General features: G+C 40.9%; 2 protein-coding genes across 2 annotated transcripts in view; one reads left to right on the forward strand and one right to left on the reverse strand.

Moving 5' to 3' along the window:
- Nucleotides 1-20,809: 20,809 nt before the first annotated feature.
- On the reverse strand, nt 20,810-50,155 carry LOC128686167 (myophilin). The gene is made up of 4 exons (XM_053772932.2): nt 49,510-50,155; nt 27,985-28,094; nt 24,824-25,031; nt 20,810-21,466 (listed from the first exon to the last, which is right to left on the reverse strand). The coding sequence occupies exons 1-4, from the start codon at nt 49,588-49,590 to the stop codon at nt 21,278-21,280; spliced, it is 588 nt and encodes a 195-aa protein (XP_053628907.1). The 5' UTR covers nt 49,591-50,155; the 3' UTR covers nt 20,810-21,277.
- Nucleotides 50,156-62,164: 12,009 nt separating this feature from the next.
- Nucleotides 62,165-72,089, forward strand: part of LOC128686166 (uncharacterized) — a 40,330-nt gene continuing 30,405 nt past the window's right edge. The window contains exons 1-4 of the mRNA XM_070083462.1: nt 62,165-62,231; nt 63,428-63,511; nt 67,464-67,614; nt 70,087-70,629. Coding sequence (XP_069939563.1) covers nt 62,226-62,231; nt 63,428-63,511; nt 67,464-67,614; nt 70,087-70,629 — 784 coding nt within the window. The 5' untranslated portion in view covers nt 62,165-62,225. The remainder of the gene's footprint in view (nt 62,232-63,427; nt 63,512-67,463; nt 67,615-70,086; nt 70,630-72,089) is intronic.

Here is a 72,089-nt window from a genome sequence, read left to right on the forward strand (position 1 = left end):
GACCCATTACGTACCTCTGTAATCTGTAAATACCTTTGTAGCTTGTCATGATTGTGACCAGACTTACCTGGAGTTCATTATCTTTGTAAATTGTGAGTTCATTACCTTTGTAAATTGTGAGTTCATTACCTTTGTAAATTGTGAGTTCATTGCCTCTGTGACTTGCTCAGCTATCAAAACTTTGGAGTCCAGTCCCTGGACCAATTATGTACCTCTGTAATCTCTTGACTACCGCCCACAGGATGGGTATGGGGTGCATAATAAACATATTAAACTAACTAACTACAAGCCACTGCCCAGCTGGTCAGGCTCTGACTTTAGGTGCCTGTCCAGCTTCTTGAAGACAACCAGGGATCTATTGGCAATCCCCCTTATGTATGTTGGGAGGCAGTTGAACAGTCTTGGGCCCCTGACACTTATTGTGTTGTCTCTTAGCATACTCGTGGGGAAATGTTGCATCTCCTACCGAGTCTTTTGCTTTCATAGGGAGCGACTTTTGTGTGCAGATCTGGGACTAGTCCTAGGATTTTTCTGCAAGTACAAATCAAGGGACTTCAACCATTCCTAGTAATTTGTGAAAGTTCTCTGTATATTCTCATGGTCTGCAATTTTGCCTACCTTGAAAGGGGTCATTAGTGTACAATATTCCAGCCTAGAGAGAACAAGTGATTTGAAGAGAATGATCATAGGCTTGTCATCTATAGTTTTGAAGGTTCTCATTGCCCATCCTATCATTTTTCTAGATGTAGTAGATACATGTTGTGATCTTTGAAAGTGAGATTCTCTGATATTACCACTCCCAGGTCCTTCACATTAGGTTTTTCACTCTATTGTGGTTGGAAATTGTTTTACACTCTGATACGTATAGCTTTTATTTCCTCGAGTTTTCCATGGCGAAATAATGAGTTTTCCATGGCGAAATAATTGAAATATCTAATGAACTTCATATTGTTTTCTGCTGCCCATCTAAGGATTACTGCCCGAAATGCCCTGGCATGACAGTGGCTTTCTTTGTACTTAGCAAATCAAAATTGTAATTACAGATTGTAACCTTTGCAAAGAAATAAAATCTTTATCTCTATCTCTTTATTTGGTTAATATCCACTTGGAGATTTGCAGTCTTCGATGGATGACACTGTCATGCAAATTTGGGTATCATCCGCAAAGGACACTGTGCTGTGGCTTACATCTCTATAATAATATAAATAATAATGATAATATCTTTATTTCTACAAGTACATGTACAAGGTATACAGGCCTAGCTGATATCGATGACATACTGCTATATAAATAGCCGTTTGTTATGCAGAGTATTTCGGGCAAATTAGGTCAGTTTTTTCCCAGGATGCGACCCACACCAGTCGACTAACACCCAGGTTCCTATTTTACTAATGGGGAACATACCCAACCGGTGTAAAGAAACACGCCCAATGTTTCTACCCTCGCCGGAAATCTAACCCGGACCCTCGCCGTGTAAAGCTAGAGCTTTAGCCACCAGGCCACGGTGAAGATGAGAAGGATGGGGGCAAGTACTGTACCTTGTGGAACAGAGCTTTTCACTGTAGCTGCGACTGACTGTACTCTATTTACTATTACTCGTTGTGTTCTATTTTACTCACGAAATCGTAATGACACGATTGCAAACAAACCATACCACGGGAGGGGTTAGAACCCGCGATCAGTCTCAAGGTTAGCACAGGCACCACTGTGACCACAAATGCAAGTTTTTACAGACGAATCTCCAGCTAGTGAGACCATGACGAACTCTAGCTCAAGTCCACTCAAAGCCATCAACGTGACTCTCTGATCGCGGGTTCTAACCCTGCCCGTGGTATGGTTTGTGTTCTGTTTGTTAGGAAGTTATAAATCCATCTATCAACTTTTCCTGTTATTTCTCTATCACGCATTTTGTGTGCTGTTATACCATGATCACATTTGTCGAAGGCTTTTGCAATGTATGTGTATACTACATTTGCATTTTGTTTCTAATCTGGGGTATCCAAGACCATGTCATAGTGATCCAGTAGTTGCGAGAGGCAGGAGCGACCTGCTGTAAACCCGTGCTGCCCTGGGTTGTGCAACTGATGTGGGTGGCGATCTTACTTTTTAGAACCCTTTCAAAGATTTTTTTATGATGTGAGACGATAGTGCTATTGGTCTGTTTCCAAGTTTGGATGATATTCAAGACAGCAATGCTTTAGTTGCTTGTAAAGAGAGACTATATAAAAAAATTATTCGCTAAATTTTTTGGGGTATAATTAAAATTTTGGGCCGGGAGCAAATGACTCCTTTTATTAAACTAGGGATAATGTGAGAACAGTCGAGAAACCGTTCTTCTAACTCTTATGTGTGAACTGTGACTAGTGATATACCTAGTGAAACACAAATATGTTAATGTGAAGTGGCTGTAGGAGGCTACACCTTCACTCCACCTCGCCTGTCTCCCCTCCTTCCTCGATTTGGAACTCAGTCATTCGCCTCTATTTACTTATGGTCTGGAGTTTACCTGGAGAGAGTTTCGGGGGTCAACGCCCCCGCGGCCCGGTCTGTGACCAGGCCTCCTGGTGGATCAGCCCCTGATCAACCAGGCTGTTGCTGCTGGCTGCACGCAAACCAACGTACGAGCCACAGCCCGGCTGATCAGGAACTGACTTTAGGTGCTTGTCCAGTGCCAGCTTGAAGACTGCCAGGGGTCTGTTGGTAATCCCCCTTATGTGTGCTGGAAGGCAGTTGAACAGTCTCGGGCCCCTGACACTTATTGTATGGTCTCTTAACGTGCTAGTGACACCCCTGCTTTTCATTGGGGGGGATGGTGCATCGTCTGCCAAGTCTTTTGCTTTCGTAGTGAGTGATTTTCGTGTGCAAGTTCGGTACTAGTCCCTCTAGGATTTTCCAGGTGTATATAATCATGTATCTCTCCCTCCTGCGTTCCAGGGAATACAGGTTTAGAAACCTCAAGCGCTCCCAGTAATTGAGGTGTTTTATCTCCGTTATGCGCGCCGTGAAAGTTTTCTGTACATTTTCTAGGTCGGCAATTTCACCTGCCTTGAAAGGTGCTGTTAGAGTGCAGCAATATTCCAGCCTAGATAGAACAAGTGACCTGAAGAGTGTCATCATGGGCTTGGCCTCCCTAGTTTTGAAGGTTCTCATTATCCATCCTGTCATTTTTCTAGCAGATGCGATTGATACAATGTTATGGTCCTTGAAGGTGAGATCCTCCGACATAATCACTCCCAGGTCTTTGACGTTGGTGTTTCGCTCTATTTTGTGGCCAGAATTTGTTTTGTACTCTGATGAAGATTTAATTTCCTCATGTTTACCATATCTGAGTAATTGAAATTTCTCATCGTTGAACTTCATATTGTTTTCCGCAGCCCACTGAAAGATTTGGTTGATGTCCGCCTGGAGCCTTGCAGTGTCTGCAATGGAAGACACTGTCATGCAGATTCGGGTGTCATCTGCAAAGGAAGACACGGTGCTGTGGCTGACATCCTTGTCTATGTCGGATATGAGGATGAGGAACAAGATGGGAGCTAGTACTGTGCCTTGTGGAACAGAGCTTTTCACCGTAGCTGCCTCGGACTTTACTCTGTTGACGACTACTCTCTGTGTTCTGTTAGTGAGGAAATTATAGATCCATCGACCGACTTTTCCTGTTATTCCTTTAGCACGCATTTTGTGCGCTATTATGCCATGGTCACACTTGTCGAAGGCTTTTGCAAAGTCTGTATATATTACATCTGCATTCTTTTTGTCTTCTAGTGCATTTAGGACCTTGTCGTAGTGATCCAATAGTTGAGACAGACAGGAGCGACCTGTTCTAAACCCATGTTGCCCTGGGTTGTGTAGTTAGTTAGTTTAATATGTTTATTATGCACCCCATACCCATCCTGTGGGCGGTAGTCAAAAGATTACAGAGGTACATAATTGGTCCAGGGACTGGACTCCAAAGTTTTGATAGCTGAGCAAGTTACAGAGGTAATGAACTCACAATTTACAAAGGTAATGAACTCACAATTTACAAAGGTAATGAACTCACAATTTACAAAGGTAATGAACTCCAGGTAAGTCTGGTCACAATCATGACAAGTTACAAAGGTATTTACAGATTACAGAGGTACGTAATGGGTCCAGGGACTGGGCCCCCAAAGTTTTGATAGCTGAAGTTTTGATAGCTGGGTTGTGTAACTGATGGGTTTCTAGGTGGGTGGTGATCTTGCTTCTTAGGACCCTTTCAAAGATTTTTATGATATGGGATGTTAGTGCTATTGGTCTGTAGTTCTTTGCTGCTGCTTTACTGCCCCCTTTGTGGAGTGGGGCTATGTCTGTTGTTTTTAGTAACTGAGGGACGACCCCTGTGTCCATGCTCCCTCTCCATAGGATGGAAAAGGCTCGTGATAGGGGCTTCTTGCAGTTCTTGATGAACACAGAGTTCCATGAGTCTGGCCCTGGGGCAGAGTGCATGGGCGGTTTTTGCCAGACCACATAATCGCTTGAGTGCCCGTGTCAGTCCTCAGTGCCACACTCCACTCATCTTACGAATATGTCTCCTGTGTGCCTACCTGCCTGCTACAAGCAAATATCCAAGTGGTTGACACGGGCTTAGCAAGCACATTCAAGCAAGCTTGAAAACAGCATTCCAAGCTAGCCAGGACAAGCTAAGGCAGCCTGCAGTTACAGCTCCTGACCCCCAGCATGTCTACGTATACGTTCTACAGTGCTGCTGGCATACCAGTGTTTCCTGTAGTGGCTTAGTTAAGAACAATTTAACGAGCATTGCAGTACTGACTTTTTAAGTGGGACATGCCAGAGGTTCACCTATAAACATAGTAAGTTTGTGCTAGAAGTGTTAAGTGCTGCAGATTTGTTGTAACTATTTGCACGAGTGGATTTCACTGACTTAGGACATTGTGCTACCATCAGTACCTACGTAGGCTTAAAATGAGTGAGGAATGTCTGGCCTGCTGGGTGACCTTGAAAATGGCACTATAAGACCCACATGCCACTTACACCCATACTGCATGTGTCTAGTGAGGTGAATGTCCCTTCCTCGACTTTCCTATTCACCGGTATCCCTTAACTCGTCGCCATTATCTACATATGGGATAAGGGCGAGTTTAGCTGATCCAGGCTAAAGAGCGCTCCAAGCCAGCCAGTGAAGGCCAAGTTACAGAATGCCTTTGTGAACGTTCTACAGTGTTCCGACCGTACCTTCGGTGTTGTGAGAACTAGTTCTTATGTAGTGAAAATTTGTCTGTCATTCCAAGACACGTGTGCTAGATGTGTTAAGTGCTGCGGGTTTGGAGTAATTAACAAGTAGTACAGTGTTGGTAACTCTCGAGACGACTGTGGGCCCAGTGAATGACCTTGAAAATCGCACTGCGACCCGCAGGCCACTACACCCACATTGCCTGTGTCTAGCGAAGTGAATATCCCTTCCTTGTCCCTTCTATTCACCGTTATCCTTTAGCCCATCGCCAGTGTGAAACTCCTGTCAGCTATGAGTATAGCTGATGGTGTTGACGTAGATGATGGTGAAGGCAGATTTGAAACATATTTTAGTAAACAGGCTCGGAAAAAAGAACGAGGCTTCCAGAGAAAGCTTGCTGAAAGCAATACAGTGGGCGCACACCCTCCCAAAGCTGTCAGGTTAGATTTCCCTAACAACACTGATCAAGAGACCAAGTTTAACTGGTTTTTCGAAGCTAGTGTAAACAATCATGAGAAAACGATCAAGTTTGTCCGCGATGAGGATAACTACGTCTTTGTGCCTAATGATTCAGCATTTATAGACAAACTTCTCACTTGCGAATATGCCAACATCAAACTCCGAGCTGCCCCACCAAGGGCACCTAAAGTGCTTATTGTCATCTACAACGTCAACAAGCACTTGAATCCTCAATATCTGGCGTCAGAGCAAGTTGCAAGCCCTCGTCGACTTTCCAACGGTCTGATATTAGCTGAGTGGACTGGCCGGGGGACTCTGCCACGCTATATTCACTCCCGCGCAGCCCTCAACAGACGCTATTACATTGCATTGTACAGACCTCCTCAACGTCGATGTTATAAGTGTCAACGCTGGGGCCACATTGCCAGTAAATGCCCATCTAAGTCACACTGGTGTGCAGTGTGTGCCAATGCTCATCCTTCTGAACGGTGTTATGATATGATCAAACAGCAACAGACTGTTGCTAAACAATGTATCAATTGTAAGACCTCAGGAGTCACAGCAGCTCTTGCTGACTGCAGTGTGAGGGCTGATCGCATCACAGCCAACCGCACTTCACCCTGTCCCCCTCATTATGACCCCCCAGGACTACCAGGTACCTCGGGTATGAATACTGGCTCATGCCTGCCCTCAGACAATGGGGTTGAGCACCTCACCTGGGGAGCACGTCAACAGACCTCCATCACGTCGGCTGTCAATACCAGCCTAGCTGAGTCAGCTGACAGTCAGCCAACGAGCTCAGCTGACCGGGACTTCACGTCTCCAGATGTTCCAAGTCTTGCTCCTGTGGTATACAATCTGATGTCGCGCATAAAAGTACTGGAAACACAACAATTTCTCCTGAAACAACAACTTGAACAACCCAAGGAAAGATGTGTAGAGTGTACCAATAACTCTCAGTAGTAGTAACCAGTTACCAGTAACCACTGTGCCAGTTGACTCACGACCAACCGTCTCTGCCTGAGTCACTGTCTGAACTCATATTGCGCTGACCTGGCAGTATTCAAAGACACCCTCACATATGGGTACTGTGGGCGGCCAGTCAGTCAGTTGTACGAGAGAGAGCAGAGAGACTAGGATACGGCTGTAAGGGCGCTACTCACCTTGTCTGTAATTATACGTACTACCAGCCTACGTGAGTATTTCTTTACCCAATCCATGTCGAACTCCCACATGATAAATGGTGGCAGCGGTGGGATTGAACTCTTGGATAGTCAAGGTCCATCTAGCTAACCTTCCCGTAGGTTGTTTGTTCTGGAATAAGGGTATCAGTGGAGCATGGTCTGTCAAGACATGAAGAGTACTGATAAATAATGTCTCGGAAGTGCTTTAAAGACCATACTATTGCTAAAGCTTCTTGCTCAGTTACTGTGTATGAGTTTGTGTGTGTGTGTGTGTGTGTGTGTTTATGTGTGTGTGTGTATGAATTTGTATGTGTGTGTGTGTGTGTGTGTGTGTGTGTGAGAGAGAGAGAGACTCAGCAATCAACATTTGCACCAATAACTCACTACAGTTGTGACCGGGTGTGGAAGTGTGAATTGCTCATTACTCTAAAATTTGTTCATGATTGCAGCCATGTATAAACGTAAGTAACCATTCTTACAGTATTCATTACCTTTGTAACTTGTGAGTTCATTACCTTTGTAACTTGTGAGTTCATTACCTTGTACCTAGTTCAGCCATCAAAACTTTGGAGCCCGGTCCCTGGACCCATTGTGTACCTCTGTAATCTGTAAATACCTTTGTAACTTGTAATGATTGTGACTAGACCTACCTGGAGTTCATTACCTTTGTAAATTGTGAGTTCATTACCTTTGTAAATTGTGAGTTCATTGCCTCTGTAGCTTGCTCAGCTATCAAAACTTTGAGGCCCAGTCCCTGGACCCATTATGTACCTCTGTAATCTTTTGACTACCGCCCACAGGATGGGTATGGGGTGCATAATAAACATATTAAACTAACTCAGTTACTGTATAATTACGTTCAGCCTTCGTAAGGACTCGGCTAGCAAATGCAACTGCGTTGTACTTGCCATCGGTCTTCTGAGCTAGTACGGCACCTATGCCAATTGAACTAGCATCAGTTGTCAGATAGAAGGGCTTAGAAAAATCTGGAAATTTCAAAATTGGAGCAGATGTTAGCTTTTCTTTTAGAGTTTGGAATGCTCTTTCTTGACGGAAGGTCCAAACAAAAGGAGCATCTTTCTTAAGCAACTCAGTTAGAGGAGCAGCTATGGAAGAAAAATTGGCAATGAAAGATCTATAAAAACCTGCTAAGCCCACAAAGGATCTTACGGCATCAGCAGTTTTGGGAGTTGGAAAATTTAGTACTGCAGTTACTTTACTTTGGTCAGTCGTAACCCCTCTAGGAGTGACTACGTGACCAAGAAACTTAATTTCTGATCTGAAAAATTGACATTTAGACAGTTTGATCTTTAAATTGGCTTCTTCAAGCTTACCAAGTACTACATCAAGTCTTTTCAAGTGTGTATCCACGTCTTTAGACATGACGATTACGTCATCTAAGTACACCATAAGTGCATTACCTATGAGACCTCTAAAGATATTAGTCATGAGCCGAGCTCTCAGTAGTAGTAACCAGTTACCAGTAACCACTGTGCCAGTTGACTCACGACCAACCGTCTCTGCCTGAGTCACTGTCTGAACTCATATTGCGCTGACCTGGCAGTATTCAAAGACACCCTCACATATGGGTACTGTGGGCGGCCAGTCAGTCAGTTGTACGAGAGAGAGCAGAGAGACTAGGATACGGCTGTAAGGGCGCTACTCACCTTGTCTGTAATTATACGTACTACCAGCCTACGTGAGTATTTCTTTACCTAATCCACGTGTCGAACTCCCACATGATATAACAAGATTGTCACAATTTGTGAAAGCAAGTGTAAGGTTGCTGAACAAGGTGGTGGTGGTGTTCTTAATTACAGTAATGACGAATATAATACTTGTGTTGATAACTATAGTGAGCATCACAATAAAGGCAATGGTGTCTATGATGTTAGTAATAGTGATGAGCGTAATATAAGTGGTGGTGAAGAGTGTGATGAGAGCGGTGGTGTCTATAATGTTAGTAATAGTGATGAGCCTTATATAAGTGGTGGTGCAGAGTGTGATGAGGTTAACCACATAGACATTAATGTTGAATACAATACTGTTGATAAATGTAATGAACACAATGTTGGTAGTGGCGTTGGTGATGACATGACAGCGTGTCATGTTAGTGGAGGAGGGAATGTGAGTGGTGGTGTCACCTATCATACATTCACACATGAACAGCGTCGTGCTCTGGGTATACGAAGACTCCCACGAGGCCTTACAACTGGAAGTGCACTTACAAAACTCATGGACAAGGGTAGCACTGTTGACATTGATAAGGTCTGCTATTTATATGAACAAATTTTTCATTATGCTGAGAAACTCGAGATGACCCCAGGACTACTATAATGGATCAAAACTCGTATAAACTTTCTATATTAAGCTGGAATATTGCATCACTTAGAAAAAGACTTCCTGACCTTCATCATAAAATAACCACCGAACCCATTGATGTTGTGTGTCTACAAGAGTGCAGAGTCCCTGAAAAATCCCAACCCCCTAAATTACCATCATTTGTTGCATATAACCTCAAATCTACTAACTCTTGTGTTCTATATATTAAAAAATAGCTTCCCCATCAACTTCTTGCACATAAGAAAACAGAGTGGCTACAATATCACGGTGTTAGGATTTATATAGGGAACTCTGCTCTCAACATATTTAACTTGTATGCTCCTGCTGATAAGTTTAATTACTTGGAGCTCCCAACTTGTGCTCATTCTGAGCCTACTCTTATTATTGGCGATTACAATGCAAGACAAAAGCATTGGAAACTCACAGTTTGGTAATCGTAATGGCAATCAACTGTTGTCACTCTTAAACAGTCATGTTAATATCCAAATTGTAGGTGACCTTGAACCCACACATATCTATGGAGGCGTCCTTGATCTGTGCCTGGGCTTCAACATTACTTCTGCCAGCTGTGAGTCTTCCATTGTAACAGATATAGCGTCTGATCATTTCCCTAGGCTAACCTCACTAGATATTGGTAATATTATCCTTCCTGGTGGGATATTCAAACGGAAACGTTTTAATGTTCCCACTGATCAGCATGATGACTTTGTTGCACATGTGACTGACTGGTATAATTCCTATGAGTGTTCCTCTGTAGAGACCTTTAACAATGACCTTGTGAGCAGTATTCAGAACTACTTAGAGCCGCCACTGCAACCTCTTGGTACTCTAAACCCAACAAACTTCCATAATGTTGTTAGGTAAGACACACATGCAACAGTTAGGTATCTTTATTATGAAACGTTTCTCTACTGTAAAAACTTCCTTAAATCTCCTGTTCAGCTCCTCACATACCTCCTGATCATTTCTTGTGAGTTCTCCACCTTCTGTCCTTAATCTGATCACCTGGTCTTTGACTGTTGTCTTCCTCCTGATGTGGCTATACAACAGTTTCGGGTCAGTCTTCATTCTCGATGCTATGTCATTTTCATACTGTCATTGGGCCTCCCTCCTTACCTGTGCGTACTCATTCCTGGCTCTGCGACTGATCTCCCTATTTTCGTGTGTTCTCTGCCTTCTGTACTTTTTCCATTCTCTATTGCATTTTGTTTTTGCCTCCTTACACCGTCGGGTAAACCAGGGGCTCGTTCTGGTCTTCCCGTTGTTACTGTTGCCCTTGGGAATAAACCTTTCCACTGCCTCCTTGCATTTTGTTGTTACATATTCCATCATTTCATTTACTGGCTTTCCTGCCAGTTCTCTGTCCCACTGGACCTCCCGCAGGAAGTTCTTCAACCCTATGTAGTCCCCTCTTATAGTCAGGCTTTTCCCATTCAACTCCTGTTATTCTCTCCACTTGCAGCTCTACTATGTATTCAAAGCACAGAACCACGTGGTCGCTAGCTCCTAGGGGACTCTCATACTTGATGTCCTCAATATCTGAGCTGCCCAGGGTGAACACAAGGTCCAATCTTGCTGGTTCATCCTTCCCTCTCACTCTGGTAGTGTCCTTAACATGTTGGTGCATGAGGTTTTCCAGCACCACGTCCAACATCCTGGCTCTCCATGTTTCGGGACCCCCATGTGGCTCCAGGTTTTCCCAGTCAATCTCCCTGTGGTTGAAAAACATCCCCCCCCAGGCGCTGTATAATCCTCCGGGTTTAGCGCTTCCCCCTTGATTATAATAATAATAATGTGGTTGAAATCCCCCATAACCAGCAACTTTGCTCTGCTGGAGTGAGCTCTTCTTGCCACCTCAGCAAGTGTGTCCACCATTGCTCTGTTGCTCTCTTCATATTCCTCTCTTGGCCTCCTGCAGTTCTGTGGTGGATTATACATCACTGCAATGACCACTTTGTGTTCCCCAGACTGAAGTGTACCTGCTATGTAGTCTCTTTCTTCCGTCTCATCTATTCCTTCCATTTTCTCGAATTTCCATCTGTTTTTTACGAGCAGAGCAACCCCACCTCCCCCCCTGCCCTTTCTATCTTTCCTCATGATCTGTGTGTGTGTGTGTGTGTGTGTGTGTGTGTGTGTGTGTGTGTGTGTGTGTGTGTGTGTGTGTGTGTGTGTGTGTGTGTGTGTGTGTGTGTGTGTTTGTGTGTGTGTGTGTGTGTGTGTGTGTGTGTGTGTGTGTGTGTGTGTGTGTGTGTGTGTGTGTACTCACCTATTTGTACTCACCTATTTGTGGTTGCAGGGGTCGAGTCCTAGCTCCTGGCCCCGCCTCTTCACCGGTTGCTACTAGACCCTCTCTCTCCCCGCTCCATGAGCTTTATCAAACCTCGTCTTAAAACTGTGTATGGTTCCTGCCTCCACTACGTCATTTTCTAGGCTATTCCACTGCCTTACAACTCTATGACTGAAGAAATACTTCCTACTATCTCTCTGACTCATTTGTGTCTTCAACTTCCAATTGTGGCCTCTTGTTTCTGTGTCCCCTCCCTGGAACATCCTGTCCTTGTCCACCTTGTCTATTCCACGCAGTATTTTATATGTCGTTATCATGTCTCCCCTGACCCTCCTGTCCTCCAGTGTCGTCAGGCCGATTTCCCTTAATCTTTCTTCATAGGACATTCCCCTTAGCTCTGGAACTAACCTTGTTGCAAACCTTTGTACTTTCTCTAGTTTCTTGACGTGCTTTATCAAGTGCGGGTTCCAAACAGGTGCTGCATACTCCAGTATGGGCCTGACATACACGGTGTACAGTGTCTTGAATGATTCCTTACTAAGGTGTCGGAATGCTGTTCTCAGGTTTGCCAGGCGCCCATATGCTGCAGCAGTTATCTGATTGATGTGTGCTTCCGGAGACATGCTCGGTGTTATACTCACCCCAAGATCTTTCTCCTTGAGTGAGGTTTGCAGTCTTTGGCCACCTAGCTTATACTCTGTCTGTGGTCTTCTGTGCCCTTCCCCTATCTTCATGACTTTGCATTTGGCAGGATTAAATTCGAGAAGCCATTTGCTGGACCAGGTGTCCAGTCTGTCCAGGTCTCTTTGAAGTCCTGCCTGGTCCTCATCAGATTTAATTCTCCTCATTAACTTCACATCATCTGCAAACAGGGACACTTCTGAGTCTAACCCTTCCGTCATGTCGTTCACATATACCAAAAATAGCACTGGTCCTAGGACCGACCCCTGTGGGACCCCGCTCGTCACAGGTGCCCACTGTGATACATCATTACGTACCATGACTCGTTGTTGCCTCCCTGTCAGGTATTCTCTGATCCATTGCAGTGCTCTTCCTGTTATATGCACCTGATGCTCTAGCTTCTGCACTAATCTCTTGTGAGGAACTGTGTCAAAGGCCTTCTTGCAGGGTTCTTGAATGGAGATATCGTAGGATAAGGTAGACACACTTGTAGGATGGTAGGTGTATTGTCAGACTGAGATGAGAGATGGAGCCACAGTTGCCTAGCCTGTTTACGCCTGGACGGTCTGCCGCTGAGTGAGGACGGGACAGAGGGATCACTGCCCATGTGTATCCCCATGACGTCACACAAAGCCAAAGGCCTACGAGGGATCTCGTGTCTAAAGCACAGGGATGATACTAATATGCTATGCTATAAAATACTGGGAATACAGGGATCAGCAACTATGCTGACAGCTCGGTCATGTTACGTATGTCGTCCCGACATACACTACTATACTATAGGCTGAAGAGGCAGGTGGATCTGGGCTGATTCTATACAATAACAAATTCATATATAACTTAGAACTAATGGATGGTATCATAATGGATATTACATAGTGGGTGTTAACGTAATGCATTACACACTATAAGAACAAATCATTATACAATATGGATGGAATTGATCGATCGATCTGTATTCATGCACTCTACGGATTCTGAGGAAGAATAAATATATACAAAGAAGTGTTTAACAGAAAGGCAGATTCGGTGCACTCAAATCTAGACTGTTAATTCTCAGAATACGGAGGGAACGTGAACACGAAAATTTCTGACAAACTGATCAGCTAATAATAAACACACAGTTGACAGTTTCATTCATCTCGGACATCTAATTATACAGACTATGTACATTTAAACCCAATTCTGCGAGGGTAAGGTTTACATATGCAGAATGGTTATCATCTCTGGGAGGATCGAATTCCTCTGCAATGGCTAACACATGCCTTGACTGAGAGAGATCTGAAGGAATATATACAAAAGATACTTGCGGGTTTCTCATTACTTGTCGGGTACGCAAGGAGTAACGACATTCAGGTTGAGTATCTGACTGAGTATCTGTGTGTGTGTGTGTGTGTGTGTGTGTGTGTGTGACTCAACAATCAATATTTGCACCAATAACTCACTCCAGTTGTGACCGGGTGTGGAAGTGTGAATTGCTCATTACTCTAAAATTTGTTCATGATTGTAGCCATGTATAAACGCAAGTAACCATTCTTACAGTATTCATTACCTTTGTAACTTGTGAGTTCATTACCTTGTACCTAGTTCAGCCATCAAAACTTTGGGGCCCAGTCCCTGGACCCATTGTGTACCTCTATAATCTGTTAATACCTTTGTAACTTGTCATGATTGTGACTAGACCTACCTGGAGTTCATTACCTTTGTAAATTGTGAGTTCATTACCTTTGTAAATTGTGAATTCATTACCTCTGTAACTTGCTCAGCCATCAAAACTTTGAGGCCCAGTCCCTGGACCCATTATGTACCTCTGTAATCTTTTGACTACCGCCCACAGGATGGGTATGGGGTGCATAATAAACATATTAAACTAACTAACTATAGATAACAAGATCACTGACATTATTGCTAGTCCTCAACGGTGACTAATAAACTGTTTTATACCAAACTTCAACTGGGCTTTTAGCCCAGTTGAAGTTTGTGGGGGATCTATGGTATTTACTTCTGCATTCTTCCCTAATCACAAATGGGTATCTCACAGAGGGGCGCCTAGCACCTCTGCTAGGCACATGTCCAATGCATAAACCACAGTAGTGACTAAAGCAGAGGTAGGATAACACACTATACAAACTGCAGCTACAGAGAAAGACAGACTCGTTTGTATTTAGCGCCTTTCTGTGACTATAATAAATGTTTTAGAAAGACACGTGAGCAGACACCAAGATAAGATGTGTTGTGTTTGCTCAGTGTCTCTAAACCAGTTTGTCGGTTTCAATTTCCAAGGTTTATACCAATAAAAATTTATGTTATAGAAGCCATCCGAATTTTAGGAAGCTGGGGGAGACCGTAAAAATCTGAGGCAATCAAAAGGGCAGCAATGGGTGTAGTATTTTCCAAAGTGATTCAGCACTTGCAAAATTGAAGGTAACACCAATGGGAAGTGCTAAACCCAATACACTGTTTTTATTCATGTGAAGGGATGCTGTGGTTTGACCACTGCATCTGTTTTTGAGGTAAAGGGACTGTTGATCCGAAGAATTGGATCTCCTCCCCTTCATCGGATCGAATCTGAATAACCCCCTCCCCAACCCTCCCTCTCCTTTTGGCCTCAATAGTGGAGATATTTTCCTTTTATGAAATTCAGCTCTGGACAGAAGGGAAAAGGAAACACTGTAAGTCCCATTCTAACTTAACCTCCATTGCTAATGCTGTCCTTCCACTGGATGCCTCTCAAGGGAGGTTCCCCCATGCCGGTGAAGGGGCTATTGATCCAAGGAACTGCGTTTGCCTTCCCGTTACTTGGATTGAACCTGATTGCCTCTCATTCTCCCGGATACTGCATGACCCCTACGGTTTAGCGCTCTCCATGAATGCAATATTAGAAACCCCCCACCGGATGGAAATTGGATAACCCCAGGAAGTGTGAAGATCTGTGATCGGCTTCAAACGTTGAGCTCAGCTGGTGTATCGTAAGAGGTAGTTTTGGATTGTCATTAGTAAGTTTATTTAGGTATCAGGTACACACAACTACAATTATCATACACAGTAACATACGTGCAAATTACCTTGGACAGCCCCAAAAGAGTCAGAGAAAGTGACTTATTTCCATTGAGGTCCTTATAACATTTTATTGCATGAGGGCTGTGTAAGTGGATTACCTCTCACTGAATCCAACCAATCAGAAGCCTTACCACCAGAAACATCTTCTAATTCGTCTACTATTATTATTATTACAATCAAGGGGGAAGCGCTAAACCCGGAGGATTATACAGCGCCTGGGGGGATGTGGAAGGCATTCAGGCTTAATTTGGGGAACTGGAGCACAGATCCAATTCCCTAAATCAAGAGCCCCTCACCAACATCAAGGAACCTTCCTTGAGGGGTAATTCGTCTACTGAAGTTGAAAACGAAGCAACACCACCTTCGTCTACTCCACCAGCGCCTTCTCTACTTAGCTCACGTCGATTACCTGGAACACCATGCTTTAAACACAAAGGACTCGAATTCTACACCACGAGGCTATACCCTGCAAGTATGACTCGTCTAGAACTCATCCAACATCTCCAAGACAACACTGTATCATACCAAAGCGAAGAAAGACCATTCCCTACCTACAACCAGATACTCCACCACCTCCAAACCAACGAATACTACTACAGCTCTCCCATAAGTGTGATACAACTCTCTCGAAAACAATATACCGCACTGATAAACGGTTTAAGACCATAACCAACGCTGCCTTCGCCATCCTCTCCTAGTGAGCCAAGCAATGACATCAGTCAAGCCTCTCTATCTACGTCTCCAGTACTTTTGTACCACATGTCCCCAAGTGGTTGGGCCACTTGCCTTGATTCCTCCTCTTCCCCTCCTCCCCATCCTTTTCCAGTTATTTCCATCCTTCCTTATCCTTCTTTCTTCCCATCTTACGACAGCTCTCGTCGTCCTCGATCCGATCCGATCCTTCGGGGATATCCATTCACAAAGGAGGGCCTTGATGCTAAGGAAGGGCTCTTCATCCAAACAACCGGAGCTATTCTTCCCTTCATAGAATCAAAACCTGATTGGCTCCCATTCCCTAGGATCTGTATAACCCATACGGGTTTAGCGCTTCATCTTCCCCATCCAACAGTTCGATGTATTCCAGTAACTGGTGTCACTAAGGTTGTACGTCGTGAATCGCCTGAAAATTTTCGTAGGATTGCTTATAAATGTATCTTAATAAAAAAAATGTGTTCTTTAAAGTATTTAGTAATTAAGCATTAATTATTTGTTTATTCATAAAACAACCTACCAGTGTCTTATAAAACTAGTTTTCATATTATTAAAAAATGAATCTTGTGTGATATATATATATATATATATATATATATATATATATATATATATATATATATATATATATATATATATATATATATATATATATATATATATATATATATATATATATATATATATATATATATATATATATATATATATATATATATATATATATATATATATGATAGAGTGGATAAGGGAGCAGAGGGGTATATGGGATTAAATTATGGGGGAATCTCAGGTTAATACAAAATGGGAATTGACACAGTTACTTTTTGCTGATGATACTGTGCTTATGGGAGATTCTAAAGAGAAATTGCAAAGGTTAGTGGATGAGTTTGGGAGTGTGTGTAAAGGTAGAAAGTTGAAAGTGAACATAGAAAAGAGTAAGGTGATGAGGGTATCAAATGATTTAGATAAAGAAAAATTGGATATCAAATTGGGGAGGAGGAGTATGGAAGAAGTGAATGTTTTCAGATACTTGGGAGTTAACGTGTCGGCGGATGGATTTATGAAGGATAAGGTTAATCATAGAACTGATGATGAAGGAGTTTAAAGAGTTTCGGGGGTCAACGGTGAGTCCTGGTGCGCGCCTGATGAGGTATATCAGTGGAGTCCAGCTTGAAAAGGGGTCTGTTGGTAATCGTGTATCTACACTTATTGTATGAGTGGTGCGTTGAGGTATATGTGGAGTCAAAAAATGTTATCTATGGAGGCAAAGAAGGGAATGTATGAAAGTATAGTAGTACCAACACTCTTATATGGGTGTGAAGCTTGGGTGGTAAATGCAGCAGCGAGGAGGCGGTTGGAGGCAGTGGAGATGTCCTGTCTAAGGGCAATGTGTGGTGTAAATATTATGCAGAAAATTCGGAGTGTGGAAATTTGGAGAAGGTGTGAAGTTAATAAAAGTATTAGTCAGAGGGCTGAAGAGGGGTTGTTGAGGTGGTTTGGTCATTTAGAGAGAATGGATCAAAGTAGAATGACATGGAGAGCATTTAAATCTGTAGGAGAAGGAAGGCGGGGTAGAGGTCGTCCTCGAAAAGGTTGGAAGGAAGGGGTGAGGGAGGTTTTGTGGGCGAGGGGCTTGGACCATGAGCGTGTTCGATAGGAGTGAATGGAGACGAATGGTATTTGGGACCTGACGATCTGTTGGAGTGTAAGCAGGGTAATATTTAGTGAAGGGATTCAGGGAAACCGGTTATTTTTATATAGCCGGACTTGAGTCCTGGAAATGGGAAGACAATGCCTGCACTTTAAAGGAGGGGTTTGGGATATTAGCAGTTTGGAGGGATGTGTTGTGTATCTTTATACGTATATGCTTCTAAACTCTTGTGTTCTGAGCACCTCTGCAAAAACAGTGATTATGTGTGAGTGAGGTGAAAGTGTTGAATGATGATGAAAGTGTTTTCTTTTTGGAGATTTTCTTTCTTTTTGGGTCACCCTGCCTCGGTGGGAGACGGCCGACTTGTTTTAAATATATATATATATATATATATATATATATATATATATATATATATATATATATATATATATATATATATATATATATATATATATATATATAATATATATATATATATATATATATATATATATATATATATATATATATATATATATATATATATATATATATATATATATATGTCGTGCCGAATAGGTAAAACTGGTGTAAAATTATTATTATAAGCCAAATCACTTGCAGGTTTACAGGATATCACCTGAATTATTACCTGCAAGTAATTTTGGTGAGGTAAGCGGGACTTAAGTCACAGTAGGTCACAGAACTGAGACTCCTTCGATTGCCTACTTCTACACATCTCTTTCACAAAAAGGTAGACGTAACATTAAATTAATAATTATAATATTAAAACCCGCTACTCTGGTACATTCTATTATTATTATAATCAAAAAGAAGCGCTAAGCCATTATTATTATTATAATCAAAAAGCTGGTCCATTCTAGACTGTATATTAAGCCTGCTTTTTAGATACACAAAAATATAACTATTAGTACAAAGAACTTTATATTACCACTCACCATTTAATTAATGTAATGGATGACACCACAACACCTGCCTATCTAGATCCTACACTGTCCAACTAGGTCTAAATACAATGATTGGTGTACTCCCATGTGAGGCGAGATGACACTGCATCATTCATTTTCCATTCTCACCACCCTATTATGGTGCTTTCGTAAATTTCCTGTCCTAATTTTCCAGCAGGGGACATTAACACGAATTCCTATTACGAACTGAGGCTGATACTCCCCATTAGGCTTCGGAAAACGCCGAATTCCTGGTGCAAATTTCCAACCAGTCCTTACACAATTAAATTCAATATGGCGTCTTCCCCCGGCGTTCCTCAGCAGCTTAATTACCTCCCACCTCACTCGAAATTTCTCGAAGGGTCAAAGCAAAATCATATTTTATTACACGATTATTATATTATTTATTTATATGTTCTACATTTAGGAAATTATGTAAAAAAAATTTCCACAATTGGTCAATTAGTAAGAACTCATTTAAAATTAAGTCGTCCTTTCTTAAATTTTCTCTTGTAAATTTAAAGATACATTTTTTTCATTGATGTTAGTGTAAAAATTAATAATTTTGTACCAAAAGAAAGAATATTAGAAAACTTACCTAACCTTATCATAACAAACGTAATTTAATTTAGCCTAATCCAACTATATATATTTTAGATAATTTTACAATAATTTAATAATAAACAAACACAATGAAATATTTTTTTTCGTTAGGTTCAGAATAATTTTTGCGAAATTACTGCATACACAAATTTTCGCTTGCCTTATTCGGCAAGAAGAGCGTTGATATTTAAGCCAAAATACAAGTTTTACCTATACGGCACGATATATATGTATATATATATATATATATATATATATATATATATATATATATATATATATATATATATACAAACTGTCAAAGCTTTCGTGACATATCAAAAACATTCTCTAGAAATAGGGAAACGGCTGACAAAGGCATTTCTGAATCAGCAAAGTTGCTTCATTAGTGCCGTGGTGAAAAAAAAATTATGCAGAAGATACGTGGTAGCATTTTGCCCGGATGGAGTTGTGGCACAGAATCAATTACGACTAGTGTGTATAATATATACTACAAGGCTTGAGTACAGAATATTGGGCTCGGATACGAGCATGAAAAGCTAAAGACAGCTCTATGCTATAAATGGGCGACGGATCTAATGGAGCTGTTAATTGTAAACCAGTGAACCTAGAGTTAACTAGTTAATGTGTAGGTTAAGTAAGAGGTCATTCAACAAGCTAGTATTGCCATTTAAAAGCAACAACAACCTGAGGAGTCAGCATAAGCTCTAAGTTTGTTATGTATTAACTACGAGTCGGACAAGAATTGGCTAACTACTGTAACTACGAGACAACTACTCACCCATCAGCTACCTGTAAATTAATTAACTGTTAACCGTGTTCGTCAACTTGCAATTATAAGTCAAACAATTACTAGTCAAACTAACTAAATATCAATTAAGATTCATCCAACTAACAACTACCCAACTAACTTTCAACAAAGTAAAGAACACGAGAAGTTTTAGAACGTTATATACACTGCCGAGTATAAACACTACTGCTTCCTCATCTTCATTTCCAAATCACTTCAAGAGAATACCTTGGATCAAACCTTTTAAACTCCCATTCCTCAGGTGTCGTATGGCCCTATGAATTTAGCGTTTTTCCTCTGATAATAATAATCAGTTCCAATTATCATAGTAAGAACACCGTTTAATTTCAGCTCCGAGGCTGTTTACAGTATCCTCGATACATATTTATTGTACTTCTGCCGTAATGACTACACAAAACATAGGATGCCATACATATATTGTGCTAGCTTACAAATCCTAATCATCACTAGAGTAATGGGTCTCTCTCTCTCTCTTTCTCTGCCACGACGTGTAAGAAAAACTGACTAATATAAATGCTGAAGGTGCTTATTGTATTTACTCACTTCCTGTTCGCCTCCTGTCTTCACTCTTGTATACTCCAGGTATACAGGAGTCAAGTTAACTTTTCTTGATATTTCGGAAAGTCATTCGCGTAAAATATCGAGTTTTCTTGTTATTATAGTCTGGTATCACAGTATGATCCAATGTCAGCATGCAATGATGAATCTAGAACATTAGAATATAGAAAAATAGTAGCAAGCTTACTAACCCATAATTGACAAGTCCTACTCACACTTATGTATTTGTGTAAACTATTTTGAAAGTTACCCAAGGTACTTACTTCAATTTCTGCTTTGAATATTCTACGCATCCATAACTCTGATTTAAAAAAAATGAAGAGTACTTCTCTCTCCTGCTTCCCACTTTTTGCTGCCTCCCTTCATTCTTTTTTTTTATATGTTTACCTACCATGCTTGTGTTTATCAATTCCTTGCCAAACACATCTCTCTCTTCCTGTACGTTTCCCTACGTTCATCCCATCATGACACTTGCAAAGTCAGTGTCATCATGCACTTCTTTGAAAGGTCCAACGTGACATATAAAATAGGCAGCTTCAGCCTCGACAAACCGGTGTGCACAACATACAGGAAATTGTCTTAGAGTAAGAAACATGGAAGAGCCTACTCGCCGAAACCAAGAATACTGTAGTTTAATATTCGCTTAGAAAAATTTATCCAAAATGGGAATTGGCCCTGCATAAACCTGAGGCTTCCTATTTCCTCTGCATCCTGTCTCTAGGAATATACCTCTTCCCTTTCTACTTTATCTTTCCTTCATTTCTTCCTCACTGGTAGAGAGAATGCTTGATTGCTTTCTTCTCCTCCTTACGCTTCTCTGCCGTGAGTTGCGCCATGACCTCCTTGGTGTCCCTGTGACCTGGGATGTCCACCTTCTTCTTGGGTTGCTCCTTCATAAAGCTAGGTTCGTCCCCTAACCTGGGGCAGTCGGGGCCCATGTTAGGATCCTCGGCTACCTGCGGGACAATCTTATTGTTAATTTATATACACTACTACTAAATAATAATAATAACGATAACGACAATGATGATGATGATGATAATAATAATAATAATAATACACATCCTATCCTCAGAATTTTCCTACTCTTATGTAAATAACTATAGCTCAATATCTAATCGGCCATTGTTATATAAAATATTCGAAAAAGTAATTCATAAGTGAGGATACTCTTTCATAGTGTCCTAGTTTGGTTTCAGGCCAAGAAGAAGTACAAATGTTGCAATTATAAAAATACTGGACTTACTTTATGCACCTCTTGAAAACAATGAATATCCAATGGGCCTCTTCACAGACCTTAGGAAAGCACTTGATACAGAAGACCACAATATCCTGCATCCTGCATCATAACACCAATATGTCTCCATCAAGGGCATAACCTCATCAACTCGACCAATCAACATAGGGGTGCCTCAGAGAAGTATTCTTGGCCCTCTGCTTTTCTTCACATTCATCAATGACCTTCCCAGTGTACCTCATGCACTTAAACCTGTTCTGTTCGTAGAAGCCATAGCTTTTGTCATTTCCCATTTAAATATGAATTTCTCAATAATGCGGTTAATGAGGAGCTCATAAAGACATCTACTTGGATGACTACCAATAAACTCACTCTTAATATTAACAAGACCTACATAATGTCTGGGAACACAGCTGCAAATGTCCAATTAAACATAATGATTAACAGTTCTCACACTGTAAGACAAAACAAGGGAAAATTCATAGGTTTATAAATTGACAGCAATTTAAAATTCAACACTAACATCCAATACTTAATAAAGGTCAGTAGGCATTCTCTCTGAGATGCGCTACTATGTATCTACTTTCTGATCTATCATTATCTCATCTATGGTATTTGTGCCTGGGATCTTCTATAGCATATTACCTAACGCCAATAATAACTCATCAAAAAGAGGCTTACGAACGATCAACCAATCTAGTGCTAGATAACACATGTTCCCACTCTTTAAAAGTTTAAACTTATTCAATATACATAATGTTCACTCATACTACTATAAATACTCTACATATATACTATAAATACATATACTACTATAAATACTACCACCTCGACAACCCCTCTTCAGCCCTCCGGATAATAGTTTGAGTAACCACATACTTCCTTCTAATCTCCAAACTACGAATTCTATGCATAATAATCACATCACACATTGGCCTCAGACACGACATCTCCACTGCCTCCAACATCCTCTTCGCGACAACATTCACCACCCATGTTGCCACACCCATATAAGAACATTGGTACCACTACACTCTCATACATTCCTTTTTTTTGCTCTTATGGATAACGTTCTTTGTCTCCACAGATGCCTCAGTGCACCAATTCCCTTTGCCCCCTCGTCATTTCTATGGTTCACCTCATCTTTCATAGACCCATCCGCCGACAAATACATTCCCAAATATCTGAACACATTCACTTCCTCCATACTCCCTCTTTCCAATCTTCCATTACTTAAATACTGTATTACTCTCATCACCTTGCTTTTTCCTATATTCACTTTTAATTTCCTTGTCTTACATATCCCTCTAAATTCGTCCACCAACCTTTGCAACTTCAGAATCTCCCAAAAGCACCGTGTCACCAGCACAAAGCAATTGTGGCAACTCCCACTCAATACTCGACTCAACCTGTGTAAGAACTCTGTGCTCATTAAAATCCTTAAACTCTGGAACTCTGTCTGAAGATTCCAAAGGTTCCCTCTTTCCCAGCAGCTTCAAAGCTACTGTTAAAAAGCACCTCTATACTTCTATGTGATCTATACTAGGAGAAACAAATCCTAAAATCTGCTGTTTTCATTTGATTCTATCCTTGATATTCTTGTTTCAACTTCCATATACTGTTAGACAGGCATATACTATCTCGTTATATTTTGTGTTATAATTTAAGTAACTAGTGACACGCTTCGCTACACTAGACAATCATATTTTCTTACTGTTTTTTTTTATGAATTAACCAGTAGCTTGTATCTATTTTAAGTTCTTACTAATACTGTATATTAGACCCTTAGATAAAAATGAAACTGAGTAAATTTTAAGTAGAGAGCAGTCTAAATTTTGCCCGAGATGCTATACATTCTATGGCCTTTTACATTACTGTGCATCTTCTGCAGGAATAAAATATAAGTTAATATTTGCATTTGTATTTGACCAGCATTTGTAATAGCCACTACAAATGTTATAACAAATTGTTTAATTAGCATAAAATACCCACAAAATGTTTTGCAAAAAAAAAAAAAAAATCCAGTAGTAGTTATAAGTTAATTTTAAGGGTGGCCAATATGTTCTGCATAACCAGGAACTTTCTGCAAAGTATATCAATAATGTTGACCATCCCTGAATCAATCGTAAATTGTACCTTGTAGAAATAAGGCTTACCAGTTATCATTATTTATCATTTATCAGTGAGACCATCCCATCCGTTCCCCGCCCCAACAGAGATCTATTCGGCCCCAACAACCTTTTCCCATTCAACCCATTCCCATCCAGTTTAGGAAAAATCCTGTTTATTCTCACAGAAACTCCTCACTCCCCCCCCCCCATCCTCTCCAGTCTCCCGTCCCCCACCACCCCCAACACCCAGTCCTTTTCCCACAACCTTCCCTATTCCGTCCCCCATCTTCATCCCAGCAACCTTTATCATGCTATTCCTTTCCAACATCCCCACTCTTTACATGTAAGTTCCTCTGTCTTCTAATAACATGTTCATTTTTCCACTATAATCTACCTTGTCCATAATTACTTTGTCTGTTTAGTAAGGTGAAGTCTAGAATCTTACCTTAATTCATGGTATAACTTAACAAATCAAAGGGTATATTAATACCCTTAATTAAGATACCCTTGTGTTGCAACACAATTGTCCTCAAAGATTTGTTAAGTTATACCATGAATTAAGGAAAGATACCAGACTTCACCTTACGAATCAGAGTAAATGCGATAGTAATTATGGACAAGGTAGATTATAGTGGAAAATGAGCGTATTATTGGAAGACAGGGGAAGTTATGTGCCCCTTAACGCGGGAGGTGCCTTGATGCTTGTGATCCAAGGATTCGGAGCTACTCTTCCCTTTACCGTATCAAATCCTATCGTCTTCAGTTCTCCAGGTCAGGTACAAATAACCTTTGCAGTTTCCGCGTCGTTCCCCATGAACATAATAATCATCCAACATTCCCAAAATCTTCCCTACCCGAACAGCCTTCCCCTCGCCCAACTCATTCGCTTCCCCTTATCCCCACACCCTTTCTTTTCCCTGGCCCTATCCCTCCCAACCTCCCATCCACCCTCCCTGCCCACTCACCAACTTGGCCAAGGCGTAGATGCACCTAGTGACCCTGGGAATGTGTCTGAGGTGCAGCAAATCCTCTACGTGGAAGAGTTTGGCCTTAGGTACGCCATACGTCTCTGCCTGCTCCAGGAAGTTGCGTATGTTGATCTGCTTGCTACGCGCGCCCTCCCACGTGATGCTGTCTTCGGGGATACAACCAGGCTTGATGCGGTTCATTAACCTGCTCGGGAAGGGGATATTATTTTTATTTTCTGTTTGTGGGAAGAGTAAGGGTGTATTTGTGGGTGGAGTTATGCGTGCTTGTGTTTGTTCACGTGTTTTTGTTCATGAGTTTTGTATGCGCATGTGTGCCTGTGTGTGGGTACCTACTCACCTAGTTCTACACACATTGTTGTAGCTGCAGAGACCTCGCCTCTTAGCTCGTCACGACTTTAGCTCTTCACAACCGGATTCACTAATTTCTAGTGCCGTGGGTCCTGTCATACCTACTCTTCCAGCTCTGTATGAAATCTACCTCTAGCGACTTCCATTGCAAGACATTCCACTTTGGATACTCTCTCTGAGGCTATAGAAATATTTATTGATGCCTCTGTTGGTTAATTGTGGTTTTAACCTCCATTTATATCATCTTATCCTATAGTCCCGCCTTTCAAACAACCTGTATCTGTCAGCTTTAAGTTCCTAGGTATCTTGTATGATGTAATCATGTCTCCCCTTCTCCTCCTATCCTATGACATCCTTTTGTCCTGTCTTAATAGGTCGCTCACTTTTGACTGTACTTGTGTGTGTGTGTGTGCACTCACCTAATTGTGGTTGCAGGGGTCGATACTCAGCTCCTGGCCCCGTTGTGTGTGTGTGTGTGTGTGTGTGTTTATAAAGGCAGCTTCCAGCTAATGTCCTGATATATTTAATTCTCTCAAATGTCCCTTTGGCTGAAGTGACCTTTTAGTTTTCCGTCTGTATTTCCTCCCAGTTCAAACATTGGGTCCCTGTCTGTGTTTACAGTTATCTCTCAGTATCTGTTATTTACCTGGAGTTTACCTGGAGAGAGTTCCGGGGGTCAACGCCCCCGCGGCCCGGTCCGTGACCAGGCCTCCTATGGTGTAATCAACTCCCTGGTTCAATGAACAACTACATAAATCAATGAACATGAGCCTATAAACAACGTGAATTTTTGAACACGATGGGTTTGTAAACAGCTCCGTGGGTCTGCACACTTGTATACCTGGAGAGGGTTTCGGGAGTCAACGCCCCTCTGGCCCGGTCTGTGACCAGGCCTCATGGTGGATCAGGGCCTGATCAACCAGGCTGTTACTGCTGGTCGCATTCAACCCGACGTTCGAACCACAGCCCGGCTGGTCAGGTACTGACTTTAAGTGCCTGTTTAGCGCCTGCTTGAAGACAGCCAGGGGTCTATTGGTAAACCCCCTTATGTATGCTGGGAGGCAGTTGAACAGTATCGGGCCCCTGACACTTATTGCCTTCGTCTCTTATCGTGCAAGTGACACCCCTGCTTTTCAATGGGGGATGTTGCATCGTCTGCCAAGTCTTTTTCGTGTGCAAGTTTCGTACTAATCCCTCTAGGATTTTCTAAGCGTATATAATCGTGTATCTCTCCCGCCTGCGTTCTAGGGAATACAAGTTGAGAAACTTCAAGCGTTCCAATAATTGAGGTGTTTTATCTCCGTTATGCGCGCCGTGAAGGTTCTCTGCACATTTTCTAGGTCAGCAATTTCACCTGCCTTGAAAGGTGCTGTTAGTGTGCAGCAATATTCCAGCCTAGATAGAACAAGCGACCTGAAGAGTGTCATCATGAGCTTGGCCTCCCTAGTTTTGAAGGTTCTCATTATCCATCCTGTCATTTTTCTAGCAGATGCGATTGATACAATGTTATGGTCCTTGAAGGTGAGATCCTCCGACATGATCACTCCCAGGTCTTTTACATTAGTTTTTCGTTCTATTGTGTAGATGGAATTTGTTTTATACTCTGATATAGTTTTAATTTCCTTACGTTTTCCACATGTACTTGTTCGTACATATGCCTACTTATGCCTTTTTTTATTAATAGTTTTGTATATATACTTGTATGAAACTTTCGCTTGTACATGTAAGTGAGTTGTAAAGACATGTTTTCTGGGAGTACCTTCAAAAGCCTCCTCTCATACAAGAAGACTTTATCTGGGTTATTAACCCGGAGAATTAGTAAGCCAGGATAACCTAAGAAAGCCAGTCAGGGTGACATATTTCCATTATTCTTCTTTTTCTGACTCACAATAGTCCGCTAGGAGCTAGGATTTGACCCCTGCAACCTCAACTAGGTGAGAACATGGGGTACCTACTTACTGCTAGGTAAACAGGAAAGTGCAAGGAAACATGCCCAACGTCACAGCTCTTCAAGGTTTGGTTGTGAGATGGTGTTACCAGGGAGCCATCAGCAGCCTCCATCTGACGTCTCGTAGTAACCATAAACCTGATGTCACTTACAGTTTATTTTTATTTGCGATAACATTACATAAATTTATCTGACCCGGAACTTGCGCGCGACCAAGAGTTAAAAGCGAAATATAACCGAAAATAAAAATGTGGAACAAACTTGGTAACACAAGGAGAAACCGAGCCAAGATATCCACACCCACAAATATTTACTCACAATACTGCTACGAGCATACTACCCGCAGGGTCTCAGCAATGTTCACCAGCTGTGCACCCTTGTAAATTACACTGCATTGTTCATGGATAATAAGTAAGAATTCTTATCAAGGGCTGAATCTGACACTGAATTTTGACAGACTGATAGATGTTTGTTTTTTTCATTGACAATGATATAAAATATTTTACTTATTTTTTTTATTAAACCTAACTTAAAAACCTAACCTAACTTAAACAAGTGTATTTGTTTAGGTAAATTATGCCAGTACAGCATAAGTCAGTTTAAATTGATTTAATACTGCTTCAAATCAATATATATATATATATATATATAAATATATATATATATATATATATATATATATATATATATATATATATATATATATATATATATATATATATATATATATATATATATATATATATATATATATATATATATATATATATATATATGTATATATATATATATATATATATATATATATATATATATATATATATAAAGTTTGTTAACTTACTTGCAGAGGATACAACCGTCTTTAAGGAAGAACTCGAAGTCTACCCTGGCAGCCTCATCTATCATGTTGTAGATCCAGATGAGAATGTCGTTTTCTTTGATGGTGTCGCGCTGGTACAAAAATAGAAGTCAGTTTTTATTTGGGTTTCGAAAATAGGCATAATTTTTTTTTCTACAATAGTTTGGCGGTACACAGGTGTTTTGGGCACGCACGCACGCACGCACGCACGCACGAATGCACACGCAAACACACACACACACACACACACACACACACACACACACACACACACACACACACACACACACACACACACACACACACACACACACACACACACACACACACACACACACACACACACACACACACACACACACACAGGAGAATAAGGAGAACAGTCGTAGAGCCAGAAATGAATATGCACAGATAAGAAGGGAGGCCCAAAGACAATATGAAAATGACATAGCAGCGAAAGCCAAATCTGACCCGAAACTGTTGTACAGCCACATCAGGAGGAAAACAACAGTCAAGGACCAGGTAATCAGGCTAAGGAAGGAAGGAGGAGAGACAACAGGAAATGACCGGGAAGTATGTGAAGAACTCAACAAGAGATTCAAAGAAGTGTTCACAGAGGAGACAGAAGGGACTCCAGAAAGACGGAGAGGTGGGGCACACCACCAAGTGCTGGACACAGTGCACACAACCGAGGAAGAAGTGAAGAGGCTTCTGAGTGAGCTAGATACCTCAAAGGCAATGGGGCCAGATAACATCTCCCCATGGGTATTGAGAGAGGGAGCAGAGGCGCTATGTGTACCCCTAACAACAATATTCAATACATCTATCGAAACAGGGAGATTGCCTGAGGCATGGAAGACAGCAAATGTAGTCCCAATCTTTAAAAAAGGAAACAGACATGAAGCATTAAACTACAGACCAGTGTCACTGACATGTATAGTATGCAAAATCATGGAGAAGATTATCAGGAGAAGAGTGGTGGAACACCTAGAAAGGAATGATCTCATCAACAGCAGCCAGCATGGTTTCAGGGACGGGAAATCCTGTGTCACAAACCTACTGGAGTTCTATGACATGGTGACAGCAGTAAGACAAGAGAGAGAGGGGTGGGTGGATTGCATTTTCTTGGACTGCAAGAAGGCGTTTGACACAGTTCCACACAAGAGATTGGTGCAAAAACTGGAGGACCAAGCAGGGATAACAGGGAAGGCACTACAATGGATCAGGGAATACTTGTCAGGAAGACAGCAGCGAGTCATGGTACGTGGCGAGGTGTCAGAGTGGGCACCTGTGACCAGCGGGGTCCCGCAGGGGTCAGTCCTAGGACCAGTGCTGTTTCTGGTATTTGTGAACGACATGACGGAAGGAATAGACTCTGAGGTGTCCCTGTTTGCAGATGACGTGAAGTTGATGAGAAGAATACACTCGATCGAAGACCAGGCAGAACTACAAAGGGATCTGGACAGGCTGCAGAACTGGTCCAGCAATTGGCTCCTGGAGTTCAATCCCACCAAGTGCAAAGTCATGAAGATTGGGGAAGGGCAAAGAAGGCCGCAGACGGAGTACAGTCTAGGGGGTCAGAGACTACAAACCTCACTCAAGGAAAAAGATCTTGGGGTGAGTATAACACCAGGCACATCTCCTGAAGCGCACATCAACCAAATAACTGCTGCAGCATATGGGCGCCTAGCAAACCTCAGAACAGCATTCCGACATCTTAATAAGGAATCGTTCAGGACCCTGTACACCGTATACGTTAGGCCCATATTGGAGTATGCGGCACCAGTTTGGAACCCACACCTAGCCAAGCACGTAAAGAAACTAGAGAAAGTGCAAAGGTTTGCAACAAGACTAGTCCCAGAGCTAAGAGGTATGTCCTACGAGGAGAGGTTAAGGGAAATCAACCTGACGACACTGGAGGACAGGAGAGATAGGGGGGACATGATAACGACATACAAAATACTGAGAGGAATTGACAAGGTGGACAAAAACAGGATGTTCCAGAGATTGGACACAGTAACAAGGGGACACAGTTGGAAGCTAAAGACACAGATGAATCACAGGGATGTTAGGAAGTATTTCTTCAGCCACAGAGTAGTCAGTAAGTGGAATAGTTTGGGAAGCGATGTAGTGGAGGCAGGATCCATACATAGCTTTAAGCAGAGGTACGATAAAGCTCACGGCTCAGGGAGAGTGACCTAGTAGCGATCAGTGAAGAGGCGGGGCCAGGAGCTCGGACTCGACCCCCGCAACCTCAACTAGGTGAGTACAACTAGGTGAGTACACAGAGGCGTCAAACACGTCAAGAAATTAGAAAAAGTGCAAAGGTTTGCAACAAGGTTAGTTCCAGAGCTAAGGGTAATGTCCTATGAAGAAAGGTTAAGGGAAATCGGTCTGACGACACTGGAGGACAGGAGGGTCAGGGGAGACATGATAACGACGTATAAAATACTGCGTGGAATAGACATTGTGGACAGTGACAGGATGTTCCAGAGATGGGACACAGAAACAAGGGGTCACAATTGGAAGCTGAAGACTCAGATGAGTCAAAGGGATGTTAGGAAGTATTTCTTCAGTCATAGAGTAGTTAGGAAGTGGAATAGTCTGGCAAGCGATGTAGTGGAGGCAGGAACTATACATAGTTTTAAGACGAGGTATGATAAAGCCATGGAGCAGGGAGAGGGAGGACCTAGCAGCGGTCAGTGAAGAGGCGGGGCCAGGAGCTGAGTCTCGACCCCTGCAACCACAATTAGGTGAGCACAGTACATAATATAAAATTTAATTTAGTAGAAGCAATGACATCATTATGATATTTCCATTGGGGCTGCTAAAATATTTTTTTTTATCGATCTAGGAGAGGCGTCTTATTACTGGTGAAGTGCTTTTGATCCGAGGAATCTGAATTACACTCCTCTTTCTTGGGTAAAACGTTACCTCCAGACTGTGTGCTTCACCATGTATATATTATTAATAATATTTTTTGTTTACATTTCAAGCGCTATGATGGTCATGTGGTTTAAAGTATAAGTTAAATTTACATTGTAAATATGAACATTCTTGCTCACCGTGACTGTTGTCGCGCACATTACTACACAACAACATGTTAAAAGTAGTATAACGGTATTGTTCAGCTACTGTGATGTATGTGACAGTAGTACAACGGTATTGTTCAGCTACTGTGAAGTATATGACAGTAGTACAACGGTATTGTTCAGCTACTGTGATGTATATCACAGTAGTACAACAGTATTGTTCAGCTACTGTGATGTATGTGACAGTAGTACAACAGTATTGTTCAGCTACTGTGATGTATGTGACAGTAGTACAACGGTATTGTTCAGCTACTGTGATGTATGTGACAGTAGTACAACGGTATTGTTCAGCTACTGTGATGTATGTGACAGTAGTACAACGGTATTGTTCAGCTACTGTGATGTATATCACAGTAGTACAACAGTATTGTTCAGCTACTGTGATGTATATCACAGTAGTACAACAGTATTGTTCAGCTACTGTGATGTATATCACAGTAGTACAACAGTATTGTTCAGCTACTGTGATGTATGTGACAGTAGTACAACAGTATTGTTCAGCTACTGTGATGTATGTGACAGTAGTACAACGGTATTGTTCAGCTACTGTGATGTATATCACAGTAGTACAACAGTATTGTTCAGCTACTGTGATGTATATCACAGTAGTACAACAGTATTGTTCAGCTACTGTGATGTATATCACAGTAGTACAACAGTATTGTTCAGCTACTGTGATGTATATCACAGTAGTACAACAGTATTGTTCAGCTACTGTGATGTATGTGACAGTAGTACAACAGTATTGTTCAGCTACTGTGATGTATGTGACAGTAGTACAACGGTATTGTTCAGCTACTGTGATGTATATCACAGTAGTACAACAGTATTGTTCAGCTACTGTGATGTATATCACAGTAGTACAACGGTATTGTTCAGCTACTGTGATGTATATCACAGTAGTACAACAGTATTGTTCAGCTACTGTGATGTATATCACAGTAGTACAACAGTATTGTTCAGCTACTGTGATGTATGTGACAGTAGTACAACAGTATTGTTCAGCTACTGTGATGTATGTGACAGTAGTACAACGGTATTGTTCAGCTACTGTGATGTATGTGACAGTAGTACAACAGTATTGTTCAGCTACTGTGATGTATATCACAGTAGTACAACAGTATTGTTCAGCTACTGTGATGTATGTGACAGTAGTACAACAGTATTGTTCAGCTACTGTGATGTATATCACAGTAGTACAACAGTATTGTTCAGCTACTGTGATGTATGTGACAGTAGTACAACGGTATTGTTCTGCTACTGTGAAGTATATGACAGTAGTACAACAGTATTGTTCAGCTACTGTGATGTATATCACAGTAGTACAACGGTATTGTTCAGCTACTGTGATGTATATCACAGTAGTACAACGGTATTGTTCAGCTACTGTGATGTATATGACAGTAGTACAACGGTATTGTTCAGCTACTGTGATGTATATCACAGTAGTACAACGGTATTGTTCAGCTACTGTGATGTATATGACAGTAGTACAACGGTATTGTTCAGCTACTGTGATGTATATCACAGTAGTACAACAGTATTGTTCAGCTACTGTGATGTATATCACAGTAGTACAACAGTATTGTTCAGCTACTGTGATGTATATCACAGTAGTACAACAGTATTGTTCAGCTACTGTGATGTATGCGACAGTTTGAAAAATAATGGATACATCTATTACGAAGGATATTTTTCAGTCATATAATATACCATCACATAACACTCCGTCCCATTACCTTCGTAATTTGTTCAGCTATCAAAACTTTGGAGTCCAGTCCCTGGACCCATTATGTACCTCTGTAATGTTGATCATACCTGATCATGTGTGTCCAGAGGCAGGTAGAGGAAGGCCTGAGGTTCACCACAGGCTTATAAGAACTAAGACTTTTAACTTGACAGGAGAGAATAACCAGGGAAGATATGACCAAAACGTACAAGATACCAAGAGGACTCATTGTGACAGACAGACATACAAAGGGGTGGAAATGGAACAAGGAGGAAGAGATAGAAGTTAATACGCAGATGCGTTACAAGGTTGTCGAACTAGTTCTTCAGTCTGAGAGTAGTTACAAAGTGGATGAGTGAGAGGCTAGGTTAGGTAAGATTCGTCAGGAGACAGGTCAGTTATTTCCTGACGCGGGTCTTAGTCATATGACCTGCCATTGCAGCTTTTGGTCATCTAACAGAGGCCTTCAGCTGGCTTACCAGCGCACCCCTTTAAAAAATTAATATTAGGATGAATGAGAGGTAGAGGCAGACTTTATATACACTCACAAGAACAGAAGTGATAGGGCCGAAGAGGCTAGGAAATAGTGAACAGCAGGATGTACTTGAGAGACAGGGCTAGGAGAGAAGACTCTAGCCTCGTATGAATGAAATTTAACAAGTCATCTATTTCCTGTTATTTATAGTTTCAAACACGCTCCATACCACACTACAAGTTCTGATGTATGACTTTACCAACATTTTATGACATTAAGCATGATTAGCTGAATAAAGTTCCATCACTATATAAATGACTGTCCAGGAATACCAGCAACAACATCAAATGCACATGAGGTAGCAAGGGTAAACTAAAGAACATCTTAACTTGATATTTTGGAAGGAGGTAGGGAGGGGATGGGGCGTGTTCCTGGTCCTGGGTTGAGTGTGCATCCTGTGTAGCTTGTGTGCACCCTGTGTAGTTTGTGTGCACCCTGTGTAGCTTGTGTGCACCCTGTGTAGTTTGTGTGCACCCTGTGTAGTTTGTGTGCACCCTGTGTAGTTTGTGTGCACCCTGTGTAGTTTGTGTGCACCCTGTGTAGTTTGTGTGCACCCTTTGTAGCTTGTGTGCACCCTGTGTAGTGAGTGTGCCCCCTGTGTAGCCTGTGTGCACCCTGTGTGGTGAGCGTGCACCCTATGTACCCTGTATAGTGAGTGTGCACCCTGTGTAATGAGTGTGCACCCTCTGCTTATAGGATTAGCAGGCGGAATCAATTAAAATTAATTAATAGTGGAGGTGTGGTGGTGGTGGTGGTGGCCAATGTCAACACTGGCGTTCTTATAAGCAACTGCATTATACTCTCTTCATTTGATTAATTTTAATGCGCATACTGTTCTGAGATCACTGGGGACATTGTGAATAAAGGAGTAACGATTACAAATTTGTAGTTCACACACACACACACACACACACACACACACACACACACACACACACACACACACACACACACACACACACACACACGCAGTGAAGAGGCGGGGCCAGGCGCTATAAATCGACCCCTACAGCAACAATTAGGTGAGCATACACACACACACACACACACACACACACACACACACACACACACACACACACACACACAGGAGAGATAGGGGGGACATGATAACGACATACAAAATACTGAGAGGAATTGACAAGGTGGACAAAGACAGGATGTTCCAGAGATTGGACACAGTAACAAGGGGACACAGTTGGAAGCTGAAGACACAGATGAATCACAGGGATGTTAGGAAGTATTTCTTCAGCCACAGAGTAGTCAGTAAGTGGAATAGTTTGGGAAGCGATGTAGTGGAGGCAGGATCCATACATAGCTTTAAGCAGAGGTATGATAAAGCTCACGGCTCAGGGAGTGACCTAGTAGCGATCAGTGAAGAGGCGGGGCCAGGAGCTCGGACTCGACCCCCGCAACCTCAACTAGGTGAGTACAACTAGGTGAGTACACACACTCGACCCCTGCAACCACAAATAGGTGAGTACACACATATACAAGCACGCATATACAACAGGCCTAGTGTCTAATCGACATGTGCCTAGGACAAAATGGTAACACACACACACACACACACACACACACACACACACACACACACACACACACACTGCGGGGCCAGGAGCTAGGACTCGACCCCTGCAACCACAAATAGGTGAGTACAGGCTGAGATTAGATTAGATTACATTTTGTCACCGAAGTGGCTAATTTATTGTGCGCCCCATATCCATCCTGTGGACGGTAGCGCAAGAGCATATGGATACACAAGAGGCCTAGGAACTAGGCCCCAAAGAGTTAACAGGAATGCATACGGATTTATATCTACATATCTATAGTTCAGTTATCTGTTACAAGCAAATTTAGGAAAGTTGCTTAGTACATCTGGTATCTTATTTTCATTAATAAGATATCTTGACATGTCACATAGGTTATTATGCTGTCTGTCTCTGTATTCCTCAATGAGTGGACAATTAAGCATATAGTGTTCAAGAGAGTGACCATATGCCTGATCACATAATTTACATTTAGTGTGATCATCATCTGTGTGTCTCCCAAACCTGGCCACTATACAACATCAGTCAGTACTTGTAACCAAGCCTAAGCCTGGCCACTACAACATCAGTCAGTACTTGTAACCAAGCCTAAGCCTGGCCACTACAACATCAGTCAGTACTTGTAACCAAGCCTAAGCCTGGCCACTACAACATCAGTCAGTACTTGTAACCAAGCCTAAGCCTGGCCACTACAACATCAGTCAGTACTTGTAACCAAGCCTAAGCCTGGCCACTACAACATCAGTCAGTACTTGTAACCAAGCCTAAGCCTGGCCACTACAACATCAGTCAGTACTTGTAACCAAGCCTAAGCCTGGCCACTACAACATCAGTCAGTACTTGTAACCAAGCCTAAGCCTGGCCACTACAACATCAGTCAGTACTTGTAACCAAGCCTAAGCCTGGCCACTACAACATCAGTCAGTACTTGTAACCAAGCCTAAGCCTGGCCACTACAACATCAGTCAGTACTTGTAACCAAGCCTAAGCCTGGCCACTACAACATCAGTCAGTACTTGTAACCAAGCCTAAGTCTGGCCATTACAACAAATTTCTGTAAACTCAGCATTGTAATCCTTATAGAGAATAAACTTTGAATTTGAATTGAATTGAATCAGTCAGTCTATTCACATTGCAAGTTGCTCCATAAACATACTTATCTACGTTCATGTTATCATAGTGGGTTATAGATCTACTCAGGCTTCTAACTGCATTCCTATAACAATCATTTTCATTATTTACTTCTCTCCTAATATTGTTCCTAATGCTAGACACAGATATACCAAAGTTATATTCTACATTCTCCTTCTGGGTACTCTTCTTGGCTAACATATCAACTTTATCATGAAGGAGTAATCCAATGTATGATGGGATCCATAGCAATTGTACAATAATTCCTTTGTCCCTGATTTTTGAGTATCTATACCTGGCTTCTCCAATGAGCATGTTGTTGGAGTTATTATGAGTCAAGAGCCTTCAATGATGACATAGAATCAGTAATGATGATAGAGTCAAGCTCAGTGTCATAGGTTAGCTTTATCGCCATTAGGATTGCAAACAATTCAGTTTGCAGTGTAGACGCCCAGTTGTTAATTAATTCTTATGCCTAGTTCAACAAGTTTATTATGGTTCTTAACTAGGGAGGTGGTAACAAGAGCAGATGCAGCCCTGCCAGAAGACTCCTGTTTAGATCCATCAGTGTATATAACTTGTGATAACTTATTACTACCAGCTAGGTGAGAAATTTCTTCTCGAACAGTTGCTTTAACAAGTGATTTAAGGAAGGGATTACTAGCAATGAGCTTCTTGGGAGGGACTTGCAGGGATGTGATATTAAATGAACACATCCTCCATGGAGGGGTGAAATGCTCTTGTTATCTACAGTGATATAGTTCATGCAGGTTATAAAACTTAATGCAATTGCACGTTTTCACAGTCCATTTAGATCTGTGTGTATTTACCTCTAGACACCTGGTAAGATTCATTGTGACAGTCTAGTTACAGAGGCTGAGAGCTCTTAGAGATGTGGCAGGTTTTCATCCCAGGTATGGAGCTAATGTTAAAATTGTGAAAATTATGTTTGCTTACTTTAAATCACTGGTTGATTATGCCGCGCACCTAAAAATTGCAGAACGAAGCAGTGAGAGTCATCCTTGGATGCTATCGTACTGCCAAAAACTAAACAAGTGGAAAGAACTTTATATTCCAAGCATCAGAGATCGTGTCACTGATTGAAATGTGTTCAGTGATATCAATATGCTCAAGCAAATCTATCCAAACCCTTTTTTTTTACACAAATCAATTTTACAGACAAAGAGTTGTTATCCTACCTCAGCTCATTACAAAACCCAGCCCTTATGTATCATACTACCACCCGTCAGGATATGACCCACAAGAATCGACCAACACCCAGGTACCTACTTACTACTAAGTGAACAGGAGCAGCAGCAGATGTAAGGAAACATGCTTAACATTTCCACTAATGCCGGGGATCAAACCACGGACACTCAGTGTGTGAGCTGAGTGTACTGCCAATCAAGCCACAACTTAAACGATTCTCTATCATCTATAAATGCTCTTCAGTTCCACGAGTGTCAGTTGTGGCATGCCTGTGTCAGCAGCCAAACACAAGTATGGTAGGACTGTAGATAGTAGAATCACAGTATATCTGTGGATTCCATCTCACATTGGTCTTCAGATGCGTGATAGAAGTGATGAATTGACAAAGGCACACTATATGCCTTCATGAAGGGAACAAATTACAATCTTGGGTTGTCAGCTGGTAGTTTGAGAGCATTAATTAATACGAAAAGAACTCCAAATAAACCTCACTGACGTGAGACACTAATCAGTCCATCTATCATCATTCTATTAAGCAGGAGCTACATATATATCTATGGTGCATCCAACAAAATAAGCAGATTTTTGGATATCGCTACCACCCGGCTCTGGCTGGGCTACATGTATCTCTGGGAGGTTACATAACCAGCTGATGAACTGTTGCCATACCCACCGTCATTATGTGCTGGAATGCGATAAAATTAACGAATCCTTAGACAACTCCCTCATAAATGCTCAAGAAATATCATTATATTTTATCCACAGATATTACCAACCATTCCGGAAAAATATCCTGACTTTGCCTATTCAGTCATGCCTTGCTAAAATATAACTTAATAATTCAAAACCACTTATAAGCTACACTAATATTTTTGTGACTTAATTTAGTTCATTATCACTGTAACTTGTTTAGTTATCAAAACTTTGGGGTCCAGCCCCTAGACTCATTATGCGCCTCTGTAATGCGAGTATTTTGTCTACCGCTACACGATAGGTATGAGTGCAGACTCAAGATATTAAACTAAGAATTAACTATGTGACCATTACGACAAGGAACCACTAGCAAAAAATTATATGGAAAACCTTTCGGTATACGAACCACCCTTATTTATAGAACGGCCCCTCGTTAGACATAAATACATCTCGTTAGATGTAATACCTTTCGTTAGATGCAATACCCTTCGTTAGATGTAATATCCCTCGTTAGATGTAATACCTCTTATTAGATGTAATACCTCTCGTTAGATGTAATACCCCCTCGTTATATGTAATATCCCTCGTTAGATGTAATACCCCTCGTTAGACGTAATACACCTCGTTAGACGTAATACACCTTGTTAGAGGTAATACCCCACTCACACGAACTACACCATGTTACGCAAGTTTCCTCCCCTCGAAGCTACGAGGCTCTGTAATACTATCTTTGAAGTTAGTGGGCAAGGACATGCAAGTGTAGCTGGCGCGACCCTCCTACAACCACTGCATTTTTGTCAAGATTAGCTGGCACTGTTAACCTGTTTTGGCTCAATCTGTTGTTGTATGTGTTAACACTTGTTCTTGTGCACCGAACCTGTTTCTGTGTGACTTGATTTGCTAGTGTCACCGAACCTGCTTCCACGTGAATGAACCCGTTCCTGTGCAGCCGAACCTGCTTTTGTGTGTTTCAACCTGTTCCGCTATGACTGAACCTGCTCGTGTGTTTATCAGAACCTGTTTCTATGCGTGCGTCAGAACCTCTTCCTGACAGATGGTTAGAACCCTGAATAATCGAGATTTGTCGTGCTTGTTTCTGTGTGCAAGCACTGACTTACGGATATTTATGTATGTGTGTATTACGATTCAGTACCATGTATGACTAGAGTACAAAAATACCAGTGAAAGTTTTAGTTTTTTAGTAGTGAAATGCATTAGCGCTTTCGGGCGTTTATTCACGTTTCTGGATTAACTAGATGGTATACACACCTCCCGGTTTAACGATTCTCATGTAGTCGATAGGTTTTAAACCTATTGAAGAAACCAACGATTTCAAATGTACTATGTAATTTCTCCAAAAAATTGATTGTGCAAACTAAGTTCCTCAGAGAAAAGTTTATAAACTACTTTCCTCTGGAGACAGGTGTGTAAACCACGTTCCTCTGAGAACGATAAAGAATCAAGGCTTAATTCAAGGAACTAAAAGGTTAGCTCCAATTCCTTAGATAACTACCCCTTCACCAGCATCAGGAAGCCTACCTTTTTATTTATTTATTTATTTATTTACACTGTATAGCCCTTGTGGCTTAGCGCTTCTTTTTGATTATAATAATATTTATTTACAATTTGAGCATACATACAGAGGTACAAAAAAATACAGATAAGAGCAGCATGCCAAAGCCACTTATACTATGCATAGCATTACGGGCTGGCTTAAAATTAACTAAGCAATGATGAAATCAGTGATAATACATTATTGTAAACAGATAACTATAAAGCACAAATGAGTATTACAAAGACAGGTCATATGGTTGCATGCATTGTTGTACATTCAGTCGTATGGAGTATTCTGTTAGGTAGTGTATGTTCTGGCCATACATTCTTACAATTAATTTGCTTATTTATTGAGGTCAGCCTCATGCAAAGTTGTTGGAGGGAGAATATACCAACCATTTTTTTACACAGGGTTTGACAAGGTTAGGTTAAGGATCCCTAGCGTTATTGACAAGCTATTTACAGGTAAAGGATTCCTAACTTTATTGACAAGCTAAGAGTTGTTACCTACATCAGCTCATTTAAAAACATTTTTATTGTTATGAAACATACAACTAGGGAACAGGATGAAGTTGGAGCCATCTGTGGGCCAGCATTTTCATCTGATCAACTGACTTTATCTCACTGACATCATAATGCTGTATGAATGTGTTCCAGACTAGAGTCATCCTGGGAATAAATGATCTCAGATGAAGTGATGTTCTGGAGAAGGGTACAGCCAGAGTGAAGTTGCTGCTTTCTGCCCGTCTTGTGGTATAGAAACTTGCTTCACGCTGTCCTCGAAACACATTAGACTACACACTGCACAGTTATGGATGTACAAGTGACATATGATGATGAATTTTTGTAGGATATCCCTACAGATTTTCAACAGGAGTGAGGCAAGGTTATTAAGCCCTGGAGGGTTATTAACCCAGTATAATCCAACAAAGCCAAGTAGTATGGCTTATTTTCATTGGGATCCTCCACCAGGACATGACCCACAAAATCTGACTAACTCCTAGATACCTATTTACTCTTGGGTGAACGTCAGTCACAGATATAAGATGTTCCCGAATACGTCTCGACCATCCAGAGAATCGAACCCGCTGATCCTTTCGGTTGAGAATGTACAACACAAGAGCTGAGAGAACGGGTGGAGGCGGGGCAGCAAATGGTGTGACCTTCTTAAGACGATGCAGGTTTGTGTGTTGGTATTCTCAAGTTTGGCTAGGCGTCCCTCACGTCCCATGGGTCGCCCGGTGCACCACCCCGATCCCGTCTCCTGCTTAAAAACACCTGAAATTGCACGGAGGTAACATATATTAACGTAATCTCTGTATTCGACTGAAGAAGCCTGCTGAGAAGGCGAAACGTTTCGACAATAACGAAGCTCAGCCGTTGCACATGTCTTACTATCTTTTCGGTATTATGTATATTTAATATAATACGAACAAGATTCAGTATTAGATTAACTTTTAGAATTTATTATAAATTAGTTAATAGCGAATTACTTAAACAGGAGAAACTGGAATAAACAAGAAAAATTAACCAAGTTAATACAAATAGCAAAAAAAATTTTGTGTATTATAAACACTTGTATAAATAAAACTTAATTATACCCGCGATAAATTTTTAAAAATTATAGCAATTAACAGTGAGGCTGTGAGGTCAGCAGATTGGTCAGGTAACGAAAATATCGACAAATTTGCCAGGAGGTGAGCTGCAGTAGGCTCTTAATTTGTACGTGAATAATGATGGAGTAACAAATAATGATGGAGTAACAAATAATGATGGAGTAACAAATAATGATGGAGTAACAAATAACATTTTAGAAATAATAACAAATACAGTCACTGCGTGTATGTGTGGTGTTATGTTACGAGTCTGACGCTGTAGTGGAGGAAGTTAGTTAGGTGTCCATGGAGGGGCACCCTGTAGTGGTTGTTAGGTGTCAGTGATGAGGCACCCTATAGTGGTTGTTAGGTGTCAGTGATGAGGCACCCTGTAGTGGTTGTTAGGTGTCAGTGATGAGGCACCCTATAGTGGTTGTTAGGTGTCAGTGATGAGGCACCCTATAGTGGTTGTTAGGTGTCAGTGATGAGGCACCCTATAGTGGTTGTTAGGTGTCAGTGATGAGGCACCCTATAGTGGTTGTTAGGTGTCAGTGATGAGGCACCCTATAGTGGTTGTTAGGTGTCAGTGATGAGGCACCCTTTAGTGGTTGTTAGGTGTCAGTGATGAGGCACCCTTTAGTGGTTGTTAGGTGTCAGTGATGAGGCACCCTATAGTGGTTGTTAGGTGTCAGTGATGAGGCACCCTATAGTGGTTGTTAGGTGTCAGTGATGAGGCACCCTATACTGGTTGTTAGGTGTCAGTGATGAGGCACCCTATACTGGTTGTTAGGTATCCATGAAAGGGCACCCTATGGTGGTTATGTATCGGTGAAGGGGCACCTTATAGTGGTTGTTAGGTATCTATGAAGGGGCACATTATAGTGGTTGTTAGGTATCCATGAGGGGGCACCTTATAAGGTTTTTTCCTTCAAAGTTACCGTTTATAATTATATAGCGCCTCATTCGTAAGGCTTCAATTTTTTTCAGAGCTAATCTATTACAACCAGGGAAAGAGTTTATGAAAGTGTTGCTATGTACAGGCGCCCTCTGGTCATATAACTTGAGAAGGCTTCTTCTGGTCTGTCTGAAATTTCCAACACTGGTGTATCCAACTTAAAAGAAGGTTGGGATTATTATTGTAGGTACCAATTTAATTTCTAAAATGGAGTATTAATTTTCCCGTGAAACATCTTACCTTTCCTTCCTTTCAGCGGCTTCAATCGTTAATAGCTCATGTATTGTATGATATGCCTGATATTGTATAAGTTTAGACCGTACATGCAAAATCGGTCGGCTTTAAACTTTTAGTGCTGAATCACAGATTTTATTTAAGCTGTTCTATCCCTTGGCGAAATGGAACGACCAATTTTATCTTCTCGTTTTTCCAAGTATAAACTGTAGTGGTTGGTATTAAAGTCCGTAGTGCTGGTACGTAGTGCCGGTCTTCGCCATAGGCAGTTTTTTTTTTTTGTGTGTGTGTGTGTAAGGGCATTGCCACCTAAAGAGTTAAATCTGTCGTGTTTATATCTAAGAGGCGCTGCTTCCTGGGGAGAGGGAGTCCCTGCAGCTGGTGGTTTAGGGGGAGAGGGAGACCCTACAGCTGGTGGTTTAGGGGGAGAGGTAGACCCTACAGCTGGTGGTTGAGGGGGAGGGAGGAGGGTGCTCAACAGCTGCCTCCCAACACCAGCTTTACAGCTGGTGTTGGGAGGCAAGGAATAGATGAAATGATAACGAGGTATGGAGAGAGAAAGAAGTAGAAGGTAAAATTGAGGAAGAATAAATGTGTGCAAGGAAAGTATGGAAAAATGTAGGTAGACAGGGATTTGAATATAGTATAAGATAATTGAGAGAGAGAGAGAACCTATGATCTTAGATTCATGAGTGTTCTTACTACGGAAAGGACCTGGGTTAAATTCCGGGCCGGACGAATAAATTCGAAGCTTCCTATCACCTGCTGTCCCTGTTCACCTAACAGTCATTAGATACCTAGGAGATAGCCGGCTGCTGTGGGTCGCATCCTGTGAGGACCTAAGGACCTCAACGGCAATAAGCCACACTTGCCTTAATGGGTTACTAACCCACCAGGGTTAATAATCAGGATACAGTTTTCGTCATCATATGCTGCCTCCCCTCAGCACCTCCACCAACATGAACGTCGCCATTAACCTTGCCAGGTGTAACATGTTTCCTGCAATAATATGTACACTGAATCTCTTAATGTATATACAAAGTTTATTCTCTATAAGGATTACAATGCTGAGTTTACAGAAATTTGGTTAGTGTTTGGTTTACATGTAGTAAAATTATGATTACAGAGTGTACCACTAGAACGCTTAGCATGGCTAGGCATTTCGGGCAGACTTAGTTTTATTCTTAATTGTAAAATATTACAAATTATGAGGTAAGTTGGTATTATGGCTAAGTGACTAAATACTAGTTTGTGAGTTTAGCAATGTGAATGCTTTTGTTTTGGCACAGTATATAGTTTCAGTATTGGAGTATCACAGGATTCATTATTTTAAGACTGAGATTAATATTTCTGTTTCTGTTTATGGTCAAATGAGTGAGCGAGTGTAAGTGTGAACCACCAGGTGGTATTCGTGTAGTTAGTTGACGGGGTGTATCAGGGAGATAAGATGTTTTCTAATGGTAGTTTTGAAGGTGATGAAGGTGTCTGCAGTTCTAGAGTTCTCAGGTAGGGTATTCCAGATTTTAGGGCCTTTGACATACATTGAATTTTTGTAAAGGTTTAGTCGGACACGGGGAATGTCGTAGAGATGTTTGTTTCTGGTGTTATGCCTGTGGGTTCTGTCACAACTATCAAGAAAGCGTTTTAGGTCAAGGTTGATATTAGAGTTTAAGGCCCTGTAGATATAGATTGCACAGTAGTAAGTGTGGATGTACTGAACTGGGAGTAAGTTTAGATCTTTGAAGAGTGGGGGGGTGTGCTGCCAGGGATGGGATTTAGTGATTATTCTTACTGCAGCTTTTTGTTGGGTTATTATTGGCTTTAGGTGTGTTGCTGCAGTTGATCCCCAAGCACAAATAGTGTAGGTGAGGTATGGATAAATAAGTGAGTGGTATAGTGTGAGAAGGGCATTTTGCGGCACATAGTATCGTATCTTGGAGAGGATCCCAACCGTTTTGGATACTTTTTTGGCTATATGCTGGATATGGGTGCTGAAATTCAGGTTGTTGTCATGCTGTCATGCAATGACAGCTGACTTTGAGCCTTTTTAGGAGGATTACAATATTCCTGACTGAGGTAAACAAAGTATATGCATCCCTAATTGAACCTCGTATTGTCGATAGGCTTTGAACCTCATTAACCAACGTTACTAATGCTGTCTGCTTGACACCAGCGTGAAATACGCAGCGTTGACTCACGTCATTCCAACTTTATATTTAAGACATAGTGCTCTTTAAATAAGGATGCCAAGTTAAACTGGAATAGAGAATGTAAACACATGAGCTCCTTTGTTGACATGGGCTCATAAACTTTTTTTTCTGCCGACGCTAGAGGGGGCGATTTTCATATATTCTCGGAAGACGTTGCTCAACAGCCTGAATGGTCAACATAACATCACACACACACATACACACACACACTAATACCTCAAAGGCAATGGGACCGGACAACATCTCCCCGTGGGTCCTTAGAGAGGGAGCGGATATGCTGTGTGTGCCACTAACCACAATCTTCAACACATCCCTTGAAACTGGGCAACTACCTGAGGTATGGAAGACGGCAAATGTAGTTCCCATTTTTAAAAAAAAGGAGACAGCAAAGAGGCACTAAACTATAAGCCAGTGTCACTGACGTGTATAGTATGCAAAGTCATGGAGAAGATTATCAGGAGGAGAGTGGTGGAGCACCTGGAATGGAACAAGAGTATAAATGCCAACCAGCACAGATTTATGGAAGGCAAATCCTGTGTCACAAACCTTCTGGAGTTTTATGATAAAGTAACAGAAGTAAGACACGAGAGAGAGGGGTGGGTTGATTGCATCTTCTTGGACTGCAAGGCCTTTGACACAGTTCCTCACAAGAGATTAGTGCAGAAGCTAATGGATCAGGCGCGTATAACAGGAAGGGCACTGCAATGGATTAGAGAATACCTGAAAGGGAGGCAACAACGAGTCATGGTACGTGATGAGGTATCACAGTGAGCACCTGTGACGAGCGGGGTCCCACAGGGGTCGGTCCTAAGACCAGTACTATTTTGGGTATATGTGAATGATATGATGGAAGGGTTAGACTCAGAAGTGTCCCTGTTCGCAGATGATGTGAAGTTAATAAGGAGAATTAAATCAGATGAGGATCAGGCAGGACTTCAAAGAGACCGGACAGACTGGACACCTGGTCCAGCAACTGGCTTCTCGAATTTAACCCCGCCAAATGCAAAGTCATGAAGATCGGGGAAGGGCAAAGAAGACCGCAGACGGAGTATAGGCTAGGTGGCCAAAGACAGCAAACCTCGCTCAAGGAGAAAGATCTTGGGGTGAGTATAACACCGAGCACGTCTCCGGAAGCCCACATCAACCAGATAACTGCTGCAGTATGTGGGTGCCTGGTAAACCTGAGAACAGCGTTCCGATACGTTAGTAAGGAATCGTTCAAGACGCTGTACACCGTGTACGTCAGACCCACACTGGAGTATGTAGCACCTGTTTGGAACCCACACTTGATCAAGCACGTCAAGAAATTAGATAAAGTGTAAAGGTTTGCGACAAGGTTAGTTCCAGAGCTAAGGGAAATGTCCTATGAAGAAAGGTTAAGGGAAATTGGCCTGATGACACTGGAGGACAGGAGGGTTAGGGGAGACATGATAACGACATACAAAATACTGCGTGGAATAGACAAGGTGGACAGAGACAGGATGTTCCAGAGAGGGGACACAGAAACAAGGGGTCACAATTGGAAGTTGAAGACCCAGATGAGTCAAAGGGATGTTAGGAAGTATTTCTTCGGTCATAGAGTCGTCAGGAAGTGGAATAGCCTAGAAAGTGAGGCAGTGGAGGCAGGAACCATACACAGCTGTAAGGTGAGGTATGATAAAGCTCATGGAGCAGGGAGAGAGAGGACCTAGTAGCACTCGGTGAAGAGGCGGGGCCAGGAGCTGAGTCTCAACCCCTGCAACCACAATTAGGTGAGTACAATCAGGTGAGTACACACACACACACACACACACACACAGAAAGGCTAAGGGAAATCGGTCTGACGACACTGCAGGACAGGAGGAGTCAGGGGAGACATGATATCGACATACAAAATACTGCGTGGAATGGACAAGGTGGACAGAGACAGGATGTTCCAGAGATGGGACACAGAAACAAGGGGTCACAATTGGAAGCTAAAGACTTAGATGAGTCAAAGGGATGTTAGGAAGTATTTATTCAGTCACAGAGTTGTTTGGAAGTGGAATAGTCTGGCAAGCGATGTAGTGGAGACAGGAACCATACATAGTTTTAAGACGAGGTATGATAAAGCTCATGGAGCAGGGAGAGGACGCAGTAGCGGTCAGTGAAGAGGCGGGGCCAGGAGCTGTGTCCCACAATTATGTGAGTACAATTAGGTGAGTACACACACACACGATATAGTGGAGGCAGGATCCATTCATAGCTTTAAGCAGAGGTATGATAAAGCTCATGGTGCAGGGGTGCAGGGAGAGTGACCCTGCATCAGCCAGTGAAGAGGCGGGACCAGGAGCTATGAATCGACCCCTACAACCACAACTAGGTGAGTATACACACACACACACACACACACACACACACACACACACACACGCGCGCGCGCGCGCGCGCGCGCCTTCATAACGTGACGTACACACTGTCACAACATAATACAATACAACACGGCACACACCATGACATCTTTATAATATAGTACAGGTTAGGTTAGGTAAGGTTCGTCAGGAAACAGGACAAGTGTTTCCTGACACGGGTCTTGGTCAGATGATGACCCGCCTTTGGAGCTTTTGGTCATCTGACCGAGGTCTTCCGCTGGCTTACCGGTCCACCCCTTTAAAAATTATGGTTATTTATAACCATTGTTATATTTCAATATAGTACACACCAGTATAACATTAAAGGAAACACTACTGAGAGAGATATCTCGAAGGCAATGGGACCACACAATATCTCTCAGTGGGTTCTGAAAGAGGGAGAAGTACTGTATGCACCGCTAACAGAAGCCTACAAATCACTTTGATACAGGACAGCTGCCAGAGGTGAGGAAGACAACAAATATAGCCCCCAGTATTTAAGAAAGGGGACAGACAGGTAGCATTAAAATGCAGATTAGTGTCATTGACATGCATACTGCTTAAGTTAATAAAGATAATCAGAAAAGGGAAGAGTAATGAAGCACCTGGAAAGAGATGTTTCATAAACAACAACGAACAAAGTTTTAGAGGGTAAATCCTATCTTACAAACCTGCTTTAATTTTGTTATAATGATAAGGAAATGAGAAAGGAGAGAGAGAGACAGGGATGGAGTGAATATTCTTTGGCCGAAAGAAAATGTTTGACAGTCTCGCACAAGAGACGGACAAAAACTGCAGTAACAGGAGGGAATAACATGGAACACTATAATGAATGAACAAGAAGACAGCCAAGAATGATTGGGCAAGTATGACAAGTTGGGTTCGGTGTTGTACACAGTACATTAAGGAATACAAACCCAATTTTCTGAGATTGTATTGCATTCTGTACTATGTACAACTTCACGAAGTAACTGTAAATTACGAAATGACTAATATTCCTTTCTAGTGATGTAACAGTGCTCAGCGGGGTTTGAGAGAGACCCATTGTGACCTCTAATCCTGATTTTTTTTTTTTGCCTTACCGCTCATAGGATGAGCATTGGGGTGCACAATAAACTAGCCGCTCAGGCGGCATAACTAACTGAATTTTAAGAAGAGGTATAACAGAGAGAGAGTGAACCCAGTAGCGGCCAGTTTAAGAAGTGTGGTTAGGAGCTGTAGCTTGATCTCTGAAGTTACAAGTATGAGAGTACCAGTAGGTGAGAGCACCTGCATAACATGACACATCTGCATAACATGACACACCTGCATAACATGACACACCTGCATAACATGACACACCTGCATAACATGACACACCTGCATAACATGACACACCTGCATAACATGACACACCTGCATAACATGACACACCTGCATAACATGACACCTGCATAACATGACACACCTGCATAACATGACACACCTGCATAACATGACACACCTGCATAACATGACACACCTGCATAACATGACACACCTGCATAACATGACACACCTGCATAACATGACACACCTGCATAACATGACACATCTGCATAACATGACACACCTGCATAACATGACACACCTGCATAACATGACACACCTGCATAACATGACACACCTGCATAATCTAACACACCTGCACAACCCGTGCAACAACACGTGTGTCCAACTTTCAACCTTAGCAACCAACTAAAAGCAAAAAACAAAACTGAATGCCACACTAACTCAAAGTTAAAACCTATTAAACATAATGACTGTTAGAGTAACTCAGTTATAACCCAATAAACATAATAACTGCTACAATAACTGCTACCCAGTAATAACCTGTTAAACAGAAAACTGCTACAATAAGTCAGTTATAGCCTACTAAACATAACTGCTACAATAAACCTTAGTTATTACCTACTAAACATAAAAACTGCTACGACAACCCTCAGTTATAACCTACTAAGCAAAATAACTGCTGTAATAACTCACAGTTATAGCCTACTAATAGTGACAATAATCACACTAAACACGCTGGTATACAAAAAAAATGAAAACAATGGATAAAATTTTAATGTTTTGAAGTTAATGGTCTACGAGGTCACTTTCTGATTTTATTATATAATTGTCGCAGTGATCCATGCGGGTTTAGGGCTTTCTGGTGAATATAATAATGAAAATAATGTATGTATGTATGTATATATTGCCAGAGGATGAGGAAAGCGGCCCCAATTCACTGGATCAAGTAGCCTTTATCAGCATCAAGGCAAAAGGGCTATTATTTTTTATAATATTTCCAGATAAGCCTTTTTTAAATTAGTAATGACTGTTATAAAGCCTAATGGAGTGGTGAAGGTACATGCAGGAGCTCAGGGAGGAGGTGGGTAAGGTTTGTCAGGAAACAGGATGTTTCCTGACGCGGGTCTTAGTATGATGATGACCTGCCTTTGGAGCTTTTGGTTATCTGACCGAGGCCTTTCCCTGGCTTACCGGTCCACCCCCCTTCAAAAATTATGGTTATAGTTGTATCTTCAGGAAGTAATTTGTTTGCCGGGTCACCTCATAGACAAGACCCGGGCCGGAACTATGCCGGAGTATTAAGCAAGAAATATTGTGTTGATAGTCACTGGAACACTCACCATGTGAGGCTCCAGTGTGTCTGGCTCCCCGGCACAGTTGAGGTTAAAATTGTCTTGAGCGATGAATCTCGAGTCAGGCATTTTGAAGGAGGTATGGCGGGCAGGGAGGAGACCGACGTCCGCGAAGGAAATTGGTGTCAATGGTGCAACTTGACGTACACGGGAAAAAACTCGAAGGGGCACCTAGTGTCGACTAGGGAACTTGGTGTTGGTAGAGGGACTGAGCTTCGACGAGTATGGAAACTTGGTATCGATGAGCAGAGAAATTTTGTGTCAACGAATGGCGGGTAACTTGATGTCGAATAACAGGAAAATTTGGCGTTGACGAGTGTGAACTTGACGGCAGTGAGTACTGGTGAAGGGGATAGAACTAAACGAAAAAGGTCTTGTGGAGAATATGATGTAAAACTTGACTACTTCGTCCTCGTCACCAGCAGGCGAAGTGGTAGCCCTAATTATAAATTATTACTTCTGAAAGATTTCTTTAACACAGTGGTTATCTGTAAGTCCCTTTTTCAAGATAGTATTCACTGAACGTTAGAGAACATTAGTGTCTCGGAGAAACGCAGCCGTACATGCTATGAGATACAAACTCTGTCTCTGTGAAGCAGTGACTGCGGGTGGGCACAGCTCCCACCCTCACTAACGTAAGCTTGAAAGGCTGAAGGTGTAACCCTGTGTTCGATATTATTTAATCAGCGTTAAATTATCAATTGAGCAATGTTTCTTTAAGTCACGAAATGTGCTGATTTGCATAACTGAATTTTTACATAACACAATAATGAATGGATGATGCAGGAAAATGTTTTTTGCAGGTGATGTCTAAAGATATGTGGCAGTCTTAGACTAAGGTCAAGAAAAGCTCACGTAGCTGGACGAGGAGCCAGCGCGGGAAAGTCACACCTTGGCACCAGCTCATGTATTTACTTGTATAATGCATTCAGCGACGTGTTCTGCCTCGTGTATATTGTAGATACCTCATTACTGTAGCTTGCCCAGTCAGCATACCCAGTTCCTAAACATTTTAGGTACCTCTAGAACACCCGCTGTTGTAATTATTGATTTCATCCATTAATTTTGTGACTGAATCTATTGTTCTTGTAGTTCATTAGTACTGTAATTTGTTAAGCTAACACAATGTTGGGATCCAGTCCTTGGACCAGTGCTTCTGTAATTTTGTTCTGAATAATAAAATGACCTAATTAACTTAGTCTTGTGACGCTTGAAAGTTTGTGGCATTAATATAGAAATCGTCACAGTTTTCTCTATGTTTATGTCCCTGGCCCTAAATTCATGTCACTGACCTCTTGACTCATCCCCGGAAAGCTGTTAAAATTGATTGAAGCTTGATTTACCTAGTTAAGAGATATATCACTTCTCTGAGTCCTCTATTTACGTCCCTGGCTTTCGACTTCACTTCTAGCCTCTGGCCCACTTCCCTGATCTCACCCTCATTTCCATGGTCCTTGAATCACTTCCCTGACCGTCAGTCCCTCCACTTCTACTATTACTTAACATAGCTGGGGTATTTTCCACTATGAAACTCATGTAGAACAGGGTAGCCGGAAACTGCGGGTGTACCAAGTTTGTTTAATAAAAAGCTGTCATCACGATTAACTCGTAAGAGTGACGCGAGAAGTATACAGTGTTGACCCAGGTATGGTAGGACTGGACAGTGGAGTCAGGGTGCACCTTCTGTGGTTTCCAACTCACATTGGTCTTTAGATTTATGACAGAACTGATGAATTTGCTATGTTATATGCTTTCAAAGAGGGAGTAGATTACAATCTTGGATTGTCAGTAGTTTGAGAACAATAGTACGAAAAGAACTTCAACTGGACTTCATTGACTCAAGACTGAGAGAGACTGACACCAGTCAGTCCATCTATCATCATTCTTTCATGCAGGAGGAGCCACATGTCTATGGTGCAGCCTACAAAATAAACCGAATCTCGGATGTCACTAAAGGCCTGGCTCCGGCTGGGATACAAGTATCTTTGGAAGGTTAAATCACCACCACCAGATGAAGACCGACGAAATGTAAACTTTGCCAGATGGAAAACTGTCACACCCTGCGTCATTATGCGATAAAATTAATGAATTCAGAGACAACTCACTCAGAAATGTTCAAGATATGTCAAAGTATTTTATCCAGAGGTGTGTGTGTGTGTGTGACCTAATAAATGTTTGCATTAATAATTCATTATAATTGTGACCAAATATAAAGATGTAAATAGTTTATTACCTCTGTAACTTGTTCAACTATCAAAACTTTGCGACCCCGTCCTTGGACCCACAGGATGGGTATGGGGTGCATAATAAACATATTAAACTAATTTGATCTCGCTTAAGAATTTGGGTAATCTAAGGAAGTGTCACTGGAAGTGTTCATTGTTGATCTGTTTGCAGTAAAACTGTGCGTAGCTGGATTACCTGGAGTTTACCTGAAGAGGGTTCCGGGGGTCAACGCCCCCGCGGCCCGGTCCGAGACCAGGCTTCACGGTGGATCAGGGCCTGATCAACAAGGCTGTTACTGCTGGCCGCACGGAAACTGACGTACGAACCACAGCCCGGTTGGTCAGGTACTGACTTTAGGTGCCAGTCCAGTGCCTTCTTGAAGACAGCCAGGGGTCTATTGGTAATCCCCCTTATGTATGCAGGGAAGCAATTGAACAGTCGGGGGCCCTGACACTTATTGTATTGTCTCTCAATGTACTCGTGGCGCCCCCTGCTTTTCATCGGGAGAATGTTACATCTCCTACCGAGTCTTTTGCTTTCATAGGGAGTGATTTTCGTGTGCAGGTTTGGTACCAATCCCTCCAGGACCTTCCAAGTGTATATTATCATGTATCTCTCTCGCCTGCGTTCCAGGGAATACAGATCAAGGACCTTCAACCGTTCCCAGTAATTTAGGTGCCTTATAATAATAATAATATCTTTATTTACTACAAGTACATGTACAAGGTATACAGTCCTAGCTGACAACAATGACATACTACTATATAGAAACTCCCTTGTTATGCTCCGCATTTCGGGCAAATTAGGTCAGTGTCCCAGGATGCGACCCACACCAGTCGACTAACACCCAGGTACCCATTTTACTGATGGGGAACATAGACAACAGGTGGAAAGAAACACGTCCAATGTTTCTACTCTGGCTGGGAATCGAACCCAGGCCCTCGCCGTGTGAAGCGAGAGCGTTAGCCACCGTGAAAGTTCTTCGTATGCTCTCCAGGTCTGCAATGTCGCCAGCCTTGAAGGGGGCCGTTAGTGTACAGCAGTATTCCAGCCTAGAGAGCACAAACGATTTGAAAAGAATCATCATGGGCTTAGCATCCCGAGTTTTGAAGGTTCTCATTATCCATCCTATCATTTTCCTGGCAGATGAGGTAGATACATTTTTGTGGTCTTTGAAGGCGAGATCCTCTGACATTATCACTCCTAGGTCCTTCACATTTCTTTTTCGCTCTATTGTATGATTAGAATTTGTCGTATACCCTGATACATTTTTAATTTCCTCAAGATTATCTAAATAATTTAGGTAATTTATTGAAAATGGTGAAAAATGAAAGGATGAATGATAAAAACCTTCAAAACTAGGGATGTTCGTTCTCTCTAGGCTGGAATATTGTTGTACACTAACCGCCCCACTTAAGGCAGGCGAAATTGCAAACCTGGAGAATATACAGAGAATTTTCACTGCATGTATTAGTACAATAAAGTATCTAAATTACCAGGAAGGGTTGACGTTCCTTGACCTGTACTCTTTGGAACGCAGGCGAGAAAGATACATGATAATATACACTTAGAAAATCTTAGAGGGGTTAGTCCCAAATCTGCACACATAAATATTCCCTATGAAATACTCCCTATGAAAATAAAAGACTTGGCAGGTGGTATAACATCCCAATGAAAAGCAAGGGCGTCATGAGTACGCTAAGAGACAACACAGTAAGTGTCAGGGGTCCAAGACTGTTCAACTGCCTCCCAATATACGTAAGGGGGGTTACCAATAGACTCCTGGTTGTCTTCAAGAGGTAGCTGGAAAGATACCTAAAGTCAGTACCTGATCAGCCGGGCTGTGGTTCGTACATCGGTTGAGTGCAGCCAGAAGTAACAACCTGGTTATTAGGCGCTGATCCACCACAAGGCCTGGTCATGGACCGGGGCGTCGACCCCACAACACCCTCCAGGTATATCTTAAGTGTGTTCAATGCTATATCGTACTTATATATTAAGTATAAAGCTTGGTATACTAGTATGTTGATTTGCTCCCTATCTCTATATTTTTGTTAAATTATTGTTATTTATTTATTATTATTACTATTATTAATAGTAGTAGTAGTATGGGGAATCACTATACTGGTATGGATCAAAAGAGCCTAGGGAATAGGAGATACTCAGGTTCAATCCAAGAACGAGGACAGGTCCAATTCCTTGAATCAAGAACCCGGTTGCCACTGACGAAGCTGGTAGTGAGGCACCTCCTTTGAGAGGTACAGTCACTCTACACTAGTATTCTGTAGGTCATGGCTGGAAAACTATGATTCTGATCATACTCCATCACTGGTCAATGGCAGACGTAATACTAGGCAAACACTGACTAATCAATACTTAATTAGTCTTCATCTCAACACTCGATACTGAAAAAGGCACCTCCAGCCTGACGTAGTTAACACTGGAGGAAGTCTTTTTTCTTTTTGATTTCGTCATTATAAGAGTTATGACAAAGCGGGATGAGGGGAGAGATTGAAATTATGGGAAGGTTAGGATAAAATAGTAGTAAGATGTCGAAAGAGGTGACATAGCTGACTGACCTGTCAATATTGGTGGGGAATAATGTTATTTACCTACATAATCCAATGTCACTTACCTACATAGTCAGACATAGCCTAGTATAGATTATTTCAACTTATTTCGACCTATAACAGTCGACTTATACTTAAGTACCTGTTAACTACTCAGTAAATGTGGGCAGCAGATACAGGAACTTGCCATACTATTCGTCAAGTCCTGGAATCGAGTCTAGGTTCTTTCGGTTGACAGGTAGGCTATATGACAGGTAGGCTATATGACAGGTAGGCTATATGACTGACAGGTAGGCTATATCACTGAGCTACGTTAAAGGGGTTGAAAGCCTATCGGTTGCAGGAGGGTCATTAAGGCTGAATATAATCTGCTCACCACTACCCTGAATTAGGAATTAAAATAAATTCTCAACAAATAACATTAACTTACCCACGCCAGGAGCTGTGAATCAACCCCTGCAACCACAAATAGGTAAGTACACCTACATACATGTCGTGCCTAATAAACAGAATCGTCCACTTTGGCCTATTTGGCAAGAGTTCACATTGCCGAATAAGCCGAATAAAAATTTATTTTTGCCACCAGTCAGCGAAAATCGATCTGAGTAGTACGAAAAAATATATATATCATTGATTTTAAATAATGGTAAATAATTTTAAATTAACCTATGGTATACATGTATGGTATATAGATATATGGCAGAATTTAGCTGGATAAATTATGTCAGTTTAAGGGAGGTTAGGTAAGGTTTCTGTGTGTGTGTGCGTGTACTCACCTAGTTGTACTCACCTAGTTGAGGTTGCAGGGGTCGAGTCCAAGCTCCTGGCCCCGCCTCTTCACTGGTCGCTACTAGGTCACTCTCCCTGAACCATGAGCTTTATCGTACCTCTGCTTAAAGCTATGTATGGATCCTGCCTCCACTACATCGCTTCCCAAACTATTCCACTTCCTGACTACTCTGTGGCTGAAGAAATACTTCCTAACATCCCTTTGATTCATCTGTGTCTTCAGCTTCCGACTGTGTCCCCGTGTTACTGTGTCCGGTCTCTGGAACATCCTGTCTTTGTCCACTTTGTCAATTCCTCTCAGTATTTTGTAAGTCGTTATCATGTCCCCCCTATCTCTCCTGTCCTCCAGTGTCGTCAGATTGATTTCCCTTAACCTCTCCTCATAGGACATACCTCTTAACTCTGGGACTAGTCTTGTTGCAAACCTTTGCACTTTCTCTAGTTTCTTTACATGCTTGGCTAGGTGTGGGTTCCAAACTGGTGCCGCATACTCCAATATGGGCCTAACGTACACGGTGTACAGGGTCCTGAACGATTCCTTACTGAGATGTCGGAATGCTACACTTAGGTTTGCCAGGCGCCCATATGCTGCAGCAGTTATTTGGTTGATGTGCGCTTCAGGAGATGTGCTTGGTGTTATACTCACCCCAAGAGTGTGTGCGTGTGTGTGTATGTTTTGTGTGTGTGTGTGTGTGTGTGTGTGTGTGTGTGTGTGTGTGTGTGTGTGTGTGTGTGTGTGTGTGTGTGTGTGTGTGTGTGTGTGTGTGTGTGTGTGTATTCACCTAGTTGTACTCACCTAGTTGTGGTTGCAGGGGTCGATTCAGGGCTCCTGGCCTCGCCTCTTCACTGGTCGCTACTACGTCACTCTCCCTGCTCCATGAGCTTCATCATACATCTTAAAACTATGTATGGATCCTGCCTCCACTACATCACTTCAAAGACTATTCCACTTCCTGACAACTCTAACAACTTTCTCTAATTTCCTTACATGCTTGGCCAGGTGTGGGTTCCAAACTGGTGCCGCATACTCCAGTATAGGCCTAACGTACACGGTGTACCGAGTCCTAAACGATTCCTTACTGAGATGTCGGAATGCTACACTTAGGTTTGCCAGGCGCCCATATACTGCAGCAGTTATTTGGTGTGTGTGCGTGTAACCTGCCTCGCATGGGCCAGTAGTCCTGCTGCAGTGTTCTTTCTTTCTTATGTAAAACATTTATGTTGCTTTCTATTCATTTTTTTTTAAATCATGACTAAAATTGTAAGAAAGAGGAAGGTGGTGTGTATAGCATACATGCCAACGCATCTAACAACTCAGAACCAAGTTCAACACGTTCAGTTCAGCTTTCTATTCTCTTCAAGATTTTTCGTGTTTGTATAAGTGGAACACAATACTGTGAACTGTTATGTACATCATCAAACATCTGAGATGTGTTCCACTTGGGCCGGGAATAAACATATCATCATGAACATTGAATATTTGGTAAAGTTCATATTATATGCCAAGTTGGATTTACTTCCGTGTGAGTTTTATCAGCATTGCCTCGAGCAAGTGACTCACTATTTCCCGCCAGAAATATCCTCTGGCAGTGGCCGGCGCCCCGGGGAGGTGCACACTGCGCAACAAGATTTTCATCTTCCTGTAAAAACATTCTCTCTCATCCTACATTAAAACTTTCCGAAGATGCTGCTGCCTGTCAGAACTTTGCAACCAAGTCCCTGGACCCATTATGTACCTCTGTAATATTTTTGACTACCACCGTATGGAGTGCATAATAAAACACACACACACACACACACACACACACACACACACACACACACACACACACACATACACCACATAACACCGAGCATGTCTCCGGAAGCACACATCAATCAGATAACTGCTGCAGCATATGGGCGCCTGGCAAACCTGAGAACAGCATTCCGATACCTTAGTAAGGAATCATTCAAGACACTGTACACCGTGTATGTCAGGCCCATACTGGAGTATGCAGCACCTGTTTGGAACCCGCACTTGATAAAGCACGTCAAGAAACTAGAGAAAGTACAAAGGTTTGCGACAAGGTTAGTTCCAGAGCTAAGGGGAATGTCCTATGAGGAAAGATTAAGGGAAATCGGCCTGACCACACTGGAGGACAGGAGGGTCAGGGGAGACATGATAACGACATATAAAATACTGCGTGGAATAGACAAGGTGGACAAAGACAGGATGTTCCAGGGAGGGGACACAGAAACAAGAGGCCACAATTGGAAGTTGAAGACACAAATGAGTCAGAGAGATAGTAGGAAGTATTTCTTCAGTCATAGAGTTGTAAGGCAGTGGAATAGCCTAGAAAATGACGTAGTGGAGGCAGGAACCATACACAGTTTTAAGACGAGGTTTGATAAAGCTCATGGAGCGGGGAGAGAGAGGGCCTAGTAGCAACCGGTGAAGAGGCGGGGCCAGGAGCTAGGACTCGACCCCTGCAACCACAAATAGGTGAGTACAAATAGGTGAGTACACACACACACACACATATATATATATATATATATATATATATATATATATATATATATATATATATATATATATATATATATATATATATATATATATATATATATATATGCAATAAGATCACAGTAAACAGGTGATTTCAAAATATGCAAAACAACCACTCTGAAAGAATAGAGAAATTCCAAGCGCTTTCGTGACTACTCACATTATCAAGGAACTATGTTCCTTGATAATGTGAGTAGTCACGAAAGCGCTTGGAATTTCTCTATTCTTTCAGAGTGGTTGTTTTGCATATATATATATATATATATATATATATATATATATATATATATATATATATATATATATATATATATATATATATATTAGTAGGTAGTAGGTTGGTAGACAGCAACCACCCAGGGAGGTACTACCGTGCTGCCAAGTGAGTGTAAAACGAAAGCCTGTAATTGTTTTACATGATGGTAGGATTGCTGATGTCGATTTTTCTGTCTCATAAACATGCAAGGTGTCAGGTACGTCTTGCTACTTCTACTTACACTTTGGTCACACTGCACATACATATACAAGCATATTTATACACACCCCTCTGGGTTTTCTTCTATTTTTCTTACTAGTTCTTGTTCTTCTTTATTTCCTCTCACCTCCATGGGAAAGTAGAACAGATTTCTTCCTCCTTAAGCCATGCGTGTCGTAAGAGGCGACTAAACTGCTGGGAGCAAGGGGCTAGTAACCCCTTCTCCTGTATATATTACTAAATTTAAAGGGAGAAACTTTCGTTTTTCCTTTTGGGCCACCCCGCCTTGGTGGGATACGGCTGGTGCGTTGAAAGAAAGAAAGAATATATAATAGTATTATTCAGAGGATTGAGGAGGGTTATTGAGGTGATTTGGTCATTTAGAGAGGTTGGAGCAAAGTAGGATGACTTGGCGGGTGTTTAAGTATGTGGTGGCGGGAATGGAGGGTTGGGGTCGTCCTAGGAAAGGATGGAGGGAGGGGGGTAAACAAGGTTTTGTGCGCAAGGGGCTTGGACATACAGCAGGCGTGTGTGAGCGTGTTAGATAGGAGTGAAGATGAATGGTTTTTTCGGACTCAAGCTGTTGGAGTGTGAACATGGTAATATTTTATGAAAGGATTCAGGGAAACCGGTTAGCTGTACTTGAGTCCTGGAGGTGGGAAGTACAATGCCTGCCCTTTAAAAGAGGGGTCTGGTATATTTGCTGTTTAGAGTAACATCTAAACTGTCGTATTTGCGTGCCTCTGCAAAAACAGATAGTGAGTGCTCCTTTTTTTGGGGTCATCCTGCCTCGGTCGGAGACGTCTACTTGCGCGAAGCGCAAGCCGACCAATATGGCCTACATGGTCTTAACTGCTCCAAAACCAAGGGCTGGCATGCAAGACACAATGAGGTCAACAACATCATAAAGAGAACCCTTGCTATAGCTGGATGCCCAGCCGAGAGGGAGCCCCGATCACTAGCAGCCAACAATACCCACAACCCAGCAAACCGCCCCAATGGGATCACCATCTATCCTTGGAAGAATGGCAAACTCTTAGCATGGGACTATACCTGTGTGTCCACACTGGCTGACACCTATATCCATCACAGTGTCGGGCGACAGGGAGGAGCTGCTGACCACAGGGAGGAGTACAAGATCAGCAAGTACAGGGACATAAGCCAACAATATAAATTTGTCCCTGTGGGATCAGAGACCTTGGGATCATGGGGAAAAATGCCACACGTTTCCTTAAAGAACTGGGTTCCAGACTCATCGACACCACCAGGGACCCAAGGGCAGCCACTTTCATGTTCCAGCGCCTCAGTGTGGCCATCCAGAGGGGACATGATTGCTGCATACTTGGCTCGCGTCCGGCTTCGGAGGAGCTGGAGGAAATTCAGGATCTTTAATACATTGTACCATTGTATTCATGTTTGTGTGTTCTGTAAATGTATTCTGTTTATTAATAAATGTGCACATAGAATATAAAATATAGGGGGTGGTAGGAGAAGAAAATATTCAAACAGCTCCGGGGAGAACCTTGAGTTTTCCCTGAGGTACGTTTATTGTCTTCTCTGAGGATGAGGGTCCCCAGTCCAGCTATAGAGGTGGTAATATATATATATATATATATATATATATATATATATATATATATATATATATATATATATATATATATATATATGTGTGTGTGTGTGTGTGTGTGTGTGTGTGTGTGTGTGTGTGTGTGTGTGTGTGTGTGTGTGTGTGTGTGTGTGTGTGTGTATATATAATTATATTATTAACACATCGGCCGTCTCCCACTAAGGCAGGGTGGCCCGAAAAAGAAGAGATATATGTAAAATGTGAAATAGCTAATATTTCTTTCCACTTCTGTAACAATGCCCAGCAGAGTCTGACAAAGACCCACCGTGACCTCTTTAATCCTGAATTTTGCACTACCGGGGGTGCACAATAAACTAGTCGCTCAGGCAGCACAACTAACGACCAGTCGGACTTCGAAGTGTCATCCATTGTGTGGGCGAGGTCTCGCTCCTGTCTGATCTTGGGTGTCAAATTTCCTTCGTTCTCTCAGGGACGCTTGTGACCCTCACCTTATTTCGCCCGATGGGCGCATTACTGGAGTTATCTCAAAAACATTTAAGCATCTTATTATCACTAAAACATTAGTCATTATTGGATTGTAGTCTCTTCAAAAATAATTCATTCATCTAGTCTTTCTCTCTCTTTAGAGTCGATGTAAAATGTAGATACAATCTCAGGATTTCAAATATCTTATCATTAACAATGAAATGTTTGGCATATCCGAGGAGCAAGGCAAGGGACCCACCCGACCTAACTGAGAATTTTTTATTATATTTTTTTTCTGCAGTGGGAGATCCATGACCCTACTCATGAAATCGTAATGACAATTGCAAACAAACCATACCACGGGTGGAGTTTGAACCCGAGGTCAGAGTGTCTCAAAACTCTTGATTTAGTTGGATGAATCTTAAGTTAGTTGGTCCAGTGGCTAACGCGACGGTCTGGAGTTTTGAGACTTTGACCGCGGGTTCAAACCCCCCACCCGTGGTATGGTTTGATCCCTGACCCTTTACCTTCAATGGCCAGTTTTGAATTGTCTTCTCCCAAGCTTGGTGGTGTGTGGGCGTCTACCTCTCGTCTGGGATTGACGACAAATTTCTCCCGTTTGCATTTTATGTCACTGATATCGCCATTGTACATAAGCTGCCTTTGGTTATTGTTGACATTCATTGTTGCAACCTTCTTAGGAATATTAATTTCTTGAAGTGTATTTTCTTTAACCTGGTTGAGGTGACACTGTGTTAAGTAATGTCATGTAGCACTATTGTCAGCATTTTTATTAATAAGTCTTGTGTCTTTGGTGTTACTGTTTCACCCATGCTCGTATAATTACTAATTATGTTTATTCGTTAATATCAAGTTAAGGTGTGAGCATTCAGTTTGGTGATAAAGGTTATATATTATTTTGGGGGTGAGGGTGGGGTGGGGAATAATAGTGATAAAAGTTGTAGAATGATGTGTGGAGTGACAGGGTGTCAGACCACGTTTATGTCTGGTGTGGTTAATTTTGTGTAAGGGTTAATTAGGGATTCTTGTGATTTAACTCATTTTGTGTGCTTTTTTAATATATATCCACATTGTATTGTAAAGTTTTAAATAAAAAAAAACTGACATCGCCATACAAAGATGTCATAACATATTGCAATTACTGACCCTGTCACTTTCTCCATAGATATGTTTAGTTTGACACACTTCATTATGATGGATAATACAAGACACAAAAAAACTCTGATATACTTCGTGTCCGGCTCAACCTGTGTAAAAACTCCATGAGCATAAAAGGCCCTACAATCTGAAACTCCTTACTTGAGAATTTTTAAAGTCCCCTTTTTTACCAAACACTTCAAAGGTATTGTTAAAAAAAATCTCATTACCTTAATGTGATCTCGACAGCAATATGCCGTGTGAAGAAAAAAAAACCAAACCCAGCTGTTTTAATCCAATTCTGTCCATGTTCTTCTTCCAGCCTTCCTTAACCCACATAAATTATTTAAAACATTTATTATCTCAACATATTTATATTGTAATTTAAATAACTAGTACTACTCACGATGAACTTAACAATTATATCTTCCTATTGTGACATTTATTATGAATTAACTGAGTTTATTTTTAACTTGTGCCAGAGATGTTGTGCATTTTTAGAATTTCAGTTTATTGTACATCCTGTGTAGTAATGCTGACATTTAGATTAGTATCTGCATTTGTATTTGACCAACATTAACACTTCCACAAGTGTTAAAAGTCCAAAGAATCGTTCATGCAAAAAATTCTAGTTATAAGTTATTCTAAGGCTGCCCAAAATGCTCTGCATATCAGGGCTTTTCTGTAAACCATGTCAATAATATCACTTTTTTTCTGAACCAACTTTTTTTATAAAAATAAAGAATTTTACTTGGGGAGAGACAGGGTAGTACAGCATAAGCTGTCACTGGTCCTTATAAACCCAACAACAACAACACCAGCCATGTTTACGTCGCTTTAAGTCTGACTGATCCAATTCACTCACAACTCACAAATTCCATGTTTGTAATTAATATCTGCATTAGCTTTTAAAGTAGTAGATCAGACATACAAAAACTGGCAGGTGGCGAGTATTTTATAAAAGATAACTCGTCAGTTGTCACGATTTAAGGAATATTTACTCTGTAGTTGGGAACCAAAGCAATCATAGTACTAGGGGGATTATTATTATTATTATAATCAAGGGGGAAGCGCTAAACCCAGAGGATTATACAGCGCCTGGGGGGGGGATGTGGAAGGCATTCAGGCTTAATTTGGGAAACTGGAGCACAGATTCAATTCCCTAAATCAAGAGCCCCTCACCAACATCAAGGAACCTTCCTTGAGGGGAGTACTAGGGGGAGAGAGCACAACTTTGTAGTACCCACAGTCATTGGCCAAGAGTCAAATACCTTTTATTGTACAGCAATAAAGGAATGGAACAGACTACCCGCACATGTCAAAGCCAGTCATAGCATGAACCAGTTCAAGAAGAGTGCCAAAAGGTGTCTGATGAATGTAGCTACAGAAAGGGAGGGGAATGATTTTCTATTTTTTAGCTAACATACGTGTAAATTTTACCTTATTCCTAGTAATGACCCTCGTATTGTAGATAGTCTTAATGACCCTCGTGTAGTAGATAGTCTTTTTAGTATGATAATAAGATGTTATCTTCATTGTAGAATAATAAGAAAATATTATAACCTTTATATTATAATAAGGTAAAAGGACCCCAATGGAAATAAGTCACTGTCTGACTTTTTTGGGTTATCCTAGGTTCTCTACACATATGCTGCTATGTATGATAATTCTATGTAACTGTATTTGTGTATACCTGAATAAACTTACTTACTTACTTACTTATTAACCTGTAGGCCCCCAATCCAGGGTATTATCCATTGGCCTGTTAATGCAATACCTGCCCCTCAAGGGAGGTTCCTTGACGCTGGTGAAAGGTTCTTGATCATGGGAATTGGATCTGTGTTCCAGTTCCCTGAAATGAACCTGAATACCTTCCATCCTCCCACATGCGCTGTATAATCCTATGAGTTTAGCACTCCCCATGATTATAATAAAATAATGCAATACCTGGTCATCCTTTGTTTAATCTACATAATATATTACACATGATCGCAAATATTAAACATGTACTTTCATGGCCATTGTAATTGTTTATATGTTTGCTATGTATTGATTAAATAACTAAAAACTTTAATTACAAGGTGGCAGCAGTACAAAAGATCGAGGTACATCACACAACTTTGGTAATAATGGAAGATCAGGAGATGCACAACACAATGGAAACAGTATGTATGATAGTTATATGTTGTATCTTCTACTTACCCTTCAATAATAATAATATAATATCTTTATTTCTACAAGTACATGTACAAGGTATATAGACCATAGCTGACATCAGTGACATACTACTGTATAGAAAGCTGGTGTTATGCAGAGCATTTCCTGCAAATTGGGTCAGTTTTGTCCCAGGATACAACCCACGCCAGTCGACTAACACCCAGGTACCCATTTAACTGATGGGTGAATGTAGACAACCGGTGTAAGGAAATACGCCCAATATTTCTACTCTCGCTGGGAATCAAACCCGAACACTCACCGTTTGAAGTGAGAGCTTTAGCCACCAGGCCATGGGGCCTGATCTGAAACTAGGCTGTGGGGAAAACAATCCCCCAGAACCATTAGCATAACTAAGTTTATTTAGGTACAGGTACACAGATTAGATTTTGCCACCGAAGTGGCTAGTTTATTGTGCACCCCATATCCATCCTGTGGACGGTAGCACAAGAGCATATGGATACACAAAAGGCCTAGGAACTAGGCCCCAAAAGGGGTTAACAGGTGTACATATGGATTTATATCTACAGTTCACTTATCTGTTACAAGCAAATTAGGAAATTTGCTTAGTATATCTGGTATCTTATTTTCATTAATAAGATATCTCGACATGTCACATAGGTTATTATACTGTCTATCTCTGCATTTATAGTTTCACAAATTTAGATAATTACAATCATGCATAGTAACATATGGGTAAATTACCTAGGATAACCCAAAAAAGTCAGATAAGGTAAGATTAAGATAAGATTTGTTCAGATTTTTAACCCACTGGGTTAGCAACCCAGAATAACCCAAGAAAGTCAGTGCATCATTGAGGACTGTTTGTCTTATTTTCATTGGGGTCCTTCAGTCTTGTCCCCCAGGATGTGTCCACACCAGTCGACTAACATCCAGGTACCTTCTTACTGCTAGGTGAACAGGGACAGCAAATACATATAAGGAAATATACCCAGCATTTCCACCAGTGTCGGGGAATGAACCACGAACACTCAATGTGTGTGCCTAGAATGTTGCCAATCAAGCCACAGAACTTATTTCCATTGGGGTCCTTGTAATATCTTATTATTTAAAGCCTGGTTGTATGATTCAGTAGAAAGTAGTCATAATTATAGTATAACCTTAAAAATTAAAACAGCTAAATAACCTAACTGTGTGAAAATCAGTTGCACCTATTTTTACTGTTAGGATGAAACAGGTGAAGAGATTTTGGTTAAAGGAATTAGAGCTACCCTCCTTTTCCCTAGATCAAATGAGTCTGCCTTCCATTCCCCAGGTGGTGTATGATCCCTATGGGTTTAGCACTTTTCCTTGAATATAAAAATCTGCAGCATCTTTATTACTGTCATCTGATCCTCTCTTTAATGTTAATGTAAATAACTCAGTTTACCTTATTCCTAGTATATCTCCTTTTATTGTAACTGCTTTTCACACAGCTGTTTTAACTTTAAGGTTTAAATAATAAAATATTACAAGAATCCCAGTGGCAATAAACCACTTTTTCTGACTTTCTTGGGGCATTGTCATATGCTGCTATGTATGATAATTTATGAAACTGTATTTATGTGTACCTGTCCATGAATAAACTTACTTACTACAGGACCCTTCAAGGGAGGCACTTTAATACTTCTAAAGAGATCTTGTTCCAAAGAGTTGAAGCTTCCCTCACTTTTGTTGGACTGAATCATGTTATCTTCCATTTCCCACGCACAGTACTACATAACCTTTATGGATTTAGCACTCCCCATTAACGTTAACAGAATGGAAAATGTAGCAGAGCGAGCATTTTTATTAGATGCCATTACACCCTTTACTGCTGTATCATGACTAGATGTGATAAAACCACATTTAGGGTGGAATATCAGCTAATGAAAATGTTCACTGTGCTATGTATGTTTTACATTCTGATCTTTATTACAATAAATAAACTAAATATGTAATGAGAATTAAGATCTTACCTGTAGTACAGTACTCCAGTGATAAGTCTTCACTAGATACATTAATTTATAATAAGACAGAAAGTTACTGAAAGTACAGTACCTTCATAAGTTGCTAAATTTATATAGGTATTTTTAATATTGTTACTTACCTACTGGCATGTTTGTGTTTATATTTTTTTATTTTGAATTTATTTTGCTTGTGTTTAATACCTTAAAAAAAGTTTCATATATCTAATATTTTTAATAGAAGAATAAACTTTCAAGGAAACTGGACTCTAGTTATCATAAAATATTATCCCAAGGACTCATAAAATACTGTAACTTGCAATACCAGAAAATATTCATCAAAAAGATGAACCAAATCCCCTAACTAAGACATGATACAGTGATGGCATTATTATAAATTTAAAACATGTTAATGAATTTAAATATATTGCAACTACAAACTAATTTGTTTTAAAAAGCTGTAAATGAGCAGTTCCATGTTTGGCAGTGATGAGAGACCACACACCCTCAAAATTCAGAAAAGAGCACACATGCACCACACACTAAAGAATTATCTCCTGGATTTATAATGTAACTAGCTGAAGAAGTTGAGCTGCATTTCCTGGATCTGTTACATGTAGTTAAGCTATGATTCCTAGACCTAACATATGACAAGCTGAGAAATTGGTCTCTAGTTCTTGGACCTAGCTGTTTAAATACAGTATTACCTAGCAATTTAATTTATTTAATTTTTAGCATATTCACATGCAACTTTAGCAAAATATACCATCATTTTTGAAGTTTTGCTCACAGTGATTGTCTCACTTAACTGAAGAAATAAAATAGACAGGGGGCATTGGCCCCTGAAACCCTCTCCAGGTATACTCCAGAGTTTGTCATTCTTATTTTTAAGAATTAAAATCTTATTGTGCAGTTGAATGTCAACTTTAATATCCCACATCTAGTTGATATTCTTCAAACTTAATAAATAAATGCTGACATTACACCTCAATACCCCTCCAAACTGCAATATCTTCACCCCACCTGTAGAGTGCAGGCACTCTACTTCCAACCTCCAGGATTCAAGTTAAAGACATCCCACAGCCAACCATCACTTGCATGAAATTCTGTATGCTAGCCTAATAGTAGCAGAGTGAAGATCATCCCAGTGAATGTTACCACTAGCAAAAAATTATTGAATATTCCATTTATACTGCTTCAAACCTTGAGCTGTTTTCATATACTTCTTGGGACCAATTGATCAACTATTTTTTGTTTAACATTTGCACTATTCTTCAGAGCATAAAGTGTTTGTCTTTGCTGTTACGGATATCAGTCACTGTTTCTTTACACCATATTTCTCATACATGCGATTGAAATGGCAGACTCCACCTTTTTTATTAGTTAAAATTTCTGATTAACACAGATTCATGTACTTTTTGGCTCCACTGGCACTTGCTTTAGAGGTTACTGTTAAAAATGCTGTGTGTAATGGCTTAATAAAGTGGTTGAAAATGCTGTAAATCCAAAGACAAATTGGAGATCAAATGTCACCTCTACATGTGAATACGTACAGACAGTATCAAACTGAGGCTGTGTAGCCTATGGCACAAAAATGCCTGATGCAGTGGGCTTGGCCTGTTGTAGGGTGAGCTTACTGAACGCATCCACCAATGAACACATGCCCACCACAACAAACTTGATCTGGTAAATTGAGCCATAGTCTAACAAAATATTTTATCTGTTGCATCCACACTCCATTCAATAGGGAGCTGGAAAATTGAGGACTTACTATATTTTCATTGCTCTGAGCTGTATATCACAAACATGCCAGTGAAACGTGATCATCCTGTCTTTTCAGAGATAGTGCATACATATATTACCCATTATGTTGATTACTCCTTGCACCACTGCTCAGAATAATAATTTTTATTAAGAACAAATAATATTAATAACTGAGCCTCTCTTTGCTTTACAGGATAATTATGTGTGTGGAGAATGTTTCCAGCTCTTTCCCTCCATGGAGTACTTCAATTATCATCATTGTACTCCACTGAAAGATAGCACGTGTTGTGGACATAATGAACTCAGCTATATTGAGGAATCTTTAACATCCTTAGATGAAAAAGGTATGATTCTCGTTTACTTTCTATGCAACAATAAACCTTTCAAAATCACATTCTTTTTTCTTAATATTTTTATGAGCTGTTAGAAATTTGAGCTGTATAACTCTTGTGGGTTTAGCACTTAGTTTTTATTATATAATAATAATATTAAAAATTTGACCTAGGTAGTAGGTTGGTAAACAGCAACCGCCCAGGGAGGTACTACCGTCCTGCCAAGTGAGTGTACAATGAAAACCTGTAATTGTTTTACATGATGGTAGGATTGCTGGTGTCTTTTTTTCTGTCTCATAAACATGCAAGATTTCAGGTATGTCTTGCTACTTCTACTTGCACTTAGGTCACACTACACATACATGTACAAACATATATATACACACCCCTCTGGGGCTAGTAACCCCTTCTCCCATATAAATTACTAAATTTAAAAGAGAAACTTTTGTTTTTCTTTTTGGGCCACCCTGCCTTGGTGGGATATGGCCAGTGTGTTGAAAGAAAGAAAGAAAGAATTAAAAATTTGAGGAGTCATACATCAAACTTTTGCATGAAGACATATTGTTGGTAATTTAATAGAACAAATTGCAAGCCAAGATAATACATCTTTGTGTTTTAATCATGTAGAAGTTTTTTCTAATGTGATGGATGCAGGTAATGGTGACTACACTCTTGTAATGCATAAAATAATAGTTTTGTTATTGTAATATATAAATAATTTACCAGAAGAAATAACTGCTTATATACAAATATGTATGCAGATGTAAAACTCCTATAAAAAAAAAAACAAGAAATCAGAATGACTAAATCCTTACAAAGAAGTTCAGTAGAGTGTACAAGTGAAATGCTAAATGGACAACACTATACTGTTCATAGCATTCATTAGATCCAAACTGGATTCTGCAACTGTAATGTTTGCTCCAGAGAACACTTGTAGATATATTAGAAAATGTACAGAAATGTGCTTGAAAGTGGCACCAAGCACTAATAAGGATAAACAGCAGAGGAAGATTGGCACTCTGACATTTGTCTTCAGTGGTAAATAGAAAAGCTATGAGATGCTGTACGTGAAGTTTGTTGTAACATAAACAGGGCGAACAAGAGGTCATTATTGTAAAAAAAAAAAAAAAAGAGCTGTGAAAGAATGGTGAAAAAGTCATTATACCAAAAGCGTTATGAAAGCGTGTCTCGTGAGATACATTTGTCTCACAAAAATCATTAATCTCAGGAAATATGTGTCCAAAATTTTCTGGCAGAGAAGAGGGAGATATTCAGGTTTAAGCTAAAGAAAGGAGAAATAAAAAAATAATCAGATGCCTTTACTGACATAATGGCATTGGCATCCACTGTGTTTAACTTTATTTGGTTATCCTAGGTTAAATCAACTTAATGTTCTTGTATGTGCCTGTGACATGTGTGTTCTCTCAAGACCATTGTTAAAAATTTATATAGTACAGTATTATGTTCACTAAGCGTACATAATGCGTACGTATTTACTTATTGTACTTGCTTTCTTAAAAGCTCGTCAGTCTTTCTTAGAGGAAAGTTTGGATTCATTTTGGTCTTTGTAGGTCTCAGTTTGCTTTTTTTTTTGGGGGGGGGGGGAATTTGAAAAATGGAAATAATGCTTTTCATGCTATAATTTCTAAGTGTCGCATCTGATTAGCCTCAACCCTTCCATACTGATAACTTGATAATGCAACTTTTGAGTGGCTTCAAGCTTAATGTTCTTGTGTATTTTAGGATATTGGTCTCTGGTTTCCTTAAAAAGTTGGATTTAGATTTGAGCTGTGTATATCCTCATTTACCATTTTTATTGAAATCTGAATAATAGTTTCCATATGATTTGTAAATGCCTCATCTGATTCCCTTTAAATCTTCAGTGCTAATATTTAGCTGCATTATCAACTTAAGCCATATTCTCCACTGTTCCAGTCATGTGCATTAAGGCATGGGGGACTGCAGTTATGGAATAATGGGATACCTCCCTGGATCACTCAGCAACCAAAATACACCTAGTTTTGATTTATCTTCTTTCTGCTTGGATCACTGGTACTATATGCAGGTTTAATATTTCAGTTACAGTACCAGACCGTCACGTTAGCCACTGGGCCAGCTAGCTTCAGTAAGATTCATCCAACTAGGTATATTTCTACACCATAGGAAGGTTAGCATAGGCACCACTGTGCCTATGCAAACCCCACCCGTGGTATGGTTTGTTTGCAGTCGTGTCATTGCGATTTCATGAATCAAGACTTGATACATTTGCTGATCTAGAAGTTAAACGGCTGTTGTGTGTCGCATTCTAGGGAAGAAGACCTGAAGTATCCCTAAAGAAAAAAAAAAACACTGCTTGGCTTGTTTTGGGTTATTCTGGGTTAACAGCACTGGGCTTATCTGAAGAAAGTCTGTAACTATAGTGCATATATAATGATGAAAACTTGTTTCTTTATGTATGATACACAGTGGACATTCTTGTTACAGATTATGGAGGCACAGAGACAGAGGCTGCTGTGGAGAAGGCAGTTGCATCAATTCTAGAAGAAAAAAATAGACAGCTGGGACCTGAGAGAAATTCATCCTCATTGACATTTAATGAGTCCACCATAGAACTTAACCATGTTCAGCAAAGCACTACGTCTGTAAGTTATGCACATGTGGAAAATAGTATGGGTGTGCCTGGACCATATCAGCCCATGGAAAATACAAGGAACATTGTGCAGTTTGAAAGAAACCAAATAGATTCATGTCCTGTTGAATATGTAGAGCAATCTATTGAACACTTGAGTATTGTTGATCACCAAGAAGGACCTGTTGTGGAGCATATTGTGGAAAATGTAGAACCCACTCTGCAAGACATTGAACAAATGCATATTGGGCCTGCAAACATAAGTATAATGGAAAGTGTAGAAATTCCCTCATCTAATGTTTACATCTATGACAATCCTGTGTATCTAAATCGCCTAATGAAAGACAACACTTGTGGCAAACGAATGAGGTATGATGCACCATACATCCACCGACTAGGTAAGTTGTTCTTTTGTGTTTTGTTTTATGAAATATTGCAAAAGTTCCTGTATTTAGAAAACTATTCGGTAAAATAAACACAGAGCTGGTGCCATAAAAAATACTTTTATGATTCAACTTTCATGTGTTTTTAATATTAAAAAAACTTTGTTCATTATTTTATCCTCTGATATTTCATATAACCACTCTTGTGCTTCTTACTCTAACCTAGTTTTTATGTGATTTTGCAATCTTGGATATTTGTTTTTTCTTTTTATTTATCTATATTTAAATATTTAAACATTGCAGCAAGGCAGAAACTAGAGGTAGTGGGGATTTCATGTTATCTCTTATAACTTCCTAGCATTTTTACAACAATTCTTGTCAACACGATAAGTCTACAGTACTCGTCATTAAAGTATGCTGGCCACCCTCTCAAACCATGACCACAAAATAGATCATCCCTTGTACTTTTGGACATTCTTCAACTGGCTAGGAAGTGTTAGCACACATTCTTCAGGGTTTCATTGGGTAAAAAATCTTTGGACCATGCTGCATGAAAGAGTCAGGCAAATGATCATAGAACAATTGTAGGTATGTTATTACAGTTAATGTTAATGGGAATATACACAAATAACCCGCACATAAAAGAGAGAAGCTTACGACGACATTTCGGTCAGACTTGGACCAGTGTGACTTTGTAAATGGTCCAAGTCGGACCGAAACGTCGTCATAAGCTTCTCTCTTTTATGTGCGGGTTATTTGTGTATCGTTCCAGTCACGGTATTGTGCCTTTTTTTTGTTATTTGTTAATGGGAATGTTTTTCAAGGCTTCCCTGGACATGCTTTTGGTGTTGGCATGTCAGCACTGTCTTCAAGGAACCAACTCAACTAGGTCCTCACTGAATACTCACACATGTCAATGGCTACATTATTTCCTTCATTTGATGGCCTACCTTATATAATCCAATGACATGTGCAATTGTTTCTTGTGTTGGTGACATACTACTTCCCATAATAATACATGTATAGCTAAAATTGCGTGACAAACTCAACACTCAAGACAATATAGTGCAGGGAGATCATGGACACAAATCTGTCCACCACACAATCCTAGAAGGGACTTAGAACACAGCCAGTAGCTTTAGGAAATCCTGAAATGTCCTGCTACAGGTTGCCAGGTCAGCATAACTTTTTGTCTCACCAAAACACTTAACAGGGTAGGGTATTGCTTTTGGCATTAAATTATGCCAAATGCCTCCACCCAGCATACTTTATTGACAAGCACTGTATAGTTTTAAATATTAGCATAATTTGCATCATTTTCCATTTATTTGCTAATTTTCCTTCCTTAAGTGAAAGCTTAAAAAATTTCAAAAGTAAGAGATCAGTTTTGCTCAGTTTTTAAAACCAGTGATGCTATCTCATCTATTCCTTTTGCTTTTTTGTGGTAAGGTATTTATAAATCTAATTCAAAAGTG

This window comes from Cherax quadricarinatus, chromosome 9 (genome assembly GCF_038502225.1).
Source record: "Cherax quadricarinatus isolate ZL_2023a chromosome 9, ASM3850222v1, whole genome shotgun sequence".
NCBI lineage: Eukaryota > Metazoa > Arthropoda > Malacostraca > Decapoda > Parastacidae > Cherax > Cherax quadricarinatus.

Excerpts from the sequence above, each read along its gene's own strand:
- LOC128686167 (XM_053772932.2), bottom strand. The coding sequence starts at position 49,590 with ATGCCTGACTCGAGATTCATCGCTCAAGACAATTTTAACCTCAACTGT. Across the intron at positions 28,095-49,509 it reads ACACACTGGAGCCTCACATG|CGCGACACCATCAAAGAAAA; the intron begins GTGAGTGTTCCA and ends TTTTTGTACCAG. Across the intron at positions 25,032-27,984 it reads GACGGTTGTATCCTCTGCAA|GTTAATGAACCGCATCAAGC; the intron begins GTAAGTTAACAA and ends CTTCCCGAGCAG.